General features: G+C 37.3%; 2 protein-coding genes and 1 non-coding gene across 6 annotated transcripts in view; all 3 read right to left on the bottom strand.

Moving 5' to 3' along the window:
• Positions 1–4,159, bottom strand: part of LOC107830472 (katanin p60 ATPase-containing subunit A1) — a 5,922-nt gene extending 1,763 nt beyond the window's left edge. The window contains exons 1-6 of one of the 4 annotated variants that reach the window (XM_016658038.2): positions 3,619–4,159; positions 2,777–3,034; positions 2,488–2,649; positions 1,953–2,144; positions 1,006–1,250; positions 6–158 (exon numbers count right to left, since the gene is read on the bottom strand). In XM_016658038.2, the coding sequence (XP_016513524.2) occupies positions 6–158; positions 1,006–1,250; positions 1,953–2,144; positions 2,488–2,649; positions 2,777–3,034; positions 3,619–3,951 (1,343 nt within the window). In that variant the 5' untranslated portion in view covers positions 3,952–4,159. Of the gene's footprint in view, positions 1–5; positions 159–1,005; positions 1,251–1,952; positions 2,145–2,487; positions 2,650–2,776; positions 3,137–3,618 lie in introns of all 4 variants that reach the window. The other 3 variants (XM_075234601.1, XM_016658035.2, XM_016658036.2) reach the window with 3 other exon arrangements.
• A 22,980-nt stretch (positions 4,160–27,139) lies between these two features.
• TRNAT-UGU (transfer RNA threonine (anticodon UGU)) lies at positions 27,140–27,211 on the bottom strand. Its single transcript has one exon. It is a non-coding gene; the product is annotated as a tRNA-Thr (tRNA).
• A 24,128-nt stretch (positions 27,212–51,339) lies between these two features.
• Positions 51,340–53,326, bottom strand: LOC107793703 (uncharacterized). The gene is made up of 3 exons (XM_016616109.2): positions 52,950–53,326; positions 52,564–52,813; positions 51,340–51,691 (listed from the first exon to the last, which is right to left on the bottom strand). Exons 1-3 carry the CDS (start codon positions 53,246–53,248, stop codon positions 51,362–51,364), a joined length of 879 nt encoding a protein of 292 aa, XP_016471595.1. The 5' UTR covers positions 53,249–53,326; the 3' UTR covers positions 51,340–51,361.
• Between the last annotated feature and the right edge of the window lie 18,763 nt (positions 53,327–72,089).

Raw genomic sequence — 72,089 nt, 5'->3', positions numbered from 1 at the left:
TTAACCTTAGTGCCTCATCAAGACCCCAGGGGAAATTTGTTGCTGCCAAAACTGTGACCGGTTTGCCTGCTATATTATTAGTGGAGTTGTTTAACCCATCAATCTGAACTAGAAGTTCAGACTTCACCCTTCGGGATACTTCATTCTCTCCAGGAGCCCTGAGAAACAGGTCCAGAGTTCATGAAGTTTTATCACTAGAAGTAAAACTAAAAAATTATAAGTTTAACATACTTAAGAACATTTTATGCTCAAATTAATGTTGATTGTTGAGCACATGCATAAATGTTATTGTGGGATGTGTGCGTACACACGAGGTAGGTGAAAGAAAGAGGAGCAGGACGAAATATTTAGTATGCAATAATGTTACAAAAATTATTCACAATCAGGTTACTTAAAATGTAGATATAAATCTTTATGATAACACATTAATCGGTGACCTGATAAAGATAATATAACAATCTATGATCTAGCAAATATCAGTTTAAAGTCACCGGCACTTCTCAGACGCATTATTTGGTAGCTTGATAAAAATCTCTATGGTTGAAAAACATAGACTTGTCAGTATGTACGGATGGGACTATCAGTTCAGACCAGACTAAGCTGCTCAAGTGATACTACAGTATGATCCAGTTTCCGAAAAACATACAGCCTCTAATTTCCTTCTACTAGGTATTCTATTAAGGTAATTGTTTTAACCTTCTCTGCTCTCTGCAGCTCCTATGCAAGGCTTTGGATTAGTAGAGGCCCTTCACTTATTTACTCGGGAAAAAGCAAGAACGAACTGGTCGTCAAACTAATATACGGTCCATCACCAATCATGTGTCTATTAGATGATTGAAGTCTAGTTACTATGACGTGTAGACCCGTAACATATAATCTATGCCTAGTACATAAATTTATCACATATGGTGATGAAAATAAATCTTACACAACAGCAAGACAATGAGAAAAATCCTCAGCTATTACATGTATATGAAATCATTTTAGAAAGAACAGATTGCTTACCCTCTGGCACTACAAAGAGAATCAATCTCATCAATAAAAATTGTACTTGGAGCACGAGCACGAGCAAGATCAAACAAGCACCGTACCCGTCGTTCACTCTCCCCATACAATTTTGCCAACAACGAAGAGCAAGAAACATTCAGAAATGTTGTCCCACACTCTGTAGCAACAGCTTTGGCCAAGAGTGTTTTCCCTGTGCCAGGAGGACCAAACATAAGAACTCCTCTCCAAGGTCTCCTGATTCCCTGCAAGTAACATTTGAATATGTGAACTATATAGAAGTTTCATAATATAAGTATTCATTATTCTTTTTATTAATGTGCCATGTAGTTACAACATGTGGATAGCTGCAAGTCAAAACTTGTACATAGCAAGAAGTTGCGACTTCCGTTGGATCAGATTGTATCCTCGTTATGTGATGACAGGTATATGAGACAGTTCAGTTTTCAATAGCAAAAACTATTACCAGCTTATTTTCTTAATTAACTTCGAGGACTGTTTCCACATCTAATAAACAGTTTGTAACAAGGCAAAAGAAAAGGAAACATAAGTGTGTTTGGTATGTCGGAAGTTATTTTGCCCCAAAGAAAACACTTTTTTCAGAACAGATGAAAATGCTTCAACATTTTTTCCTAAAAACAAATTTCGGTGTTTGATTGGTCAATGAAAAATATTTTCTGTAAATAATAATAAAATTAACAAATTCGGAAGTATTTTGATGAAATTTTTTAAGAACTAAGATTCAATAGTAATGTCTAAATGTTAGTTGGAGAAGATGAATATGAAGTTGAAAGTTAAGGTAGTTATAAAGAAAATGACATCATTCTAGCTTTTTTAACACCAGAAAAGGATGAAAAATATTTTCCTAAAATATGACTTCCATCGTACCAAACACAGATGTATCATTATTTAGTAGTCTTATAATCAGAATAAACTATCTGCAGTACCTGGAAGTATTCAGGCATCCACAGTGGGAGTACCACTGCTTCCTGTAGAAGCCTCTTTGCTTCATTTAGTCCCGCAACATCATCCCATCTCACCCCTGGATTAGTATCCAATATTTCTTTTTCAAGACGAGCAGCCAGTTGGGGATCAGGCCCGTTATACTCTCCTTTTGGCTTAACGCCAGCTACAGCATTCTGATAGTTGTAAAGAAGGACGCTGTGAATATTATAAAGAACTTAAAGTCTCAGCTTCGTACAAATAGAGTAAAGCAGTTTTTGCAGTGTCACTACACCAACTGCTCTAAAACATTATGTGTTAGTTTCACGCATGGTTACTGAATTTTATATAGCAGTAAAGTCTACCGCTTTTATATTAAATCTCATCTATAATCAATTTGGCCTTGCAGAGCGAAGATTAAACATTATTTAAGATTGGAGTTTAGTAAAATACTTTGTGATTTGAGCCTAGATGGTGCCCAAAAAGCAACATTATCAAAATGTTCTCGAATAGTATTAAAGGCAGATGAGGTATTTGTACCACTTGTTGCACTGTGTTTCTATAATTGTTCACCTGCCCAGGCAGCTGAGGTGTTTGTACCCCTTGTTGCACTGTGTTTCTGCAATTATTCAGTGTTGGTATCGCTTGTTGCAGTGTGTTTCTGTAATTATTCACCTGCCCAGCAAAACTGTAGCTTCCCCCCTATAAAAATTTCATTGGACAACAGAAACTTTGTAACCTAATAAAAGAAAGAAGTTGGAAAAAGGAAAAGAAAATAATATAACAATCCCAGCGACTACTTAAGATTGAAGTTTCATGAAATACTTGCCTGAACTTGGTTAGATAATTGTGTCATTAACCGACCTTGGGTAGCCTGAAGTTGAGATAATCGCGTTGCTGCCTGAACTTGGTTAGACATTTGTGTCATTGCCTGAACTTGGTTAGATATTTGTGCCGTTGCCTGAACTTGGTTGGATACTGGTGGCGTCGCCTGAACTTGGTTAGACACTTGTGCCGTTGCCTGAACTTGATTAGACACTTGTGTCATTGCCTGAACTTGGTTCGATATTTGTGGCGTCGCCTGAACCTGGTTAGACATTTGTGGCGTTGCCTGAACTTGGTTAGATATTTGTGTCGTATTCTTCTTCTCTATTTGTTTTGTGGGTGATAGACTGACACTCCTTGAAAACTAACACACAAATTAAAGCAAACATTACAGTTTTAATTTGGGAATCCAAGTAGTAAAGCCTTTATTAAAACCCTAGTGGCAAAACGGATTGGAAAAAACAGTTATCCACCTATATTATCGACTAAAAAATGGGTTGGAAAATAAACTTTTTAAAAACGGGTCAAATATAGATAAGAACCGTATTATCCACTTAGATTAAAAAATGAATAACCAATGGATAACTAATGAGTAACTTTTACATTTGTAAAAGTTCAAATTGGGGTTCATCAAATTTGGGAGACAAGTAATTCTCCAAAAGTGATATATTCAAGAAGCATGTATATTATCCGCCGGTTAACCCATTTTCTATCCGTATTAAATATGGGTCGGGTCGGATAATTTATCCATTTTGCACGACACGTTTTCGACCCCGACCCGCCTGTTTGCCAGCCCTACCAGTGACATAAGGGTTGGGGAAACAAACAAAACAAAAGAATTATTACCTGCTGAATTGCAGAATTGGGTTGAAATTGGAGACCGAGGGAGTTGAAGTCATGATCAACGTTACGAAAACCTTGAGCATAAATGCGGGTGAAGCCAATATAGTTTAGGCTAACATTACCAGCTAGGACAGCGTAGTAATTGGGGGTGAGGAAGCTTGAAAGTTTGAACTGAATGCTCTGCACATTGTTATTCAATTCGGGTTCTAAAGCCTTGACCCATTCCACCAGCTCCGTCATGTCGAGATGGCCATCTTTGTTAACGTCGAACTTGTCGAAGATTTTCTTCATCTTCTCATCTCTGCTACAATTAGAATTAGGAGCCACCGCCACCATCTTCTTCTTCAATTAACAATACGACTTATATGCTTACTAGATGATCAAGAACAAGATTTGCAACTAAAGGAACGAGATACAGAGGCGGTTCAGAATTTGGAGATTTTGGGTTCTGGATTTTATAAAAGTTATTCAGTGAATTTCCTAATATATTCTACTAAATCCATAGCTAGAATTCTAACTCCACTTGATGACCGGTTTTCCCCTCAAAATATAGGTGTATTGGTTTTAGAAAGATTTTTGCTAAAGTCTTACCGAAATGGGCTTTCTAGTGTGGTTTTTTCTTTTTTCGGCTAATTTAAAATTATTAATAAAAGGAATGATGTTTGCTATTTTCTCGAGTCGAGAGAAAATTATTGTATGTAATGAAAAGGAAATAATGAAAACTAAATTATAAACCCTCGTAACATATTATTACATCAACTTTTTAATTTAATATTGGTGAATTTACATTGTTTAGCAAATTACGTAATTGGATTAGTTAATCACTTAGTAAAGTTGTCCACGCTTTTCGCGTTTGAGAAAAAGTAATTATATTAGATTTACAGGATAATATTTTTTTCTAATATCAACTATTGCACATTTTAATAAAGTCTTTTAGTCTTCAAATTCAAATGGAGTTATTTCAAGGTTTTATCTATTTTATTATTAATATCTAGTTTTATAATATTTTTCGAAATTCTTGTTAAGTAATTTTATTTAGTTTTCTAAAGATACTAATGGCTTCTTGATGGTACGTTTATTGATGTCATGATAATCAACAATGGTAACCTGTGTTATTCTATTCTTAATATTTCTCAATCTGGTGCCTCACAGCGAACTATACATATATCCCCACACATATTCATATAAAAAAAAATTAAGAGAAATGATATAACAAAACAAATCAAATATGATAATTTTAGAAAAATGTTAAGGTACATCAATATGAATAATATTGAAATAAAAAATGAAGAGCAACTAAAATATGACTTGTGTTATAAATTCGGCAAGTGGAATCATCCACTTGCAACGAACCTTCATAACAGGTTTTGAATTGATTTTGTATTCATAACAGGTTTAGGATTGATTTGTAACATTGAAATATTTCTATAAATAGGTTCATTAATAAACCTAATAAAGAAAGAAACATTCCTTTCTAATATTATCATTCTCTTCAATTATTAGTCTTAGTTAATTACATAATTCTTGCTATATTGCTTTTATTTTATAACACATTCATTATCTCTAAGGGTTTGTTTGGTATGAAGGAAAACATTTTTCAATTTTCTCATGTTTGATTGGTTTAAATATTTTGGAAAATATTTTCCTTATTAACTCATTTTTCTCCAATTGGAGAAAAATATTTTCCTTATCAAGAGAAGGAAAATATTTTTCAAAACTCCTTCTCAACCTTCCCCGTCCTATTCCCTACCCTCACCAACCCACCCACCTAACTCCACCCCATGCCTACCTACCCCACCCCCTCTCTCAGAAAAGCTTTTGTTTTTTCAAATTTCAGTTTTTTTTCCATCATCCACCCTACTACTCCCCCCCCCCCACACACACACACATACCCCCCAAAAAACATTTTTTTTTTTTTGTAATTTCAAATTTTTATTTTTTATTTTTCTGCACCACCCACCCCCGCACAAAAAAACTTTTTGTTTTGTAATTTCAAATTTCTGCACCCCCTCCCCCCCAAAAAAAATATTTTCTTTTTGTAATTTCATCTGTTGTTTTAGTTTTTTCATCTTTCGGTTTACATGTTCGAAATTTTACAAGTTCCAAAGTTATGAGTTCGGAGGTTTATGTGTTTGAAAGTTTGCGCGTACCAAACACCGAAAAATAAATAAAATTACTACTTATTTTTCAATAAAACATTTTCTTGGAAAACAGCTCTAACCAAATTCATTATCTCTAAGTTGTGCTTATTCTCTTTCTCAGAACAAGGTATATTTCTTTTAAACTTATTCTGGTGCTACTGCTATGCGTAATAGAGTAAAAGGAGGTGGGTAAGGCAGAAATTGAGGCATTACATGCTGTCTTACCCAGTACATTTAATAGCTTCCATGGACCTACAAAAAAAGTATTTGTTCGAGAAAACCGCCTTAACATAACGGGAAGGACCGCAAGATGGTTACTGCTTCTATCTAAATTCGACATCACGTAAGTAACCAAAATTAGCTTGTAGGGTCTATTTCTTAATTCAAGATCCTTCTTACTAACCGGAATCAAAGAATTAGTAGATCTGTTCCGCCAGAAATAGAAATGGGCTAAGGTTATGAACTTATAATCTGATGATCTAGTTGATTCCATAATTATAAGTTCATTCCATACCGGACTAGACCTGAATAGGGTTATATACATTCTCATTATGAGAAGGGGGCATTCGGGCCTATCTTGATAGATACTATATTTACACATGGATTCCTATATCGTTACATTCTATTTAATTAGGATTAGGAGTACGCGTAATTGGACCTACTTTTTACATATCTCTATTGGAATCCTATTCACCTCTTTGATTGAATCGAGAAATAGGTTTGATTGTCCATAAGATTGCTTCTCACTGCATGCGTTGTTCATTCAGGGGCGGATTTATGTGGAAGGCTCGGAGTGCCAAGCCACTTAGATGCCTTGGTTGAAACTCTGTAGATATATATAAATATGTATAAGAAATAGATTAAATACAGGTATTGCATTCTCCGAATAATTCAAATTGAAGCAATTGAATATCCAATTCGGACCTATATTACATGAACGATAATAGAGTAAAATGATGATAATAGTTACATCTGCGGCTGGATAATCCCTTCACCAATATTTGCTTGACACCGTCATACTATTTATCAGTTGAAAATAAATTAGTAACTAGACACATCCTCCAGGCTAATATACTTAATAAATAACTATTATATGCAGGCCCGCATGTGTTTCCACTTTCCCTTCACTAAGCATACGTCCAAACATTTCTTAATAGTTGTGAATATGATGGTCAAATTTATACTGGTATTATTATGGGATTATCAGTTATAGTACAAATGGATCACTGTTTTGAAATTAATTTGTGAATTTCTTAGAACAATTAGAAAATCACTTTTAACATTAGGGGATGAGAATAAGCAGCTGAAAAAAGATATTGATTGGAATGCATTATCACTGTCTTATTTAGATTCTTGTATAAATCAATATGAACCGGAGGTTCAAAAGATAATTCATTTGCAAAGTATTATAAATCAAGTGCCAATGCATTTACCAATCTACCAAGGATTACTAAATCTCATATTTCAACTGCAAATGCTCCAATTCGAGTTGATGACCCGGTAGGACTCTGTTAAAGCAAATGAGTCTAAGTCGCACTTAAAACGTAGTAGACCAATCGGTTCAAATATTAAAAAAATCCTCAAAAAAGGGACAAATGATCAAGATGGTCATAATATGGAGGTAGTTACTCAAGAAGAGCCCCGAGACATAACAATTGATAAAATTTCAAGAGAGGTTCAAATACCTAAAAATGTTGAAAATGAAGAGATATTGATAAATTATATCTCAACTGAAAAAAGATGGAATCGAAATGATATAGTTGTCGATAATCTTTTGTTACTGTTGAAATAATGCAATAAGATGAGGATCTTGAACCGAAATCTGGCGATGAATGTAGACGGAGAAATGATTGGCCAAAATGAAAAGACGCTATCCAAGAAGAATTGACTTCACTTGAAAAACGTAAAGTTTTTGGATCTATAACCCGAACACCTGAAGGTGTAAATCCAGTTGGGTACAAATAAATTTTTGTGTGAAAAAGAAATTAAAAAAATTAAGTCGTAAGATATTGTAACGAGCCGATCGGTCGTTTTGAGAGTTAGAGCCCCGAACCCCTATTAACTGCTTTTTTCAAATCTATTTTCTGCTATTGTGACATGCCGGGATGATTGGTTTTGAGTTTCGGAGTGTTTTGGGACACCTAATCCCTAAATGAGAGCTTAAGCCTTAGGATTTGGACCGTAGTCGGAACTGTGTGAAGACGACTCCGGAATAGAATTTTATCGGTTCAGTTAGCTCTGTTAGGTGATTTTGGGTTTAGGAGCGTGTCCGGATTGTGTTTTGGAGGTTCGTAGCTCATTTAGGCTTGAAATGGCGAAAGTCAAATTTTTGGAGTTTTGGGCTGGAAGTTGGAGTAGGTCTGTAATGTTGATTATGACTTGTGCGCAAAATTTGAGGTCAATCGGACGTGATTTGATAGGTTTTGGCATCGGTTGTAGAATTTTGAAGTTTCAAGTTCTTTAAGTTTGAATTGGAGGGTGATTCGTGATTTTAGCATTATTTGATGTGATTTGAGAACTTGACTAAGTTCGTATGGTGTTTTAGGATTGGTTAGTATGGTTGGTCGAGGTCCCGGGAGCCTCGGGTGTGTTTCGGATGCTCAACGAGTCATCTTTGGACTTAGAGAAGTGGTAGATTTCTGGTATTTTATTGCAGAAAAATCTTTCATCGTGTTTGCGAGAGGTGCCTCGCGATCGCGTAGAGCATCTGGAAAAGGCAGCGAAGTTGTTCTTCGCGTTCGCGATGTTGTTCCCGCGTTCGCGAAGGTGTGGGACCTTAAGCCTACGCATTCGCGATATGGTCCTCGTGTTTGCGTAGAGGAACGGGGCAGAGGAAGCTTCGGGCATTAAGCCTACGCGTTCGCGAAGAGGTTCGCGCGTTCGCGAAGGGTCCGTCAGTGGAAGGTACGCGTTTGCGAGAGTCCCCTCGCATTCGCGAAGGAGGAATTTTGGGCCAGTGGAAGATTGTTCATCGCGTTCGCGATCGTGATGTCGCGTTCGCAAAGAAGAACGCACCTGGGCAGAATTTAAGGTTTAAAAATTAGGGTTGAGTTCATAACACAAAAATTTGATTGAGAGCTCGGTAGAAGGCGAAATTTGGAGAGATTTTTGGCCGAAGTTTTTGGATAATGATTCCTAACTCCTTTATGGTTATATTCCACTAATCTATGGTTGATTTCATCGTTTAATTTCGGATTTGGGGTGAGAAATTGAGAAAGATTCTTAGGCCAAAATTTGGGATTTTGATCGAGATTTTGGTATCGGATTTGAACAATTTTGGTACGAGTAAACTCGTGAGTGAATGGGTGTTTGTATTTTGTGAATTTTACCCGATTCCGAGACGTGGGCCCGAGGTAACTTTTTGGGCATTTTTCCTAATTTCACGCTTTAGCTTCGAATTAATTAGTTAAATTAGTTACTCGTAGTTATATTTACATTATGCAAATTATTTGAATAGATTCGGGCCATTTGGAGTCGGATACTCGTGGCAAGAACGTGTTATCGGGGTGATTTGAGCGGTTCGAGGTAAGCGGCCTGCCTAACCTTGTGTTGGGGACTTCCCCCTTAGGATATCTTGATATTATTTGGTATGTGGGCGCCGTGTACGTGAGGTGACGAGTACGTACACGGGCTATTATTACAAAAATCCTGTTTAACCTTTTTAAATCATAAATTGCTTCTCTTATTAAGTTGTACTAACATGTTTAATTGTGTAGTTTAGACTAGAAAAGCATATTTATGTATTTTAACTGCCTAATTGACATTCTGTGCGTCATGTTTAGCTAAGTCCTTATTTGACTTATCTGTGTCCAGTATAAATTGTATAACTCGATGTCATACCTGTCATTTCATCTTGCGTTGCATATTTACTTTGGGACTACAGACGTATTCCGGGAGATCCCCTTGTACTGCATATTTACTTTGTGACTACGGACGTATTTCGGAAGATCCCCCAGCACTGCATATTTACTTTGGGACTACGGACGTATTACGGGAGATCCCCCTGTACTGCATATTTATTTTGGGACTACGGACGTATTCCGGGAGATCCCCTTATACTGCATATTTACTTTGGGACTACGGATGTATTCCGGGAGATCTCCCTGTACTGCATATTATTTTAAAACTACGGGACGGTATCCCGAGAGATTTCCCACTGTGTTTACCTTGTTTTGAGTCGAGGGCTCCCTTAACTGTTAAATTTTCGAGAATTTCTTTAACTGTGTCACCATAAATTTTACTTATATATTTTACTATTTAATTTATTATATTTACTCCGGTAGGGCCTTGACCTGACCTCATCACTACTCGACCGAGGTTAGGCTTGGAACTTATTGGGTACCATTATGGTGTACTCATGCCCTTCCCTACACATATTTTCGTGTGCAGATCCAGGTGCGAGCTATCAGCCTCGGGGTTAGTACGTGCTGCTGATTTTAGGAGACTTCAAGGTACTACTGCTTGCGTCCGCAGATCTTCAGAGTCCCCTTCTACTCCCTCGCCTAGAGACTTTCTTTATTATCTTCAGACTTTTATATAGAGCTACATAGATTATAGCAGCTTGTGACTTAGTGATATACCGGGTCTTGGGAAATTATTTTGTATATACCGAGTAGTACTACTCTTGGCTATTTATAATATGTTGTTTATCTTTAAAATGTTGTGTTTCTTTATAGTTTTCGCAATATTAGACTTACCTAGTCGTAAAGACTAGGTGCCATCACGACACCTTACGGAGAGATAATTTGGGTCGTGACAAGTTAGTATCAGAGCACTAGGTTCATAGGAGTCGCGAGTCATAAGCCGGTTTATTAGAGTCTTGCGGATCGGTGCGGAGACGTCTGTACTTATCTTCGAGAGTCTATGTAACTATTAAGAACAATCATATTTCTTTAATTTCCTTGTCGTGCGAGTTATTGACACCAAAAAGAAAATTAAGATTCTATTCTATTCTTTCTCATAGATGGTGAGGACCCGCAACGGGAGGACCGACGATCAGGCACCCGAGCTTCCTGCCAGAGCCACCAGAGGCCGGGATCGGGGTAGAGGACAACCATGCGGTGCAGCCCGAGCACCTGCGAGAGCTGCGTCAAAGGAGCCCCCAACACCTCCAGCTGGAGGGCCAGCACCGGAGATCCCTATTGCTACTCCAGCCCTCGAGGAGACTTTAGCTCAGTTCTTGAGCATGTTCAGCACTCTGGCTCAGGCTGGACTATTTTCGATAGCTCCCGCTACATCTCAGGACTGGGGAGGGGCACAGATTCCCGCATCCCGCACCCCTGAGCAGAGGGTCCAGGTTGATCAGGCCCCAGAGTATATTCCTATTTCCCCAGTGGCTCCGGTTCAGCATGAGATCAGGATAGCTGCTTCTGAGGCAGAGCAGCTCAGACTTGAGAGGCACAAGAAATACCACCCACCTACTTTTAGCGGACTAGCTTCAGATGATGCTCTGGGTTTTCTTGAGGAGTGTCATCGTATTCTCCGCACTATGGGCATTGTGGAGACGAGTGGGGTTTCTTTCACCGCTTTCCAGCTGAGAGGAGCAGCATATCAGTGGTGGCGTGCCTATGAGCTGAGTAGTCCGGACGAGGCAGCCTCACTCACTTGGACTCAGTTTTCAGAGATGTTCTTGCGTGAGTATATTCCTCAGAGCCTCAGGGATGCTTGGCGCGCAGAGTTCGAGCAGTTGCGTCAGGGTTCTATGACTGTGTCGGAGTATGCAGTCCATTTCAGTGGGTTAGCTCGCCATGCACCGGCTCTGGTTGCTATAGTCAGAGAGAGGGTTCGTTGCTTCATTGAGGGACTCCACCCCAGTATTCGGACCAGTATGGCTAGGGAGTTGGAGATGGACATCACATATCAACATGCAATGAGCATTGCTAGGAGAGTGGAGGGCATATTTGCCCGGGACAGAGAGGAGAGAGAAGCCAAGAGGTCTCGAGAGACTGGTCATTATTCAGGAGCTCGTGCACCAGCAGCACGCTATGGTAGGGGTTTTGTGAGTCGCCCTGTTCATTCAGCTCTTCCAGCAGCCAGCGGTGTTCCAGCTCCTCCTAGACCTCAGGAGCCCTATTATGCACCGCCAGTATCCACTATGCCTCCTACTCGAGGTGCTATTATCGGCCAGTCCAGCAGGCCAGGTCCGAGTCAGTCTCAGCCGCCGTGTCCTCCGAGAGGTTGGTTTGAGTATGGTGACACTCGTCACCTGGTTAGAGATTGCCCCAGAGCCAGGAAGGGTGCACCTCCACAGACTTATCAGCCTCCATGTGCTCCACCGGGTCCTCCGGCCATTCTTCCAGCACCAGCTGCTACCCCACCTCCTCAGTCAGCTCGAGGTGGAGGTCGGGGAGGTCAAGGTCGCCCTAGAGAGGGAGGTCAGGCCAGGTACTATGCCCTTTCTTCCCGTTCAGAGGTCGTTGCTTCAGATTCAGTCATCACAGGTATCGTCCATGTCTATCATAGGGATGCATCAGTATTATTTGACCCAGGCTCTACGTATTCATATGTGTCTTCTTATTCTTCTCCATATTTGGGGATATCTCGGGATTCTTTGAGTTCTCCTATTTATGTATCTACTCCTGTGGGAGATTCTCTCGTTGTGGACCGCGTATATCGGTCGTGTTTGATTGCTCTTAGTGATTTTGAGACCAGAGCCGATTTGTTATTACTCAGTATGGTAGATTTTGATGTTATCTTAGGCATGGACTGGTTGTCGCCTCATTATGCTATTCTTGATTGTCACGCTAAGACCGTGATGCTGGCTATGCCAGATTTACCGAGATTAGAGTGGAGAGGTACCTTAGAGTATACTCCCCACAGGGTCATTTCATTTCTTAAGGCTCAGCGAATGGTTGAGAAGGGGTGTGATGCATATTTGGCCTATGTGAGAGATGTCAGTATCGATACCCCTACAGTCGAGTCAGTTCCAGTAGTGAGGGACTTCCCAGATGTGTTTCCAGCTGATCTTCCGGGCATGTCGCCCGACAGAGATATTGATTTTGGCATTGATTTGTTGCCGGGCACTCAGCCCATCTCTATTCCTCCATATCGTATGGCTCCTCCTGAATTAAAGGAGTTGAAGGAGAAGTTGTAGGAGTTGCTTGATAAGGGCTTCATTCGGCCCAGTGTGTCACCTTGGGGTGCTCCGGTCTTATTTGTGAAGAAGAAGGATGGTTCTATGCGTATGTGTATTGATTATCGGCAGCTGAACAAGGTTACAGTAAAGAACATGTATCCTTTGCCTCGCATTGATGATTTATTTGATCAGTTACAGGGTGCCAGGGTGTTTTCCAAGATTAACTTGCGTTCTGGCTATCATCAGTTGAAGATTCGGGATCCGAATATCCCGAAGACTGCTTTCACAACCAGATATGGTCACTATGAGTTTCTTGTCATGTCATTTGGGCTAACCAATGCCCCTGCAGCCTTTATGCATTTGATGCACAGTGTATTCCGGCCTTATCTTGATTCCTTCGTCATTGTGTTTATTGACGACATCCTGGTATATTCCCGATCTCGGGAAGATCATGAGCAGCACCTGAGGATCGTGCTTCAGACTTTGAGGGAGAAGAGGTTGTATGCAAAATTTTCTAAGTGTGAATTCTGGCTTGATTTAGTGGCATTCTTGGGCCACACAGAGTCTTGTGATGGGATCAAGGTAGATCCGAAGAAGGTGGAGGCAGTGCAGAGTTTTCCTAGACCGTCATCAGCTACGGAGATCCGTAGTTTCCTTGGTTTGGCGGGGTATTACTGTCGCATTGTGAAGGGATTTTCATCCATTGCAACACCTATGACCATGCTGACCCAGAAGGGTGCTCCGTTCAGGTGGACCGAAGAGTGTGAGCAGAGCTTTTAGAAGCTTAAGACAACTTTGACTACAGCCCCAGTATTAATATTGCCTACAGGTTCAGGGTCCTACACTGTCAATCGTGATGCCTCGAGGATTGGCCTTGGAGCGGTATTGATGCAGGACGGTAGGGTGATTGCCTACGCATCTAGACAGTTGAAGGTGCATGAGAAGAATTATCCAGTTCATGATCTCGAGTTAGCAGCTATTGTTCACGCCCTGAAGATCTGGCGTCATTATTTGTACGGTGTTCCCTGTGAGATTTACACTAACCACCAGAGTTTGTAGTACTTGTCCAGGCAGAAGGACCTTAATTTGTGTCAGCGGAGGTGGTTGGAGCTACTTAAAGACTATGATATCACTATATTATACCACCCAGGGAAGGCCAACGTAGTGGCCGACGCCTTGAGTCGCCGGGCAGAGAGTTTGGGGAGTTTGGCATATCTTCCGGCAGCTGAGAGGCCCTTAGACTTGGATGTTCATGCCTTAGCCAACCAGTTCATGAGATTGGATATTTTAGAGCCTAGCCGGGTATTAGCTTGTGTGGTTGCTCGGTGTTCTCTTTATGACCGTATCAGGGAGCGCCAATATGATGATCCTCATCTTCTAGTTCTTCAGGACAGGGTTCGGCGAGGTGATGCCAGAGATGTGACTATTGGTGATGACGGTGTGATGAGGATGCAGGGCCGGATCTGTGTGCCCAATGTAGATGGGCTTCGGGAGTTGATTCTCGAGGAGGCCCACAGCTCGCGGTACTCCATTCATCCCGGTGCCGCAAAGATGTACCAGGATTTGAGACAGCACTACTGGTGAAGGAGGATGAAGAAGGATATAGTTGGGTTTATGGCCAAGTGTCTCAACTGTCAGCAGGTCAAATATGAGCACCAGAGGCCGGGTGGATTACTTCAGAGGTTAGAGATCCCAGAGTGGAAGTGGGAGCGGATCACCATGGATTTTGTAGTTGGACTTCCACGGACTTTGAGAAGGTTCGATGCTATCTGGGTGATCGTGGATCGGCTGACCAAGTCAGCTCATTTTATTCCAGTGTTGACCACTTATTCTTCTGAGAGGTTAGCTGAGATTTATATCAGAGAGATTGTCCGCCTTCATGGTATTCCAGTATCCATCATTTCAGATAAAGGTACACAGTTCACATCATGGTTTTGGAGAGTCGTACAGCAGGAGTTGAGTACTAGGGTGGAGTTGAGCACAACTTTTCACCCTCATACGGACGGGCAGTCCGAGCGCACGATTCAGATTCTTGAGGATATGCTATGTGCATGTGTGATGGAGTTCGGAGGGTCATGGGACCAATACTTGCCACTTGCAGAGTTCGCTTACAACAACAGTTACCAGTCCAGCATTCAGATGGCACCGTATGAGGCCTTGTATGGTAGGCGGTGTCGGTCCCCAGTGGTATAGTTTGAGCCGGGCGAGGCCCGATTGTTGGGTACAGATTTGGTCCAGGATGCCCTGGATAAGGTGAAGGTTATTCAGGAGAGACTTCGCATAACCCAGTCCAGGTAGAAGAGTTATTCAGACCGTAAGGTTCGTGATTTGGCATTTATGGTTGGTGAGCGGGTCTTGCTTCGGGTATCACCTATGGAGGGTGTCATGAGGTTCGGTAAGAAGGGCAAGCTGAGCCCGAGGTTCATTGGTCCTTTTGAGATATTGCGGCGAGTTGGGGAGGTTGCTTATGAGCTTGCCTTGCCTCCCAGCCTAGCAGGAGTTCACCCGGTATTCCATGTGTCTATGCTCCAAAAGCATCATGGTGATCCGACTCATGTATTAGATTTCAGCTCAGTCCAGCTGGATAAAGATCTATCTTATGTTGAGGAGCCAGTAGCCATTTTGGACAGGCACGTCAGAAAGCTCAGGTCAAAGAATATTGCTTTAGTAAAGGTCCAGTGGAAGGGTCAGCCGCTCTAGGAGGCGACTTGGGAGACCGAGCAGGATATGCGCAGCCAGTACCCTCATCTTTTCATAGTTTCAGGTATGTCTTTATACTCGTTCGAGGACGAACGATTGTTTTAAGAGGGGGAGGATGTAATGACCCGGCCGGTCGTTTTGAGAGTTAGAGCCCTGAACCCCTATTAAATGCTTTCCCCAAATCTATTTTTTGCTATTGTGACTTGCCGGGATGATTGGTTTTGAGTTTCGGAGTGTTTTGGGACACCTAGTCCCTAAATGAGAGCTTAAGCCTTAGGATTTGGACCGTAGTCAGAACTGTGTGAAGACGACTCCAGAATGGAATTTCATTGGTTCCGTTAGCTCCCTTAGGTGATTTTGGATTTAGGAGCGTGTCCGAATTGTGTTTTGGAGGTTCGTAGCTCATTTAGGCTTGAAATGGTGAAAGTTAAATTTTTGAAGTTTTGGGCCGGTAGTGGAATTTTTTATATTGGGGTCGTTTTCCGATTCTGAAAGTTGGAGTAGGTCCGTAATGTTGATTATGACTTGTGCGCAAAATTTGAGGTCAATCGGACGTGATTTGATAGGTTTCGGCATCGGTTGTAGAATTTTGAAGTTTCAAGTTCTTTAAGTTTGAATTGGAGGGTGATTCGTGATTTTAGCTTTGTTTGATGTGATTTGAGAGCTTGACTAAGTTTGTATGGTGTTTTAGGATTGGTTGGTATGGTTGGTCGAGGTCACGTGGGCCTCGGGTGTGTTTCGGATGCTCAACGAGTCATCTTTGGACTTAGAGAAGTGGCAGATTTCTGGTGTTTTATTGCAGAAAAATCCTTCATCGCATTCGCGAGAGGTGCCTCGCGATCGCGTAGAGCATCTGGGAAAGGCAGTGAAGTTGTTCTTCGCGTTCGCGATATTGTTCCCGTATTCGCGAAGGTGTGGGACCTTAAGCCTACGCGTACGCGATATGGTCCTCGTGTTCGCGTAGAGAAACGGGGCATAGGAAGCTTCGGGCATTAAGCCTACGCGTTGGCAAAGAGGTTCGCGCGTTCGCGAAGGGTCCGTCAGTGGAAGGTACGCGTTCGCGAGATTCCCCTCGCGTTCGTGAAGAAGAATTTTGGGCCAGTGGAAGATTGTTCATCGCGTTCGCGATCGTGATGTCGCGTTCTCGAAGAAGAACGCACCTGGGCAGAATTTAAGGTTCAAAAACGAGGGTTGAGTTCATAATACAAAAATTTGATTGAGAGCTCGGAAGAAGGCGAAATTTGGAGAGATTTTTGGCCGAAGTTTTTGGGTAATGATTCCTAACTCCTTTATGGTTATATTCCACTAATCTATGGTTGATTTCATTGTTTAATTTCGGATTTAAGGTGAGAAATTGAGAAAGATTCTTAGGACAAATTTTGGGATTTTGATCGAGATTTTGGTATCGGATTTGAGCAATTTTGGTACGTTTAAACTCGTGAGTGAATGGGTGTTCGTAGTTTGCGAATTTTACCCGATTCCGAAACGTGAGCCCGGGGTGACCTTTTTGGGCGTTTTTCCTAATTTCACGCTTTAGCTTTGAATTAATTAGCTAAATTAGTTACTCGTAGTTATATTTACATTATGCAATTTATTTGAATAGATTCGGTCCGTTTGGAGTCGGATACTCGTGGCAAGAACATGTTATCGAGGTGATTTGAGCGGTTCGAGGTAAGTGGCTTGCCTAAGCTTGTGTTGGGGACTTCCCCCTTAGGATATCTTGATATTATTTGGTGTGTGGGCGCCGTGTATGTGAGGTGACGAATAAGTACACGGGCTATTATTGCAAAAATCCTGTTTAGCCTTTTTAAATCATAAATTGCTTCTTTTATTAAGTTGTACTAATATGTTTAATTGTGTAGTTTAGACTAGAAAAACATGTTTACGTGTTTTAACTGCCTAATTGACATTCTGTGCGTCATGTTTAGCTAAGTCCTTATTTGCCTTATCTGTGTCCAGTATAAACTGTATAACTCGATGTCATACCTGTCATTTCATCTTGCGTTGCATATTTACTTTGGGACTACGGATGTATTCTGAGAGATCCCCCAGCACTGCATATTTACTTTGGGACTACGGACTTATTCCGGGAGATCCCCCAGCACTGCATATTTACTTTGGGACTACGGACATATTCCGGGAGATCCCCTTGTACTGCATATTTATTTTGGGACTACAGACGTATTCCGGGAGATCCTCCTGTACTGCATATTCATTTGAAACTACGGGACGGTATCCCGAGAGATTTCCCACTATGTTTACCTTATTTTGAGCTGAGGGCTCCCTTAACTGTTAAATTTTTGAGAATTTCTTTAACTGTGTCACCATAAATTTTACTTATATCTTTTACTGTTTAATTTATTATATTTACTCCGGTAGGGCCTTGACCTGACCTCGTCACTACTCGACCGAGGTTAAGCTTGGCACTTACTGGGTACCATTGTGGTATACTCATGCCCTTCCCTGCACATGTTTTCATGTGCAGATCCAGGTGCGAGCTATCAGCCTCGGGGTTAGTATGTGCTGCTGATTTTAGGAGATTTCAAGGTACTACTGCTTGCGTCCGCAGATCTTCGGAGTCCCCTTCTACTCCCTCGCCTAGAGACTTTCTTTATTATCTTCAGACTTTTGTATAGAGCTACATAGATTATAGAAGCTTGTGACTTAGTGATATTCCGAATCTTGGGAAGTTATTTTGTATATGCCGAGTGGTACTACTCTTGGCTATTTATAATATGTTGTTTATCTTTAAAATGTTATGTTTCTTTATAGTTTTCGTAATATTAGGCTTACCTAGTCGTAAAGACTAGGTGCCATTACGACACTTTACGGAGGGATAATTTGGGTCGTGACAGATATAAAACACGACTTGTGGCACAAGAATTTTCACAACGACCTGAAATAATTTTATGGAGACATATTCTCCTGTAGTGGATGAAATAACGTTCAGATATCTTATCAGTCTAGCAATTCATGAAAAAATTGATATGCGTCTTATGGAAATTGTCACGACTTATTTATATGGTTCACTGAACAATGATTTTTTTATGAAAATCGCCGAAGGATTCAAAGTGCCTAAAACATATAAAGATTCCCGAGAAACTTGTTCGATAAAGCTTCAGAAATCATTATACGGATTGAAGAAATTAGGGCGCATGTTGTATAATCGCCTTAGCATACCTATTGAAAGAAGGGTACAAGAATGACCCAATTTTTCCTTATGTCATTATAAAAGGATCTGGATTTGATTGTCATAATAGTTGTGTATGTTGATGAGTTGAATATCATTGGAACTCCTGAAGAGTTTTTAAAGGCACTAGAATGTTTGAAGAAAGAATTTGAAATGAAAGATTTTAGAAAGATAACACTTTGTCTTGGCATACAAATTGAGCATTTGCAAAATGGAATATTTGTCCATCAATCAATGTACACCGAAATTATTTTGAAGTGCTTTTATATGGATAACGCACATCCATTGAGTACCCGATGGTTGTGAAATCGCTTGAAATAAATAAAGATCCATTTCGTCCTCATGAAAATAATGAAGAACTTCTAGGTGCTGAAATATCATATTTTAGTGCAATTGGGGCATTAATGTACCTTGCTAATAATTCTAGACCAGATATAGCTTTCTCAGTAAGCTTGTTAGCAAGATTTAGTTCTTCTATAATATAAAGACAGTGGAATGGTATTAAGCATCTATTCAGATATCTCCGAGGAACCATTGATATGTGATTATTTTATTCAAATGAATTCAGTTCACAACTGATTAGTTATACAGATGCAGGTAAGGGTGGCAAGTGGGTCGATCCAGGTCTGGGACCGGCCCAGGACCGCGGACCAAACAGTCTTTTGGGCCTAAACGGGCCTGAACTGGTTAGAACCATGTACGTGGGCCTGGTCCGGTCTTTCGGGCCGGTTCTTCACTTTAGGACCGCTAGGTCCGGGACCGGACCGGTTCTTGGCGGGCCCAAACGGTCCCAACAGTCAAAATTCAAAAAACATAAACTTTCCCGTTGGGCTTTGAAAAATCTGGTCGTTGGCCTTTAAAAAATAGTCGTTGGCTATTTACAAAACAGCCATTTAACCCTCCAACTTTGTTTTAACCCCAAACTTTTTATAATTACACTTTTCCCTATTTTCAACTATAAATACCCCCTCATTCTTTCATTTTCTCACAAAATCATCAATCTCTCTCTAATTTTCTTCCATAATTGCTACTATTCCTTACTTTATTGTTACAATTTGTGAAAAAATTATGAAGTTGGTGAATTGAAGTTTTCAAGTCTTCAACGATAATCAATTTTCAACAAGTTGTTCGTCAATTCGGTAAACTCGTTCCAACTCATAATTTTTAATATTATAGTTTTGTTTGTTTTATTTATTTTCTATTATTTGATTAATTAAGATGGCTTCCTTAAAAATAATTTGGTAAAAATAAGGAAAAATCCAAGAGTAGCGAATCTAGTGGCCAATCTATTCCTCCTCCACTGCCCCGGCTCCCTGACCCAAACCCCATATTCGACCTACACCTGTTATTCTTGATAGCGATAATAGTTTATTACAATTTACTGAGAGTCAATTTGCAATAATGTTGGAGCTGGTGAACAAATAGACCATGAATTAATGACTGCTCTTTATTCTAATCCAACTATTGATGAAAATGATGATGAGGAAATAGATTTTGATGAAACTCAACCGGATGACGATACACCCACTAGTCCTGCTCCTGAATTTAACCCAACTAGTGATCATCCAAATGATGCCCCGTCTGATACTCCTGTTAATGCCCCTATTTTTTCTAGACAGCGTATCAAACGGACGAAAACATCTCTTTTTTGGCCTTTTTTTTACTCAACTAATTCCACAAAATAAAGCTAAGTGTAAAACTTGTGGCAAAGAGTTAGCTTTTAAATATTTTGGATCGCGGAGGGAGGGGGTGAGAACTTTGGCTAGACACATATTGATACACCCTCAAGATAAAGTCAAATATCTTCGTTCCAAAGCTTTGGCCGAGGGGACAAGTGTACCTACTCCTAGTCAAGCTGACCCTAGTACCGGGTCAAATCAATTTCAACTGAGAATTAACACTGTTACCGGTGGTATTTTATATTATGATCCAAAAAAAAATCAGGAAGAATTGACAAAAATGGTTACTGTTATGTGCTTACCCTATAGTTTTCCTTCTGACCCTAACTTTGTGCATTACATTAGAATTCTTTTTAATCCTACTTATAAAGGTTTTTCCCGCACAATCGTAAAGAGAGATATTTATAAATATAAATATGAATATGAATAATATTTGCGCTATTTATTTACACATATAAATTATCGTGTTGCTATTACAACTGATATTGGTAGAAGTGGTAACGACTGTGATTACCTTACTGTTATTAGTCATTGGATTGATCAGGATTGGATAATGCAAAAACGCATTATTGCTTATAGAATAATTAATTCACGTCACACAGGTCAGTTTATTGCAAACACAATTACGGATATATGTAGATATTTTTACATTAGTGATAAAATAATATCAGTTTCAATGGATAATGCTACTAGTAACACAAATACTATAGCCTTGCTTACCACTATACTAAGTCTTGCATTTAGTAACATTTTTCATGTTAGTTGTATTTGTCATATTTACCATTTAATTGTGAGTGATGATATGAGAATTTTAAATATTGAAATTGAAAAGGTTAAAATGGCTCTTAACTGACTTTTTTTTTTAAGCCGTAGAAGTAGACTATGAGAATATTTTAAAAGATGCGATGAATTTGGCCTAAGAGAAAGAAAGGTTCCTAAACCTTATCCAACTAGATGGAATTACATGTATGAAAGTTTAGTTGTTGCATATGAATATAGAAACCCCATAAACTCAACGTTTAATACTCATGTAAGTGATGATGATGAGCAACTTACAAATGCAGATTGGGCTAATGTTAAAATACTTGTAGATTTTTTAGAAAAATTTTATATTGCTACAAATGAATTTTCTAGGCAATATTATCCTACTATTTCTAACTGTTTAGTTTATATTGCAGAACTTGCAAATTTGTTTGCTTATTTTTCAAAGGATGGGGAAATTTATAAACTTGCTATTGATTATATGAGAAAAAAGATTAAAAATATTTTTTTTTCTATTTTCCCTATTTATGGTATTGCTGCTTTGTTAAATCCTTATATGAAATTAGGAGATCCTCAATTTTGGTATGAAACTGTTTATAAAGGTTTAGCACTTGAAGATGAGGAGTTGTCTAAACTTCCGGAAGCAATAGCCTCAATTAGAATAAATGCTCAAACTATTTATAATGCTTATCAAGTTGCATTAGATCATGCTAGACCAAATGTTCCAACTCCTTCTTCTTCTTCTGATTCTCAATCATCTAAAAAAACTGCGGGAGTAAGAGCACGTAGTGCTTAGGCAGGGTTTAGGGATTCTCAAGGTTCTAGTAGTAGTGATGTTTCACAACTAAATGAGTTTGAAATTTATTTGTCACAGGAAACTGAGGAAGTGAATGCCGACGGCTCCTTTAATCTTTTGGAATGGTGGAAGGACAAAGAAAAATACTTTCCGGTTCTTTCAAAGATGGCCCGAGATATTTTAACTATTCAAGCTTCAACAGTGGCATCGGAGAGCGCTTTCAGTCAAACAAGATTTCAACTCGGTGATTATAGAGCGTCTATGAAGGAGAACTTGAAAAAATCAGTACTTTTCAGAGATTGGATCCGTTCGGAAAGAAGAAATTTTGGACTTGCTGAATCACAACCAGAGGTAGACGAAGCTTACGAAGAAATGCTAGCTGAACTTGCAGAGGATGTTACTTTTCCCGGAAGCGGTGATGACCAAGCTTCTTTTCCGCCACCACCAACGAAAATTCCTCCGGACCTTGATGGATTTATGAAGTTTGTAAGAGATACCATGTAACTTGTATGAACAAAAATTAGTATGTATTATATAACTTGTATTTTGGTACATCTTGATTAGTTTCTTTTTCGTCTCAATGGTGGTATTAGCACCTTGTTGTGCTCATTCCATAGGGGGGAGGAAGACTAAGAAAGATATTGCCATATTTTTTTAATGCTATAAAAATTATAACGCATTGCTTTGAATATCTCTTTACAATATTTTTGTCTTTAAATTTGAATTAAAAAATTTAGGTCACAATTCTATAATAAAATTTACAAGGAATTGCCTTAGATATTTTTATTAACATCTTTTTTCTCTAATTTCTATAAAATTTAAAAATATATATATCTGTTGGGCCCACTTAGCCCGCGGGCCGGGACCGTTTAGCCTGGGACCATTAGTTCGTGGGTCCGATCCCGAGCCGGTTCCTACAAAAAGACCACCAGGACCGGGCCCGTTTAGCCCGGGACCATTTGGACCGGCCCACTTAGGCCCGGGACCTGCCCACTTGCCACCCTTAGGTGCATGATATTTGTCTGGCCCACATAAAGGTCGATCTCAAACATGCTATTTATTCACATGTGGAGGTACTGTCATATCATGGAGCAACAAAATAAATTATGGTTGCTGCTTCTTCAAATCATGCAGAGATAATAGCCATTCATGAAGCGAGTCGAGAATGTGTTTGGTTGAGATCAACAAAATCAACATATCCAGGAGATATGTGGTTTTTCATGGGAAAAGGATATTCCAATAACATTGTATGAAGACAATGCATGTATAGCTCAACTAAAATGAGGATGTATTAAAGGAGACAGAACAAAGCATATTTCACCAAAACTCTTTTTCACGTATGATATTCAAAAGAATGGTGAATTAGATTTTCAACAAATTCTTTCAAACGATAATTTGACAGATTTGTTAACTAAGGCATTGCCGACATCAACATTTGAGTAGTTAAGATACATGATTGGAATGCGGCGTCTCGGAGATATCAAATAAAGTTTTTATCGGGGGGAGAAATACGCGTTGTACTCTTTTTCCCTTAACCAAAGTTTTGTCCCATTTGGGTTTTCCTAGTAAGGTTTTTAATGAGGCAACTCTTCATGCATATTACAAGATATGTGTACTCTTTTTCCTTCAATAGGATTTTTCCCACTGGGTTTTTCTTAGGTTTTAATGAGGCACATTATCTGTTAATGAACATCCAAGGGGGAGTGTTATAAATCCTGCAAGTGGATTGCAACGATGGATGTCTTCGTAACAGGTTTTGAATTAGTTTTGTATCCATAAGAAATTTTGAATTGGTTTTGTATTCATAACAGGTTTTGGATTAGTTTTGTAACAATGAAATATTTCTATAAATAGGTTCATTGATGAACCTATTAAAGACACTCTGAAACTAAGAAAGAAATGTTCCTTTCTAATATTATCATTCTCTTCTATTATTAGTCCTAGTTAATTACATAGTTCTTGTTATATCGCTTTTATTTCATAACAACTTCATAGTGTTCTTGGCAATTAATAAAATATGAATAATGCAGTATGGTTAGTCACTAGTGACACAACAATCAGGACAGACATTTGCAACTATTTAGAAATTTTCCCGTACCTTACATAAACTATGAATAATGTACAGTTTGTTGTGTTAATGACATACATAATACTGACTTCGAAAGAATAACACTTATACCTAGAAAATGAATGAAAACGTAAAAAAAAAAAGAGTAAATTTCGCGACACGAAAATTTGATTTTCAAAATGAAAGATATATAAAGTAGTTTTTTAACCATCCTATATTTGAAGCTCACTAGCCAACTAATTCGGTTTAGCAACAAGTAGGCTCATTATGGAGGGTAAATGCTCTCTGCATACCAAGTAATTCTCTATTTCAAGGACTGGAACTTGAGACTCTGATTAATGGCGAAAGACCTCAACCATAGCCACCACACCCCTTGGTCAGGACATTAGTTGAGATATGAGAAATATACAGTTAAGCTACACCTGCCCAGAACATACTACTGCGCCCGGGAAATAGTAGATGGGCAGATTGTTTAAGCGGGACTAGACTTAACAAGTTAACATAACAATAGCTTAAGTAGGGAAGTGGGAATCTGAGCATGCTGAAACAAGTAGCTCAGACACCCCTGGGACATGGGCCAGATTTTAAGCATCACAAGACTCAAAGTGGTCAATGTCTAAATGCACTCGGTTCTCAACTGGCTTCACAATATGCCTGTTACAAGTTAAAATATAAGCAAGCAATTGCAGAGTCAGAAAGTATATAAGGAGATTCAAGAAAATAAAAGAATGTCATAGTTGGGATTTGAAGCTGCACCTAAAAGCAACTTTCAAAACCCCCTTTAACACTACGCTAGGGTATTGAACAAATTATATATAACAAAAACCGAATTGTTCTTGCATTATTTGCAAGTATAATCATCAAGGGGATTCAATTGAACCCCCGTACCTATATTTAGCTTCGCCCCTGTGAGCAAGCAAATCAAGAAAGTATATATACGCAACTAATCAAATTAGGAAAGGGGGAAGCCCTCCCACAAGTCCTAATAGAGGTGACCCTTCATCGAAAAAAAGTCCTAATAGAGGTGACCACTTCACCAGCCAACCTACTTAGCCTACAAATCTATATATGGGACTAGCTCAAGCAACCTAGGTCCAGATTAATGTGAGTAAGTTTCCAACAGCGTAAGACCTTAAAACTGAAGAGAATCTCAGGACACGTGTGTCGAAAATTACAGCGGTGCACGGAAAATCAGCTCAGCCCTCCAAGGAAGATTTCCTAGGATATAAGGGCAGTTATAGATATAGGGCACAAAGAGCTTATCAGGCAAAACAAACAGAGGGCAAAAAGAAAGCATTAAGATCAATTTCTGATAATTTTAGCAGTTCAATTTCCTTCAGCTACTTCTGCGCCCCCCCAGTAGTTCTCCACTAGTTTCCCATCCAGTTGCTATAATATTTGACTTAGTTGGAACACGGAAGGGCTGACATCTAAGTCTCTCTTTTTTCTTTGGGCTCTATCTTTAATCACCACCCAACTTATAACTGGTCCCCTATTACGGTTTCAATCTCTGTTGACATAGCAAAACCTAAGTAGCTTACCTATATCGCTCCATCGAAAAACCCCTTCCACATAAATGGCACAGGGAATATGACCACCGATGCTGAGTAATGACCTAGAGTTAGACCACCGATGTGTGCCCACCCATGAGGGCATTTGCAATGAAAACAAATTTAGTTCCATTTTCTTTCCTCCAAGATACGAGGCATTTTACACAAATATTTACCTTTTCAAGAAAGACCTATAGTTAAACGCAGCTTGCACACCACAATTATTCTACCTTACCTGCATCTTAACAGCCAGTATATGCAATGGTAAATCTACCAATCAAGGCTAATGAGAAGAAATCAGCTATTTTTGTGCATACAAGAATTTGAACCCTTCTCTCTTATGACATTCCGGCTTCATTGATGCTAGACCATACCCAAGAGTCTTCACATTATTCACGGGCTACAACAAATATATCGACTACACAGACATGTTCTGAGTTATTCAATATGGGAATACTAGTGGAAGTTGAGAAATGGAGTAAAGCACAAAGATAGTTCACAGACATAAAAGGTAAATCCATACTGAAATTCATCAAGGAAAACTATCAACACGTTTGTACAATGAAGAAGAGAGGACCAACTAAGCAGATACAAGAACAAGAATATATAAAGCTGAAATCAGACAAAAGCAAGAAATTCCATTAAAGTGAACGACGTGAAGCTTGACAACTAACCATAATTCATTTATTCATACATCCATCAGAGATTGCAATTTAAAAGAAAGAACTTTGTTTCCAGATTTCTATATCTTTCTTAATCTAAATATCAAACACAACTATATAAAATAATCCATAAACCTCGATCAGGGAGATGTGAAGGCGACAACACAAATTATAAGCCCCTCAAAATAGATTATTAGAAAAATTGGAAGAGTTGATTTAGCTTCTGTTTTGGAAATATTACTATCAGTATCATTCTAAGTAACAGCAAAGGAAATATCTTTCGGTCATTACAAAGCGGAAACAATGAACACTATGCCTGAAAAAGGGATTTCAAAACGGGCGAAGATGCAGCTTTAGTAACAAAGTCCTCACCAGATTAACACAAATTTACGTCTTTCTCCTCAAGCACTTCCTAAGCTTCTTCAACTTGTGCTTGTTCATCTTCCTCTTCCTCTTTTTCTTCACACTATCCGCCCAAATCTTTACTGAGTCTTCGTTTTCATCGTTCTCGGATTTAACCAACTCATTTGGAGAAATGGGATTAAGAAAAAACCCATTTGGGTTAAGAAAAAGACCAAAAGAAAAACTTGGGTAAAGATTCAATTTTGAATCCACTGTTTCTTTTTGGAGAAAAAAGGGTATCTGATTATGTCTGCTGCAAGGAGGATGGACCAAGATTTGTGGTGTAGAACTGAGAATTGCTGGTTCGGATTTATTAAGGTTTGTGAGGATTCTTGATTGAAATTGGTTTCTCAGAGCTTTTCGGAGAATTGAAGCCATTTCGATTAAAATTGTTACAGCATTGAACCACCAAAAAAAGGGAAAAATATATCACCTAGGGCTTTGGGAGATTTGTGCAAAAATGGGAAAAAGAAAGGAAGAGTTCAAAAAATAAGTGCTTTGCCCCCATGCAGGATCGAACTACAGACCTTCAGTTTACAAGACTGACGCTCTACCACTGAGCTATAGGGGCTTTGTGCTGTGCATCGAAATAGTTATTTTATAAACCTGAATTTGTGTCTATAAATTGAAGGCAAAATGGCCTCCTAGCCACTTAAACTTGCACTGGTTTGTCAACCCGGTAAACTAACTTAGAATTTTCCTATTTGAACACCTCAACTCAATAAAATGGATATCAATAAACACCTCTGACCGTTGACTATGCTTATGTGGCATGGCATTGTCCATGTGGCAAAGATGTGTGCAAATCACGCTTAAAAGGCGCGTTGATAGAAAAAAATTAATTAAAAAATGCTGAAATAGAAATAATTATAAATAAAGTAACTAAACGAATAAAAAGAAAAAGCAAATATAACAAATCAAATTCGTCCCATCTCCCCCTTTCTCCATCCCCCTCCCCCAACCCACTTTCTCCCTCCTGCTACCCACCCTCGGCCTCCCCTCCCCTTTCTTTTTATTCTTTCCCTATTTCACTTCTTGCCATTGCTCCACCATCTTTGTCACCTCCATTTTACCACAATTTTCTTTAACCAATGCAGTATCCAACAAAATCAAAGATCATTCCTTCCCTATAACAGAAAAATCACCATGGGAGGCGAAGGAATAGCTGGAATAAATGGACCAGCGATGAAGGTGAAAAAGATAATAAAACTATTGAAAAATGTAGGATGTTGCTGGAGAAGTACATAAGATTTATATTAACCATTTTTCATCTTTTTACCTCAATCTCATCTCTTAGCTGTGCAAATCATGGAGAATTACAAAGACAAATTTTTTGATGAAGAAAAAGGATATTTGGCCAGCAATCTGTCACGACCCAAACTGATGGGCCACGACGAGAGCCCGAGTCCTACCTATCGAACACCTCTGAGCATGCAACTAAGATATAAACATGAATAACATCTGCTGAATTACGAGAATAACATACATGAGGGAAATCTGCCCAAAAGACATATGTACATATACGTGCGGAATATCTAGGGCGAGCCGACAAGGCTGCTATAGACAACTATATACCCAAAACTGAAAGCCGGCAAGGCCACATACTATCCAACTATATATATTGTCTACAGACCTCTAATAGAATATACAACTGTACAAGGACGGGACTGGGCCACGTCATACCCATATATGTATACAAGCATATCATACCACAATCAAAAGCAGCTCCGTATCAAATGGAGCACGCCAACTCTCGCTGATCAAGGATCCTAAGAAGGGGGACCGTCTGCTTGTCTACCTGCACCTGCGGGCATGAAACGCAGGCCCCGGGAAATAGGGCGTTAGTACGAATAATGTACTGAGTATATAAGGCATAAAAATCAGTACATAATAGACATAGATGAAACATGGAATAAAGAATTCCGCCTGTAAGTCTAAATCACTTTGTAAATCCTGAAATATTTATAATGTCATGCACGTGCGTATAAATGTCGTGTCATGCATAGGTATAAGTGTACATAACATCATCAACCCTCTGAGGGCATCCCATCATATCATCTCGGCCACTGTGGGCAAAATCATCAACATATACCAGTTGATCAGGTGGTGGTGTGTATATAACGCCGTGACCTTTTTCCATATCCCATATACATATAATATATGCGTATATAACGCCATCTGGTCATGGGTCAATGTACATGTAAAAATGCATGAAATACATAAGAAATATGTTAATAAGATTTCTCGGAATGTCATAAAAATCAATATGCCTTTCGGATAAACTTTATCAAATACGTAATTTTCTGAGACTCATGAACGGAAGATATAATAATAATTCATATGGGGAATTAATAATATAGGCACCCCTAGTATTTCTATGAATAGAGTCATTTATGAAAGTTGCGTATTTTGCTCGTTTCATTTGTATTATTTGGATTATGCCAAAAAGAAAGAAAGGATAGCCTTAACATACCTGAGTCAATTCTCTTAACAATCCCTCTAACATATATTAATTACGACAAAACACGTGACAGCGAGATCGAAATAAGGAACAATTCGTATGAAATGCTCGAAGCAATAATGTTGCTATTGCAAAATTATCTTTGTTGAAACTCTTTCTTAAGAGATGAGAAATAACGTTACTATGTAAGGAAAGCTTGGCTGAAGCTCTTAGAAATAATGCTACTGTGTAAGGAAAGCTTGGTTGAAACTCTTTCTTAAGAGATTAGAAATAACGTTATTGTAATGACCTGGCCGGTCGTTTTAAGTATTATAACCCCGTTTCACCATTTACTGCTCAATTTATACTTTACATTTGTTATGTGACTTGCCGGAGTAATTGGTTCGGGTCCGGTGAGGTTTTTAAAAGATTTGGAACACTTAATTCCAAGGTTTTGAAATTTAGTTGAAAAGGTTGACCAGATGTTGGCGTATGTGTAGTGACCCGAAGAATTTTTACTAAGGAAAATTAAGGTTTTGTGGTATCGAGGTAGATCAATTAGTACAAAGGTTGCGGCTCGGACTTTTTAGGTTGAACAATGCACCGGAAAGTAAAGAAAAATTTTTAACAGAAAAACGTATTTCTGCAGTCCATTATGTGACCGCATAATCACTCTGCGGGCCGCATAATGGCCGCTGAAGTGAGGCAGAAGAGGGCCAGTTTGGATAAAATCTGCGGTCGACTATGCGACCGCATAACTGTTCTGCGGTCACTATGCGACCGCATAACTGTTCTGCGGTCACTATGCGACTACAGAACAGGTATGCGGGCCGCATAGTGACCGCATACACAGACAGATGTTTGCCGGTTTTGGACACCGATTATGCGACCGATATGCGGTACGCATAACCATTATGCGGTCGCATATGCGATCGTAGAACCTGTTCCGGAGCTTCATTTTTTTTATTTTATAAACCCGATCCCATTCTTATAAAACACTATTGGGGGTCATATTGAAGGGTTTCATATGATATTTTAGAGAGAGGTGAGAGCATTTTAGAGAGATAAAGTAAAAACTTAGTCATTTATCCATCAATTTCTTGTTCAAGGTTTGAAGATTTCACAAGGATCTTGCTAGGGCTTCATAGAGGTAAGAATTTCTTTCCTCAATTCTTCAATTTCGGGTTTGGAGTAAAGATGAGTAATTAATAGTATAATTCTTGGGTGTAAGAGTATTATGTATACATACCAATAAGGTTGTGGAAAGATTTTTAAGTTCAAATGGATAAAGATTAGGTTGAAAATGGTAGAAATCTTTATAGACTTTAATTGAAGATTTAAAGTTCGAGTTGATGTCGGATTTTGGTGAAATTTGTATGGTTGGACTCGTGGTTGGATGGGCGTTCATATTCTGTAACTTTTGTTGGGTTCCGATATATGGGCCCCGCAGACGATTTTGAGTTAATTTCAAAATTTTCGTTAAAATATTAATTTCGTTAATTAGATGAGCCTATTATTGTTGTATTTATGATATGTAATTGCTTTTGGCTAGATTTGGGCCATTCGGAGCCGGATACTCGTGGAAAAGGCATTGTGACCGATTGATTGAGCTTGGTTCGAGGTAAGTGTCTTGCCTAACCTTGCGTGGGGGAAATCCCCTTAAGATTTGAAACTATTATGCTATATGAGCGCCGTGTACGTGAGGTGGCGAGTACATACACGGGCTAGTTGTGGTAAAACCCGATTTTCTTGCCGAGGAGCAACATGTTTTCCTGTTATTCTGAGTTATACCATTTTAATGAATACTAATCTATTTTCATTCTTAATTGAGTCATTCCAATATATGTAGCTATCATGTTTAGTCTAATACAACATGTCTACGTGTCTTAATTGTTTATGTGAATTATGTGCAACATGCTTAGTGAATTTTCCTGCTTCTTCCCAGACTGGTACTTAGGCTAAATTGTAAGAATTTCGTGATGTAGTTGTATTTCTATAACTCGCGCTGCATATTTACTTTGGGACTACGGAACGATATTCCGGGAGATCCCCCTGCACATTTACTTTGGGACTACGGAACGGTATTCCAGGAGTTTTTCCTGCACATTTACTTTGGGACTACAGAACGGTATTTCGGGAGATTCCCCTGCACATTTACTTTGGGACTACGTAACGGTATTCCGGGAGATCCCCCTGCACATTTACTTTGGGACTACGGAACAGTATTTCGGGAGATCCCCCTACACATTTACGTTTGGGACTACGAGACGGTATCTCGGAAGATCCCCTGTTGTATTTTTTTTGTGTACTGAGCTGTTACCTTCCATGATTCCATTGTTGTTAAATTTTAGCCTTTATTTTATTGCGGTATTACACTCTATATTATTTTATTATATATATTTATCAGTAGGGCCCTGACTAACCTCGTCACTACTCGACCGAGGTTAGGCTTGGCACTTACTGGATACCGATTGTGATGTACTCATGCTACTCTCTGCACATATTTTTCGTGTGCAGATCCAGGTGCACCTTATCAGCCGCACTATCAGTGAGCCGGGACAGCTTTGGAGACTTCAAGGTATATCTGCCGCGTCCGCAGACCTCGGAGTCCCCTTCTACTCTTTCTTATGTCCATTATCTTCTGTATTTTCCTTGTTAGATTCTGATGTATAGAGACACTAGATTTTTCCTTCTGTAGGTTGTGATTCATGATGTTCCGAGTTTTGGGATTTGCTGTGTATTTTTGAACAGTTAGGTGTTAAAATTATGTTTTTATTTTATTATTTCGCGAATGTTAGACTTACCTAGTCGTAGAGATTAGGTGCCGTCACAGCGTTATACTAAGGAGGAATTTCGATCGTGACAGTTACTATGTAAGAAAAGTTGGCTGAAGCTCTTAAAAATAATGTTACTGCTCTTTCTTAAGAGATTAGAAAATATTTTTGAACTATAAATGTTATACTTACTTTTTGGTAGACCCACATTTCAAGCTTGGTGTCACATTTCTTTCTTAAAGTGTGACACCTTTCAACTTTTATTAATAGTCATTAAATGGGAAAGGGATGCTTTCCAGGTTGGGGGGTTAAATCTTATCCAGCTCTTTAATTAATTACTCAATAATTCCTCAATTAACTAGGCAATCTCCCACTACCCAATAATTAATCAATTACTTCAACTTACTTAAAATACTACTCACTTTTTAACATACCTTATATACCTTACTATCATGGTCATGTAGTACCTTGTATGGCACTAGTCCATAAATATTGAGTATTATAGCTAGAACCGTATTTTATCCCAAATCGTCAATCTTTCATGAAACTCATTTTCTTTGATTCGTTTACCCTTTAGCCTTCATGACACTTCACTTATTACATGTTATCAATAGCATGAATGCTTATAACCTCAAGGTAATCTCATCTCCGAGTCTACGTCGATTAACTGACGATAAAATTTTAATGTACGAAATCGCGAGATGTAACACAATCTTGCAGCCGGATCTTCAAGCAAAGTTCAAATTAATTAAATCATTAGTACATATTATCAAACTAATATTGATTTGTCCATTTGAAGCAACATTTGGTGACAGTCAGATCTGAATATTTTTCTTTTAATAGTTTTTGCTTTGTTGGTGAGAATAGAACGAAAGATGGAAGAGGAAGGTAGTGGAGTGAGAAAAATGACAGCAGCTAAAGAAAAAATTCCAGTAATATTTGAAGGGGTTCTGAATATTTTCGGCTAGTTCTAAAGAAGACGAAGGGGATGCAAAATTACAAGAAATCTGATAAAAATGATTATTAAAAGAAGAAGAAGAAGAAGAAGGAGAAGAAGTGGGACCCATAATTACAAGTGTCCAGAAAATATAGTAACGTGGAAGACATGGTAATAAAAAATATTAAATTTTATCCATGTCAGCAACTATTGAACAACACGCACAGTCATGTGTGTTTATTTATATGCATTTCATGGAGTTGAAGTGTTTAAATGAGAATTTTTTAAGTTCAACCACCAGATTGATAAATGGGTATATGTTTAAGTGGTCCGAACGCAATTTTGCCTAAATTGTAACGGCAGTTAACACTCCACGCTTCTTAACATTTGAAGAGAATGCAAGTTATTAAAGCCTCTATATGCTAAATTACATTAATTTTATCACAAGGATACAGATCTACAATACGGAGTGTGAGTATTTGAGGCTTGGACTTTTCTTTTGTCACTCATAAAGATCAATTCCTCTTATGTCGTGTCAAATTGGGTAAAAGGGTAAAATTAACTTGAACCTTATTCGGTTAAATAAAATTTACTCACATCTAGTATTTAAATACACCAAATCATATAATATGATATAGTTAAGTGAGAAATTAAAGTTAAAATACATACTTAATTAACCATAACCAAGTGATACAAGTGAATGTGAAAGACATTTGTCATATATTCATTGTGATTAGTAAACCACGCTAAGAGTGAAGGTTACATAATTTCAGCTTATGATTTGTGGTTGCTGATTACATATTGGGCTATACAACAAACTAAATATTGTTATAAAATAAAAACTGTAAAGTAAATAAATCGAAGACAAGTATAGAGAGAGATCGATATATTATTCAACTTCAAACTCATGTATATAATAAACTGAAATCTCTTCTATTTATAGAAGAAATGAAGCTGCTCTGTAAGCTGCTACTGCAAGCTGATGTGTAAGTTGCTCGCAAGCTGCTGTGTAAGCTATTTGCAAGCTGCTACTGCAAGCTGCTGTATAAGCTGCTTGTAAGCTCCTACCACAACCTGCTGTGTAAGCTTCTTGTAAGTTGTTATTCTACCAAATATTGATAATCTTCTACATGAGTAATATTTATCCACAACGGAGTGCCGAAATAATAAGCTTCTTTAGGAGGCTTATTTTCAATAGAGTACTAAATAGATAAATATATTTACGGCGGAGTCCAATATGGATAAGCTTCTTCAGGAAGCTTATTTACAACGGAGTACTAAATGGATATCAATAATATAATATATTTATAACACTCCCCCTTGGATGTACATTAAAAGATAATGTGTCTCATTAAAACCTTACTAGAAAAAATCCCGTAGGAAAAACTTCTAGTGAAGGAAAAAGAGTACACATATCTAGTAATATGTATTGCTAGCTGCCTCATTAAAAACCTTATAAGGAAAACCCTGTGAGAAAAATCTTATTAAGAAAAAAAAAGTACAACTCGTATTTTACTTCCCCTGATGAAACCTTATGTCAAATATTTGAGTCTCCGCATTTTAATCGTGTATACCATTTTCTCAAAAGTTGAAGTTGGTAAGGATTTAGTGAATAAATCTGGTGGATTGTCACTTGAACGGATTTGCTGCACATCGATATTACCATTATTCTAGAGATCATGTGTGAAGAATAACTTTGGTGAGATGTGTTTCGTTCTATCTCCTTTTATGAATCCTCCCTTGAATTGGGCTATGTATGCCGCATTGTCTTCGTATAATATTGTGGGTCTTTTATCACATTCCAACCCACATATTTCTCGAATAAAATGAATCATTGATCTCAACAATATGTATTCCCTACTTGCTTCATGAATAGCTATTATCTCAGCATGATTTGAAGAAGTAGCAATAGTAGATTGCTTTATGGAGTGCCATGATATGACAGTAGCTCCACATGTAAACACGTACTCAGTTTGAGATCGAACTTTATGGGGATTAGATAAATAACCTATATATGCATAACCAACAAGATATGCACTATCTTTGTTAGCATAAAATAAGCTCATATCAAGAGTTCCCTTTAAATATTGCAATATATGCTTAATCCCGTTTCAATATCCTTGTGTATGAGAAGAGTTATATCTTGCTAGTAAATTAACCAAAAATAATATATCGGGCCTTGTAGCATTAGCAAGATACACAAGTACACCAATTGCACTGATATAGGGTATTTGATCAGGACCAAGGAGTTCCTCATCCTCTTCTGGAGGTCGGAACAAATCCTTATTCACTTCAAGTGATCGAACAACCACTGGTGTACTCAATGGGTGCGCTTTGTCCATGTAAACGCGTTTTAAGATCCTTTCTCTTTAGGCAGATTGATGGATAAAGATTTTGTCTGCTAAATGTTCAATTTGCATATCAAGACAAAGTTTTGTCTTTTTAAGTTCTTTCATCTCAAATTCTTTCTTAAGATATTCAATTGCCTTTTAGAGCTCTTCTGGAGTTCCAACAAGATTTATGTCATCAACATAAATAATAAGTATAACAAATTCTGATGCCATTTTCTTTATAAAAATACATGGACAAATAACATCATTTATGTAGCCTTTTTTCAGCAAATATTCACTAAGGTGATTATATCACATACGCCCAGATTGATTTAAACCGTACAAAGATCTTTGCAATTTGATCGAATACATTTCTCGAAACTTTGAATTATATACTTCAAGCATTTTAAATCCTTCAGAGATCTCCATATAGATTTAATCAAATAAGTCATATAGTTTATGACTTGCATTTAAATGTCATGGCATCTTCAGGTCTGATCCTCACAATCTTTTACAATATTACGCACTATATTGTATCAAATATATCGTCGATGATCATTTTATATCGGTTCCTAAGCGACATAACTTGTTGAGATCTCATCACTTTCTTTATTTTCAGGTACCTGAACTTCTTCTGTAGTTTCATGAAATGTTATGTCGTGGGTTGTTTTAATTTGATCATTTTCTCCTATCATTTTCCAAGGATCGTTACCTTTGGAACCGACCAATTTACTACGCTTCATGCGTGCTGTAAACTTTATCCTTCAGGGAATTTAATTTTAATAGGTTTACATGATAGGTGAATGGGCTCATATTCACCTTTTATATATTCTAAAATTCAGGGGTCTTAGTCCCAACTTTAGCTGGTATAATCAATTTACAGCAACACAAGAGAATTCTTGAAGAATCTTCTAGTTCTTCAGTTTATGCTTATCCGAATTCTCAAATAGCTCATTTAAAAATGGTAAATGAAAACTTCAAGTGTATCATGGCATGTGCTATCTCTTAGTAAGCTTCTGGTTTACTATGTCATAAACTTTTGCATTAGTAAACTTTTGATTTAATATGGCTATTTTTGTATCAGCAAATTTCTGATTTACTGTTGCTACTTTTGCCTCAGTAAAACTTCTGATTTACTGTGACTGCTTTTGCATTAGTAAACTTCTGGTTTACTATGATACATGATATAGTACAAATTGAAGAATAAGACGGGTCACTTCTCACATACATATTATTTTACCCCTATGATTGTGGAAACATGAAAATTTTCAATCTTCCAATCATTTGTAGTCTCAATATGATAGCCATTTGTATTAGTAAACTTCAGGTTTACTACAACATATGTTTTGACCATAATCATATAATATGAATGATGTATTTGTATATAAGCTCTTCGAGAGCCTTCGCTTATTATCCACAATCTAATATTTATCGGACACTACAGGTGTCATGTGTCTTCTAGACAAACAACTAGCTCTTCAGGAGTTGTTGATACATTTTGTACTATCAAATATTGCTCAGACACTTCTGGTATCATAAAAGAAAATTATAACCAAATAAACAATATAAAATAATTGTTTAAGCACAAGAAAATACCTCTTCATAATATTTTCTTACTTTAGGAGGAAATTTTAATTGTGTTACTTCTTCATAAGCAAATTTAAAATACGAAATATTGAGTATATATTCTCTCAATCATATTAACTCTTCTGGAGGTGAATTGTAATATATTTACATCAAGAACACGTTCATATTTACGGCTTTATTAATATTATCACATTCACTTCAGGGAATGGATTAATATTTATCAAAAATTCTCATCCTTCAGGAGATCGAACATAATTATCTGAACGTGCATTAATCACATCAAATTGAGATGATTCATCCTCTTTTAAAATATTTATACTTCAGGAGTAAATTGAGGCGTGCATGTAATATAGAGAATATTTCTCTAGCTTATCTATAATTGTAACTATAGAAAACCTAAATTACTACTTCTAGTGGTCATAGGCATATACCACTTCTTGTGGTTAACAAAATTTAGTAACAATAAGACGATATAAAATATATATAATCACTTTTAGTGATCTTACATTTCTCATGAACTCTACTGGAGTTCAAGCGATGCTCTGCAGGAGCAAATTTGCTGCCTCTCAAAATATTTATCACTCCTAGTGATAATAGAAAGATTGGATGGGTTTTAAAAATCACTTTTTGGAGGTGACAAATCTCTTTCAATCATTAGCCATACGCATGCACCGATGCAAATTTTCTCTCTTACATGATATACATGATTGCTCTTTATAACACTTTTAATAGCTAAGATGAGTAATTAATGAAACAAATAATACTTGATACCTCCGAGCAATCGGTGCTTCGACACTAAATAATCATAATAGCTGGAAATACACTAGCTAAGCCTTTGATTTCTCCAACGATGTAGAGACTTGCTTTTCTTCCAGAATTTCTATGTTAGGCACCATCTATTAGTTCCCTCAGTGTTGTGACTTTGAATTACTTCTTATCCTGAAATAGAAAAACAAAATTCAAAGTAAGTGCTAGATATGATAGAGTCTCGTGATGATAACGTGTTATAAAATAAAAGTTGTAAAGTAAATAAATCGAAGACAAGTATAGAGAGAGATTGATATATTATTCAACTTCAAACTCATGTACATAATGAACTGAAATCTCTTCTATTTATAGAAGAAAGGAAGTTGCTGTGTAAGCTGCTACTGCAAGCTGCTGTGTAAACTGCTACTGCAAGATGCTGTGTAAGCTGCTTCTGCAAGCTGCTGCTCTAAACTGTTGTGCCAGATATAGATAAGCTGCTATATAAGCTGCTTGTAATCTCCTATTGCAACCTGCTGTGTAAGCTTCTTGTAAGTTGTTATTGTATCAGCTATAGATAATCTTCTACATGAGTAATATTTATCCACAACGGAGTACCGAAATAATAGCTTCTTCAGGAGGCTTATTTTCAATAGAGTACTAAATAGATAAATATATTTACGGCGGAGTCCAATATAAATATATTTACAACAGAGTACAAAATGGACATCTATAATATAATATAACAAACTAAATGTTACTATAATACATCCAAGTTTAGTACAAAGAACTTATAATTCTTCTCAAGTAATTAATTAATTGGTTCAAGCTAAGTGTAACGACCCGACTTGCCATTTTAAAAATTAACGCCCGTTCAGTGGATTAAGGTCTCGAGAAGCTTCGCAATATGTATTATGACCCGCGGGTATGGTCGAGTTTGATTTACTGAAGATTCAGAATTAAATTAAAAGAACAATCCTTATTTAGAAGCTAAAATGGAAAGAGTTGATTAGAGAGTTGGCTTTTGAGCAAACGACTCTGGAATAAAATTTTAATGGTGTCAATAGCTCCGTATGGTAATTATGGACTTAGGGACGTGTCCAAAAAATTATTTGGAGATCTGTAGAGGAATTAGGCTTGAAATGGCGAAAGATGAATTTTTGGGAAGTTTGACCGGTGGTTGACTTTTTGATATCGGGGTCGAAATTCAGTCCTAAAATTATTTTATAGCTCCGTTATGTCATTTATGACTTGTGTAAAAAATTTGAGATCAATTGGAATTGATTTGATACGTTTCGGCGCAAAATATAGAAGTTGAAAGATTTGAAAACTTATAATTCGATTCGATGCACGATTCGTAATTTCGGCGTTGTTTGGCATGGTTTGAAGCCTCAACTAAGTTTGTATTATATTTTGGGACATGTTGGTATATTTGGTTAAGGTCCCGAGGGCCTCAGGTGGATTTCGCAAGGTAAACGGAATGGATTTCGAACAAAGAGGGTTGCTGGAAATTTCTGTTGCAGAGCTGTTCGCCAGAAATTTCTGGTGCGTGGAGCCAACTTTTGAAGCTTATATCTCGCAATCTATAAGGAATCTAAAATATTTTAAAACTTGAAAGTTGTAGTACTTTTATTCCAGTTTCCCGAAAGGTAAACTATTTATCATTTGGACATTTGTACAGAAAGTTATGATGGATTGAATGAAGGCTGGTAAGGCAGATTCAAATTTCTGATGCACGGAGCCGATTTTGGAAGCTTATATCTCGCAATTCATAAGGAATCAGAATATTATCAAAACATAAAAGTTGTAGTCTTTTGATTCTAATTTCCAGAAAGTTAAACCATTCATTATTTGGACATTTGTACATAAAGTTATAGTCGATTGAATGAAGGCTGGTGCAAGCAACTTCTGGTGTGGACTTTTAGTGACAGAAAATGGACTTTTAGTAATGGAAAATGGACTTTTAGTGACTGATGGGCAGAAACTTAAGGACCAAAAATGGTGATTTCCTTCATTTCGTTTTGAATTTTTGGAGCACAGTTCTTGAGGGATTTTTGAGCGATTTTCACGGGAAAACATTGGGGTAAGTGTTCCTTATCCTATATTGATTATATTTCATGATTCCATATTCATTTATATCATGAATCCATGAATTTATGGAAGAAAAATCAAGATTTTTGCAAAATCTTCCAAAAATAAAAATTTAAGATTTGGAGGTCAAGTTGTTATCGGAATTTGATAAAATTGGTATGGGTGGACTTGTAATTGAATGGGTTATCGGATTTCATAACTTTCGCAGGATTCCGAGACATGGGCCCTACGGGCGAAGTTTTGAGTTAATTTCGGATTTTTATTGAAAAATGTAGTATTTTCTTATGGAATTGATTCTATAATTTTTGTTGATTGTATCGAATTAATTATGACTAGATTCGAGCGGTTCGGAGGTCAATTCAAGCAAGAAGGCAATTTTGGAATATCGACATAACTTCAAAAAGGTAAGTGCCTTGCCTAACTTCGAGTGGGGGAATTACCCCTCAGGCATCGAGTCTTATGTGCCATTTGTGGAATGTGAAAAGCCATGTACGCGAGGTGACGAGTACGTACTCGGGCTTATATGTGCAAATTTTATTGGATTAAAGTCTTAGGTATTATTGTGTATTAAATCAGATAATCGTTGGCATTTATTAAATCATCTATTTGCTGTACCTAAATCCTTGTTTGTTGAATTTGTTTTTATATGACAATTTGATGTGATTGTTAATTGAATATTTATGTAATTTCGTGAGTTTGTTTGTTTGATATTTCTTAGAATTTAATTTCATTATGGATTTTTTCTCTGTAAATATTTAATTAAATGAGCTTAAGAAGGGGTGTTTATATAATTATAGAGAATGTGAATTAATAAAGGTGTTGCCCTATGCTGAGTAAATTCTATCTATGTGGTTTGTTTTTGAGGTCTTATACACATTGTGTGGAGCCTTCGGCTATTTGTTTTGAAATTAATTGATTGGTAGTATCTTTGAAATTAGTTGTGGCCATTGAGCAAATTATGATATGAATTGATTTTGTTATATTGTCGTAATAATTTTCCGTGTAAATTATTGTATTGTGTGAGTTGTTATTTGAGGATATAAGGGTGGCATTCCACTGTTGATATTATGTGGGTATAAGGGTGGCATTCCACTGTTGATATTATGTGGGCAAAAGGGAGGCATTTCACTGTTGTTATGTGTGTTAGAATATTGTCTGGGCGGAGTGATAAGGGTGGTTATAGGAGAGATAAGGGTGGCTATAGGAGCGATAAGGGTGGCTATTGATATTTTCAGGGCAGAGGGATAAGAGTGTCTATTATAGGAGTGATAAGTGTGGCTATAGGAGAGATAAGGGTGGCTATTGCCAGGGATGATATGTGATGATGTGGGGTTGTTGCATTGGAAATTTTTATGTGATGTTGTGATTTTCATTGTGTTTATTTTTATATCTTGTGCAATTGGTCTTGTTGTTGGTAAATTGGTAATAGTCTGATTTGTGTTGAAATTGGGGTATGTGGCCATTGCTAGGCGGATTATGATATGAAATATGGGCACGAGGTGCCGTGAGTAAATAATGATGATATTGGTACGTGAATTATCCGTGCAGTTGTGTTATGAAATGAGGGCACGAGATGCCGAAAAAATATGATAATTTAATTATAGGCACGAAGTGCCGTAGAAATATGAAAGTGGACTGAGACCCGTGTTTATGAAAAATATGAAAATGGGTTGAGACCCGTAGTTGTATGATTATGAAACGAAGTGTCACATGGTGACTTTTTAATTGAAAGAATTATATTCAAAATATTTATTTGGAAGGATATTTATTCAAAATGATTTATTTGAAAGAATTACATTCGAAAGGTATTTATTTGAAGAAGTTATATTTGAGAGAGATTTATTTAAAGGAAGTATATTTGAAAGATATTTATTTAAAAGAATTATATTTGAAAGAGATTTATTCAGAAGAATTATATGTGAAAGATATTTATTTGAAATACTTGATTTAATTGGGTGTACTTATATTTATAAATTGTTGAGCATTATTAATGGTGTTCTTGTTGCCCTTATTGTTATTTATTTCCTATTATTTTGTATCTCTTATTGCGCAGGCTATTAGACTAGTAAGTATCTTGACTGTACCTCGTCTCTTCTCCACTGAGGTTAGTCTTGATACTTACTGGGTATCGACCGTGGTGTACTCATACTACACTTCTGAACATTTTTGTATAGAGCCAGATATTGGAGCTATCGGACTCGGACAGAGTTAAAGTGTGATCGCAAGGATTCAAGGTAGAGCTGTTTGGTCGTCGCAGTCCCTTGAAGTCTTTTTATTTATTGTACTGTTAATTATTAATCAAACAATATTGAGTATTCGATCCTTGAGATCATTTCATGTATTCAGTTAGAGTTCATGACTGAGTACTACCCGTCTTGGGAGGTTATTATATTCATATTTGTTCCGCTGTTGGTTTTGATTATCTATTTAATTCAGATTCTATTTTAAAAAAATGGCTTCGAAATGTAATGGAAATCGACTTACCTAGTCTTAGAGACTAGGTGCCATCACAACGCCTGTGGTGGGATTTTGGGTCGTGACAAGTTGGTATCAGAGCTCTAGGTTCATAGGTTGTACGAGTCACAGACGAGTTTAGTAGAGTCTTGCGGATCGGTACAGAGGCGTTTGTACTTATCTTCGAGAGGCTACAAAACTGTTAGAAAATTTTCACTTCTTTCATTCCTTATCTTGCGGTATTTATTCAGCTTGAAGCTTATACCTTATGGTCTTTTGCATCCACTCGTGTATAAAATTGTCGGTATCAACTATGCGCCAACGATTCGTGATACTACATAGGGGTTGTAAGGGAGCCAGGGTTGCTTAACCATTGTTACCATGTGTCGTCCAGATCGAGGATACGGAAGTATTGAGAGATCATTCAATTGTGCACATGTGGGTGCAACAGGTTCTGACATCTGGTTGATAAGTACGATCTTAAGAAGGTTTAATTAGTTACCCAATCATCACAATCGTGGTAGGTTCACGAGGTGGATGTATATCTGAAGATAGTTGGTGGTATTAGAGACTATGTAGTTTGTTTGGGATTTTTATTTAGCGAAGGGTACATACTAGCAGCCAAGACACTGGAGGAAGAGAGTTTAACTGTCATGAGGATGACATGCGCCAAATAAATGGATTGAGGTGTCTTATGACCGGTGTCATACGAGCGATGAAGGTTAGTGTTAGGGATCATCAGATTGTGTCCTATAACTTCGCGCCAAGTAAGGGGAGTCCACTATCATCTATCAGATTGTGGGGTCATGTGTTATATCAGCTTTGGCCTGAGATGTATTTATGTGGTATTGAAAGGTTCTCCGAAATTTGTATATGATTAAGAGCTGAGATTTGTATGGGATGAAGCTGGGACTTGTGGTATTCTTGCTTCCTTAATAATTCTACATTATAGTACCAGCGGGGTCACAAAAATAATTTTAGAATACTCGGGGTGCTACAGTAAGTTATTTTAATGCACCACTGGCACGAGGTTCCTATAATGGTTGTTCCAGTTATCCGGCAGAGACTCAATATGAGCAGTCGAACCCGCAGAAGAGTTGTTATCAGTGTGATTGTACTAGGCAATTCATGAGAAAATGTCCCAGACTTGGGAGAGAAGGGTTTCATCAGAATACTTAGGCTACAAGCTTTATTCCAGTTAATACTCTACGTGCACAACCAGTTATGGGTGTAGGACAAGGGGGTAGAGGGCGCCCAAGAGGGGGAGACCCGACCCGTTGATATAATTGCTATGACTTGGTTGAGGCAAATACAGCAGATGGTGTCGTACATACATGATTTAATTTATAATAAAAGGAGCACTATTCTTATTTTGATTCAATTCTGATTATCGAGGTGAGACCTCCTATCGTGCTCCATATAGGGCGAGTTTGTGATTTGTACACCACTCACGTGTTTACCCCTGTTGGGAGATTTGATGATGTTAGACCATGTCTATCATTTTTATTTTTTTCACTATTGAGGGCTATAAATCCAAAAATGACTTTCTATTACTCACTACAGTGGGTTTTGATGTGGTTTCTAAATAATTAATTTTAATTTTATGAATTATATGCCCTATTGGTATGGGGGGTCATTATGTGTTGTGAAAACTGTTTACAGAATTTATTAAAAAGAAGAAAGAAAGGGAATGGAAAATTTCAGTTGGCACAATGTGCAAAATACCTGTGATTCAATAATGTATACGAAATCCTCATATTTTTATATGATGTGAAATATTTAAACTGGGCTACAAGCCGCGATGGAAGTTATATAAGGACGAGGTCTTTGTGGTAAAAAATTTATGAGTTTTAATTCTCCCTTTATAAAATTAAATTTGAACTATAGTATTAATGGGGATTCATGCCTGTTAGGCTTATTTGATAATTCTTTTATATGTTTCTGTGCATATTTAGCCATATTCTTGTTGTAAACATTACGTTTTAGCCTATAAGTTGAGTACCCAGGTGGTGTTAAATGCAACTCGTTGATTCGGATAAATAATTATGAGGTCTTCATGCCTCGCGTGTTGCTGTCAGTGTTGCGAAAATTGAAAATGAGATTTTAGTTAATACGAGATTAATTGAGGATGCTGGAATTAATTATAAACAACTTTTAAGACTAGAGATGTGGTGATGGGCATACATATGATGTGCTTCATGTTCTGATATCATTATGATAACGCAATGCTTGTAACACGGAGATTAGTGTTATTGATATATACGTTGTGGTGCTTTGTTGGGTTGTGGATGTGTTGTTAAGAGTTATTTTAGTGTTACTCTGGCAGGTAGATAGACCCAATTACAGGGGAGATTCTGCCGAAATTTCAAAATAAAATAAAATTGGGAGTTAGTAAAAAATTTGGGGGATTGAGACGTGCAAAAGAAGAGATAAGTTATGTTATGTGTTTGAGGGCGAATGATCCTAAGCGGGGGAGAATGTAACACCCCGAAATTTTTTGAAAGACTTCAACACTATCAAGAAAGTTGACGTATGTGTAGGCACGAGTTGCTATAGCCAGTTGAGACTAATACCGTGCGTTGATGTGAAAATCAGTTCTTTTGAAAATGTTTGGAGTGTAAGAAATTGGTTTTAAGGCTTATAAGTGTGAATAAAAGAAATAATCTCCACTGAGATGATGTTGTTGGACCCCTGTTAAATTTTTGGCGATGTAGAATCACCCGTGAGTATGTGCGAAATAATGCACTCAGTAATTTAATGTCATCAGAAAAATTCTTAGCACGTTCGAGGACGAACGTTTGTTTAAGAGGTGGAGAATGTAACGACCCGACTTGTCCTTTTAAGAATTAACGCCCGTTCAGTGGCTTAAGGTCTCGAGCAGCTTTGCAATATGTATTATGACCCGCGGGTGTGGTCGAGTTTGATTTACTGAAGATTCGGAATTAAATTAAAAGAACAATCCTTATTTAGAAGATAAAATGAAAAGAGTTGATCGGAGAGTTTACTTTTGAGAAAACGACTCCGGAATAGAATTTTGATGATGTCAATAGCTCCGTATGGTGATTATGGACTTAGGAACGTGTCCAGAAAATTATTTGGAGGTCTGTAGAGGAATTAGGCTTGAAATGGCGAAAGATGATTTTTTGGGAAGTTTAACCGGGGGTTGACTTTTTGATATTGGAGTCGAAATCCAGTTCTGAAATTTTTTATAACTCCGTTATATCATTTATGACTTGTGTAAAAAATTTGAGGTCAATTGGAATTGATTTGATATGTTTCAGCGCAAAATATAGAAGTTGAAAGATTTGAAAACTCATAATTCGATTCGATGCGCGATTCGTAATTTCGGCGTTGTTTGGCATGGTTTGTAGCCTCAACTAAGTTCATATTGTATTTTGGGATATGTTGGTATATTTGTTTAAGGTCCCGAGGGTCTCGGGTGAATTTCGGAAGGTAAACGGAATGGATTTCGGACAAAAAGGGTTGCTGGAAATTTCTGTTGCAGAGCTGTTCGCCAGAAATTTCTGGTGCGTGGAGCCAATTTCGGAAGCTTATATCTCGCAATCTATAAGGAATCCGAAAATTTTTAAAACGTGAAAATTATATCCCTTTGATTCTAGTTTCCAGAATATTAAACTATTCATCATTTGGACATTTGTACAGAAAGTTATAATGGATTGAATGAAGGCTGGTAGGGCAGTTTCGCCAGAAATTTCTGATGCGTGGATCCGACTTTGGAAGCTTAAATCTTGTAATTCATACGAAATCTAAAAATTATCAAAACATGAAAGTTGTAGTCTTTTGATTTTAGTTTTCAGAAAGTTAAATCATTCATCATTTGGATATTTATACATAAAGTTATGATTGATTGAATAAAGGCTGGTGCAAGCAAATTCTGGTGTGGACTTTTAGTGACGGAAAATAGACTTTTATTGACGGAAAATGGACTTTTAGTGACGGATGGGCAGAAACTTAAGGACCAAAAATGATGATTTCCTTCATTTCATTTTGGATTTTTGGAGCACGGTTCTTGAGCAATTTTTGGGCAATTTTCACGAAAAAATATTGGGGTAAGTGTTCCTTATCCTATATTGATTATATTTCATAATTCCATACTCATTTACATCATGAATCCGTGAATTTATGGAAGAAAAATCAAGATTTTTGCCAAATCTTCCAAAAACAAAAATTTAAGATTTGGAGGTCGAGTTGTTTTCGGAATTTGATAAAATTGGTATGGTGGACTCGTAATTGAATGGGTTGTCGGATTTCGTAACTTTCGCCAGATCCGAGATGGGGGCCCTACGGGCAAAGTTTTGAATTAATTTCAAATTTTTATTGAAAAATATAATATTTTCTTATGGAATTGATTCTATAATTTTTGTTGACTGTATCGAATTAATTATGACTAGATTCCAGCGGTCCGGAGGTCAATTCAAGTAAGAAAGCAATTTTGAAATATCGACATAACTTCAAAAAGGTAAGTGCCTTGCCTAACTTCGAGTGGGTGAATTACCCCTCAGGCATCGAGTCTTATGTGCCATTTGTGGAATGTGAAAAGCCATGTACGCGAGGTGACGAGTACGTACTCGGGCTTATATATGCAAAATTTATTAGGTTAAAGTCTTAGGCATTATTGTGTAGTAAATTGAATAATCATTGGCATTTATTAAATCATCTATTTGCCGTGCCTAAATCTTTGTTTGTTGAATTTATTTTTATATGACAATTTGATGTGATTGTGTCATGACCCAATTTTCCCTCCGTGTGACGTCGTGACGGCACCTAATCTCTACAACTAGGTTAGCCTAACATTTTGCGGAATAATTAAATAAAAATATAAATTTAACCAACTATTCAAAAATACACAACAAATCCCAAAATCCGGAACATCGTGAATCACAAACTACAGAAGGAAAGATCTAGTGTCTCTATACATCAGAGTCTAACAAGGAAAAATACAGAAGATAATGGACATGGGAAAGAGTAGAATGGGACTCTGAGGTTTGCGGACATGGCAGATATACCTTGAAGTCTCCAAAACTGTCCCGGCTTACTGATAGTGCGGCTGATAAGGTGAACCTGGATATGCACACGAAAAAAACATGTGCAGAGAGTAGCATGAGTACACCACAATGGTACCCAGTAAGTGCCAAGCCTAACCTCGATCGAGTAGTGACGAGGTCAGGTCAAGGCCCTACCGGAGTAAATATAATAAATTAAACAGTAAAAGATATAAGTAAAATTTACAGTAACACAGTTAAAGAAATTCTCGAAAATTTAACAGTTAAGGGAACCCTCAGTTTAGAACAAGGTAAACACAATGGGGAATCTCCCGGGATACCGTCCCGTAGTTCCGAATGAATATGCAGTACAAGAGGATCTCCCGGAATATGTCCGTAGTCCCAAAGTAAATATGCAGTGCTAGGGGATCTCCCGGAATACGTCCGTAGTCCCAAAGTAAATATGCAGTGCTGGGGGATCTCCCAGAATACGTCCGTAGTCCCAAAATAAATATGCAAGACAGGGGGATCTCCCGGAATACGTCCGTAGTCCCAATTTAAATATGCAACGCAAGATGAAATGGCAGGTAAGACATCGAGTTATACAGTTTATACAGAACATAGATAAGGAAAGTAGGGACTTAACTAAGCATGGCGCACAGAATGTTAGATAGGCAGTTAAAACACATAAGCATGCTTCTCTAGTCTAAGCTGAACAATTAAACGTATTAGTGCAATTTAATAAGGGAAAGACAGTTTATGATTTAGAAAGGAAAAACGGGATTTTTGCAATAATAGCCCATGTACGTACTCGTCACCTCACGTACACGGCGCCCACACCTCAATTAATATCAAACATCCTAAGGGGAAAGTCCCCAACACAAGGTTAAGCAAGCCACTTACCTCGAATCGCTCAAATCAACTCGATATCACGTTCTTGCCGCGAGTATCTGACTCCAAATGGCCCGAATCTATTCAAATTAATTGCATAATATAAATATAACTACAAGTAACTAATTTAACTAATTAATTCGAAGCTAAAGCGTGAAATTAGGAAAAACGGCCAAAAAGTCTCCCCGGGCCCATGTCTCGGAATCGGGTAAAAATTACAAATTATGAACACCCATTTACTCACGATCTTACTCGAACAAAAATCATCTAAATCCGACGTCAAATTCCCATTCAAATCTCAGATTTTTAATTGGGGAACCTTCTCCCCCATTTCCAAACTTCTACCCTCAAATTCCATAATTAGACGAGAAAAACAATAATGGATTAATGAAATATACACGAATTAGAGTTAAGAATTGTTACCCACTGATTTTCTCTTCAAAACCCTTGCAAAATCGCCTTCTCCCGAGCTAAAATTGGAATTGGTGAAAAATGAGGAATGAACCCTCGAATCTGCCTCTTCAACCCAGCGATTTCCACACCTGCGGACCTAGGACCGCACGTGCGGGAAAATCCATCGCAGGTGCGAAGTCCACTTACTTGGGCTGGGCCTGCACCTGCGACCCTTGCGCCGCATCTGCGGTTCCGCTTCTGCGGACAACCAGCTGCACCTGCGAGCCTAGCTTGACAAGCCCATTTCCGCATCTGCGAGCTTCCCATGCCCACCTGCGAGCTCGCAGGTGCAGTCAAACTTGCGCACATGTGCTCCATCACCAGCCCCACCAGTTCCGCATCTGCGTACTTCCTCCGCACCAGCGTCTCTCGCACCTGCGGCCTCCCTTCCGCAGGTGCGAAAACACCAGAACAAGCAAATGCACCAGATTTTTCTTTAAGTCCAATTTCATTCCGTTAAGCATCCGAAACACACCCGAGGCCCCCGAGACCTCAACCAAACCTACCAACCAATCCTATAACACCATACGAACTTAGTCGAGCCTTCAAACCACATCGAACAACACCAAAATCATGAATTAAGCACGGATTCAAGCCTAAGAATTGAGAATTTTCCAAATTCTACAAACGACGCCGAACCACATCAAATCTAGTCCGAATGACCTCAAATTTTACACACAGGTCACAAATGACACTACGAACCTATAGTCACGTTTAGAATTCCATTCTGAGCTCGATATCAAAATTTTCACTATCGTCCGAAATCGCCGAAAAACTAACTTTCGCCAATTCAAGCCTAAATCTACTACAGACCTCCAAAACACATTACGGATGCGCTTCTAACCCCAAAATCACTCAACGGAGCTAACGGAGTCGACGAAATTCCATTCTGGATCCATCTTCATGCAGTTCTGACTACGGTCCAAACTCTTAAGCTTAAATCTCACAACTAGGGACTAAGTGTCCCAAAACTCCCCGAATTCTATAACCAATCACTCCGGCAAATCCCAAAAGCAGAAACAAATGTGGGGAAAACAGATATTAGGGGATCGGGGCTCTAATTCTCAAAATGACCGGCCGAGTCATTACAGATTGTTAATTGAATATTTATGTAATTCCGTGAGTTTGTTGGTTTATTTTTTTTTGGAATTTAATTTTATTACTGATTTTTCCTCTGTAAATAATTAATTAAATGAGCTTAAGAAGAGGTATTTATATAATTATAGAGAATGCGAATTAATAAAGGCATTGCCCTATGCTGAGTAAATTCTATTTGTGTGGTTTATTGTGGAGGTCTTATACACATTGTGTGGAGCCTTCGGCTATTTGTTTTGAAATTAATTGATTGGTTGTATCTTTGAAATTGGTTGTGGCCATTGGGCAAATTGTAATATGAATTGATTTTGTTATGTTGCCGTGATAATTTTTCGTGTAAATTGTTGTATTGTGTGAGTTGTTATTTGAGGATATAAGGGTGGCATTCCACTGTTGATATTATGTGGGTATAAGGGTGGCATTCCACTGTTGATATTATGTGGGCATAAAGGAGACATTTCACTGTTGTTGTTGTGTGTTGGAATATTGTCAGGGCGGAGTGATAAGGGTGGCTATAGGAGAGATAAGGATGGCTATAGGAGCGATAAGGGTGGCTATTGATATTGTCTGGTCGGAGGGATAAGGGAGGCTATTATAGGAGTGATAAATGTGGCTATAGGAGAAATAAGGGTGGCTATTGTCAGGAAAATCTGTGATGATATGGGGTTGTTGCGTTGAAAATTTTTATGTGATGTTGTGATTTTCATTGTGTTTATTTTTATATCTTGTGCAATTAGTCTTGTTATTGGTAAATTGATAATAGTCTGATTTATGTTGAAATTGGGGTTTGTGGCCATTACCAGGTAGATTATGATATGAAATGTGGGCACGAGGTGTCGTGAGTAAATAATGATGATATTGGAACGTGAATTGTCCGTGCAGTTGTGATATGAAATGAGGGCACGAGGTGCCGGGAAAATATGATGATTTAATTATAGGCACGAAGTGCCGTAGAAATATGAAAGTGGGTTGAGACCCGTGTTTATGAAAAATATAAAAATGGGCTGAGACCCGTAGCTGTATGATTATGAAACGAAGTGTCACATGGTGACTTTTTAATTGAAAGAATTATAATCAAAATATTTATTTGGAAGGATTTTTATTCAAAATGATTTATTTGAAAGAATTACATTCGAAAGGTATTTATTTGAAGAAATTATATTTGAGAGAGATTTATTTAAAGGAAGTATATTTGAAAGATATTTATTTGAAGGAATTATATTTGAAAGAGATTTATTCGGAAGAATTATATGTGAAAGATATTTATTTGAAATACTTGATTTAATTGGGTGTACGTATATTTATAAATTGTTGAGCATTATTAATGGTGTTCTTGTTGCCCTTATTGTTATTTGTTCTCTATTATTTTGTATATCTTATTGCACAGGCTATTAGACTAGTGAGTGTCTTGACTGTACCTCATCTCTACTCCACTGAGGTTTGTCTTGATACTTACTGGGTATCGACCGTGGTGTACTCATACTACACTTCTGCACATTTTTGTGCAGAGCCAGGTATTGGAGCTATCGGACTCGGACAGAGTTAAAGTGTGATCGCAAGGATTCAAGGTAGAGCTGCTTGTTCTTCGCAGTCCCTTGAAGTCTTTTCATTTTATTGTACTGTTAATTATTAATCAAATAATATTGAGTATTCGATCCTTGAGATCATTTCATATATTCAGTTAGAGTTCGTGACTGAGTACTACCAGTCTTGGGAGGTTGTTATATTCATATTTGTTCCGCTGTTGGTTTTGATTATCTATTTAATTCAGATTCTATTTTTAAAAAAATGGCTTCGAAACGCAATGAAAATCGGCTTACATAGTCTCTAAGACTAGGTGTTATCACGACGCCTGTGGTTGGATTTTGGATCGTGACATTAAGCTATTGTACTTTGGAGCTTTACATTTGAATACAAATTATTCATTCGTCAATTGGTTTGATGTTTCTGTAAGCTACAACTGCGTAAAAAGGATCAGATGAAGCTGATAACAACCCCATTAATTGCATTATCCAATTCAAAGGCGATTTATTTTGTGGAGCCGCACCATCTTTTCCAGTTGGTAATTTGCGTATCACCTCTGGCTGCGTAAATCCTTGAACACACTGGAAATATTGCACCACAAGTTGCACCTTACCATATCCTGTATTGTCCCTCCATGCACTAATTGCTTTCTCATAGAACAGTCTGTTACTGAAACTTACAATAAAAACTCCTCCTGGTTTTAGAACACGAAATACCTCCGCAAACACCTGAAAATTTAATTAATACTATTATAGATCGTTTGGTTAATTTGTGAGCGAGTTGTTTAGGAATTTTGATGCAAGAATTATAATACTATTAAAAGATCATTGGAGCGTTGTATTTGTTATCAGCATGTTTATATCGTGTTAAATTATAGATATTGGTTTATCATCTAAAACATGTGTTTGGTTTTGAATTTAATAGATGAATTCGTAAGAATTATTACACACCCATGACCTAGATTAATAAATCCTGATGTTGAAAAATTAAGATGATAGATACTAAAATAGGGCATATAAATAAACCTTGTACTCCTCTTACAAATATGTAAGTTCTATTAAAAACAATTTAGTTCTCATAATCTTAATCAATAGTTTAAACAAAGAAATAATACCCACGGGTGGATGATCAACTAAACTAGTAGCTAGTAATACTCTCAAGAGAAATTTTTTCATTTACTTGATTCGACACCAGTAGTGTTAATATGTATATTGTACGTTATGTCACATTATAAAGTCAATATAATATAAAAAGCCAATTTACAACATAATTAATATAGAGATTATTTAATATAATGATCAACATATAAACTAAGCCTCGTATTGTTAATGCAAAATTTAGTAGTACTAATATATCTAACGATCAATCCCTTATTCATGTTACGATTTCCTATTCACCAAAGATTTTACAATATATATATTACGATTTGGGACTTGTGTGGCTTATAATCAACCACACATTTTGCAACCTCTATGTGGTTGTGGTAACACTTGATTCTATCCTTCTCTTCCAAATTAGTTGCAAAAAATCTTTGACATTTTCGGATTAGTCATCCATTTTTATCATCTAATTAAGGGATCGTTTAGGTTAAAGTACTGACCTTCTCAGGCTGTTGAAGATATTGCACACTGACTGTACACAATACAGCATCAAAACTACAATTTTCAAACTCAAGTTTCTGATCTTGATTCAAATCCTTCACAATGAAATAGTCCAATCTGGGATTCTTGGCCAGCTCTTGAGCATTAAGTCCATGCCCCACCACCTTTTTATACTTCACCTCTTGTGGTAAATGACTGACCCATGAGCTCATGAGGTCAAGAATCTCAAACTCGGGTCTCAAGCGTTCCCTGTAAATATGTGTGTCAGATCGTCGAGTTGGGCTAAATAAAGGCGAATTAAATAGACTGAATCACTCATGCACCAACTCAACTTACTCAAACTTGGGCGGGTTATATTTTTATGGGCTAAATTTGACACTCGTACCTGTAAAGATTTGTTAAAGAGGAAATGAAACGATCATCAACGTGTGTCACAAATCTTGGGTAGGCATAGAATTCCCTGTCCGGTAAAATGTTAAGTTTGGTTCTTCCCTCTTGACTAAGAACCATACGTTTGATTTTTCCTGCTGCTGATTCTGTTGAATTATCATCTCCATTATATGCTTTGGGAATTATTGAGGGAAGTGCTTTGATTTTAGTTGGAAGAGGAAAGAATTGTAAGGTTGATGAATTGGTAAATTGCCATGTTTTAGGATGGGAGTTTGGAGATATAGTGAACGACATGACTAATTTGCTTAGATGAACATAGAAATCAACTTATGATTTTTCTTTGGGCTCTTTTAACATTCATCAATGGCTGAAATTACTTGTTGGCCCATAGTGAATGGGACTGGTGGATGCACGTAATTTCGACCATTTTCCACTCAGCCCACATGATTATCTGCACTAGCTATAAATTCTTGAAGAATTAAGAGAAAATGAGCCACTCAAAGATTTTATTAGCCCATATTTTTATTACTAATCCGAAATAGGCTTTCGGCCCAATTTATTTGCAATTTCTTGCCATTATCTATTTCCAATTCATTTATTTTCCCAAGACAATATTTATTCCTAACTTTTTTTTATCTTTCTTTCATTCTATCCAATGCACAGATTTTTCTTCCCATTGCCACTTTCATTCATATCCTCTTTCTTTCTCACCTCTTTCTTTCTCTGTGTCTTCTTCGTCTTCCTTTTATCTTTCTTTGGTTATTTTTTATTTTTTATATTTTCCTTCCCTTCTTTATCTCCCATTTCAGATCTATATTTTTTCTCTTTATTTCTTACTTCACACTGAAAAAACTTGTTTGAGTACCTAGAAAAATCACAAATTTTTTGATTCAATTCTTAAAAAGATTTACTCAATTACGATGCATGATATAAGAGTGGCAGCAAAAGTCATGGGGTTTTCTAGTCAAGCTTCTTCTACTTCTTCTTCTTCTTTGGTCATAATAGTGTTTTGTGAGTGAAGATCTTTTACAGTGAATATCGATGGTGGGTCTGAATTTAATGGGGTAGTTGGATGTTACTTATATGTAAATTTGCATATATATATATATATATATATATATATATATATATATATATATATATATATATATATATATATATATATACACACACACACTATTTTTACACATTGTATAAATTTTGTATATAAGTGTATCCTGTATTTTTCAGTGTATATTATAAAAATTATATATAAAATATATAAAAATTGTATATATACTATTACATTGTATAAATTTTATATATAAAATGTATCCTCTATATTTTAGTGTATCCTTAATATATCATTAATGTATATTCATGGCTTTGACTTCTTTGCAACGACCTTACAAATGTATATATGGTATATAAATAGTGTATATGTATAATTATACAATTTATATACACTGTTTATACAATGTAAATATTGTTGGTGTGTTGTCGGTGTTTTGCGAGATGTTTTGGAGGTTGGGGCTTCATGATTCTTTTGGGGGTGAGTTAATGTGCATTTCCTTGGAAGAAGTAAAAGGGTGAAGTGTATTTGTGCAGGTGGTTGCTGCTGCTATCTTCTTCTTCTTCTTCTTCTTCTTCTTCTTCTTCTTCTTCTTCTTCTTCTTCTTCTTCTTCTTCTTCTTCTTCTCTAAAGGTCTTTGTATAGAGATGTATAATTAGTGTATTCCATGTACAGTAAATATATATTTAGTGTATCTTTATGTATAATCCATGTATCTATATACACTTTGAGTTTTTATACAGTGTACGTTAATTATATATATATATATATATATATATATATATATATATATATATATATATATATATATATATATATATATATATATATATATATATATATATACACACACACACACACACACACACACCAACTATGAGAAGTTTTTCAGTCTTTGGGTTATTTTTAGCGACCAAAAAAATAGAGATAAAATTATATATACCCTAATACATTGTGTAAATTGTATATATAAAGTGTATCCTATATTTTTTGGTGTACCCCTAAAATATCTTTAGTGTATTCTAAGCATTTTAGAGTATCCAAAGTATATATATTATTCTACGATGTATAAAAAGTGTGTATATTATTCTGCAATGCATAAACGCATATATATATATATATATATATATAGTTCTACGATGTATAAAAAGTGTGTATATTGTTTTAGAGTATCCAAAGTATATATATTGTTCTACGATGTATAAAAAGTGTATGTATTATTCTACAATACATAAGAAATGTATATATTATTTTATGATGTATAAAAAGTGTATATACACTTTATACTAGTGTAAAATATGTATATTGCGTGTACAAGGTATACATTACCTTTTTCTTTTTCTTCTTATATCATGAGTATTTTTGCTTATGCAATATCATATATTTTTTAGATTAGATCAATAAAAAGTTTAGGCTCTTAGTAAAAGATAAAAAAATTATAATTTATGTATAATAGGAAGAGTTTGAAAGTTGCAGAAGTGAAAGTGCTCAAATTTTACTCCCAGAAATAAAAAAATCTGAAACATAAAAGGAGATGAAAGTGTTCGAAACTTAAAAAATTAATAATTTTTCGTGTGTCATAACAAAACAAAATCCTAAAACCTAAACGGAACTTTTTTATGGACATAAAAGGAATTGAAGATTAGGCGGCCGCTGGTTTTTTAGTTGTAATTGCTAGCCCTTGTAATTAGTTTTGGGCTATGAATTGTATGATGTATTTTGTGGCTACCGATTGTCATTAGTTTTTCCCGGATGGCTAGAAGTGATAATTGCTCAAGAATTAATCAAAGGGTAACCTTCAGAAATGACTACCTTTTAAGGAGCTTTTAACAATCCGTAGTTACATTTTATTTATTTATGTTTCGTAGACAGTTTTGAACAATTCATTGTATTTGAGTGTATTTGAATACAATATTCAGTTGTATCCAACCTTATTTGATGTAGTAAGGTTGAACATATTCGATTGTATTTGAATGTATTTACACACAAAAAATGATGAAATAAAGAATAGAGTCAAATCCGATCAAATTTCTGCGAACATACAAAATACACTATATTTAAAAAGGAAGAATACAATCAAACCCAATCGAATCTCCGGCAAAATACAAAATACCGCTGTATTTATACTAAAAATGAAGAATACATTCAAATCCTTTTAAAAATTAATTGTACTTAACTAAAAAAATAAAGAATACAGTCAAATCTCCGACGAGAATACAAAATATATTGTATTAAAAAATAGAGAATAAAATACAAAATACACTTTATTTAAACAACGATTTTCCGACGTGAAAGGCAGTGGCGAAGAAAGAGGTGGCTTCTTTTTCCAGCGTACAAAGTAGTGGTGGAGTAATAATTCTCAGGTCAAACGAATACACTCAGATGTGAGATACAATGAAGGAGAAGAAGCCATAGATTTCGGCATCTCCGTTTGTAACGACCCGACAAGTCGTTTTAAAAGTTGTAGCCTCGTTCCCCCATTTACTGCTCATTCTGTACTTTATAACTTTTATGTGACTTGTCAGGGTAGTCGGTTCGGGTCCGGAGAGATTTCGAAATGAATTGAGATACTTAGTCTCGAGGTTGAAAGCTTAAGTTGAAAAGGTTGATCGGATGTTGACTTGTGTGAAAACGATACCGAAATAGAATTTTATTGATTCCAATAGCTCCGTATGGTGATTTTGGACTTAGAAACGTGTCCGGAAAATTATTTGGAAGTCCGTAGTGGAATTAGGCTTGAAATGACGAAAGTCAAATTTTTGGGAAGTGTCACAACCCAAAATCCTAACATGTCGTGATGGCGCCTATCTCAGTACTAGGCAAGCCGACAACATCAATAACCCACGATTTCCTTTAAGTTTGAAAATATAATGTTTAATACAATACCAAAAATATAGCAATTTCCGATACAACACTCCCAAAACTTGGTATCACTGAGTACATGAGCATCTATACATTACAAATCTGGGAAAAATCTGGTATTTAATAATAATATGAGACCAAATATAATAACAAAAGGATAAGGAAGGAGAGACAAGATCTGCAAAACATGGCAGCTACCTCTGAATCTCCGAAAAATTGACTGTGCGAAAGAATCAACACCCATTGTATCCGGGATCACCTGGATCTGCACACGAAATGCAGGGTGTAGTAGGAGTACAACCAACTCAATAAGTAACAATAATAAATAAAGATCTGAAAGTAGTGACGAGCTTCTCAGCTAAGTCCAAATATAGTACTTTCCAATATAACAGAGTAGGCATGCTCGCAAGTTCAATATTTAATATTTCACAGGAATTTCATATCAAATTTGACTGACACAGAAAATAATATTTTTCCGAATTTTCAAAAATAGTGATATATGACAGCTGAAATGCAGCAAATAATGCAATCAATGCATCCTCTCAGAGTAACAATCACTCAGTCCTCCCATTCACTCCAACCTCACAATCACTCATTTCCTCACAGTCACTCAGCACTCGGCACTCACACTCGGTACTCACACTCAGTAGGTACCTGCGCTTATTGGGGGTGTGTACAGACTCCGGAGGGGCTCCTTCAGCCCAAGCGCTATATCAAGCCAATCATGGCAAAAATAAATAAACATGTTGCGGCGTGAAATCCGATCCATAAATATCCTCACAATTAGACCCTCGACCTCACTCAGTCATCAACCTCTCCAGTCTTTCGTGCTCTCAGAAATCATGATAAGCAGCCCAAAAATAGTGATATGATGCATCAATAATAAATAAGAGAGGCTGAGGTCTGATATTAAATGAATAAACATGACTGAGTAAAAAGTTACAATTTGAACATATTATTCAACCACAAAAATGACCCCAGTGGGTACCAATAATTACAGTATATGTCTAAACATTATTTTTAATACGAGTCTTAGCTCAATTTTTCCCTATCACATAGAGAATGTACTGTAACGACCCGGCCGGTCGTTTTGAGTATTACAATCCCGTTTCTCCATTTACTTCTAAAATTATACTTTACAGTTGTTGTATGAATTACCGGGATAATTAGTTCGGGTCCAGTGAGGGTTTTGAAGGAATTAGAACACTTAGTTCCAAGGTTTAAAGCTTAAGTTAAAATAGTGACCGGATGCGGACTTATGTGTAAACGACCTCGGATTCAAATTTTGATGATTTCAATAGCTCCGTATGGTGATTTTGGACTTAGGAGCGTGTCCGGAAAATTATTTGAAGGTCCGTAGTGGAATTTGGCTTGAATTGCCGAAAGTTAAATTTTTGGAAAGTTTGACCGGGAGGTTGACTTTTTGATATCGAGGTCGGAATCCGATTCTGGAAATTGGACTAGGTCCGTAATGTGAAATGTGACTTGTGTGCAAAATTTGAGGTCAATCGGACGTGATTTGATAGGTTCCGGAGTCATTTGTAGAAATTAAAAATTTCAAAGTTCATTAGGCTTGAATTGGGGTGTAATTCATTGTTTTAGCGCTGTTTTAGGTGATTTGAGGGTTCGACTAAGTTCGTATGATATTTTAGGACTTGTTGGTATATTTGGTTGAGGTCCTGAGGGGCTCGGGTGAGTTTCGGATGGTTAACGGGTTGGATTTTGGACTTGGAACTTTGTTGGAATTTTTTTGATGCACCATCTCGTTTCCTTCATCGCGTTCGCGAGTGGAGCCTCGCGTTCGCGAAGAGGAATTCCAGGAAGGCAGGATTTACTCTTCGCGTTCGCGAGGTGGTCTCGCGTTCGCGAAGAGGAGCTAGGTTGTGCATCGCGTTCGCGAAGGGGAGCTCGCGTTCGCGAAGAAGGGCTCCGTAAAGCATCGCGTTTTGTTCTCGCGTTCGCGAAGAACAAATGTTGGAAAGCACATTTTGTGCTTCGCGAATGTGAGGGACCTGTCACGTTCGCGAAGAAGAGAGGTCTGGAGAGAAAGTTTTAGTTCAGAAATACATTTTTAACGATTAGGAGCTCGGATTGAGGCGATATTTGGGCGATTTTCAGAGGAAACAACAGAGTAAGAGTTCTTAACTCAATATTGGTTAAATTACCCGAATCCATGGTTGTTTTTATCATTTAATTAGTGAAATAATTTAAAAAAGTTTTGAAAACCCTCTTAGTTTAAATTGAGGATTTGAAGGCCGAGTTGTGGTCGGATTTGAGTAATTTTGGTATAGTTGGAATCGTGATTGAATGGGGGTTCGGAATTTTATGATTTTTACCGGATTTCGAGACGTGGGCCCCACGGGTATTTTTGGGGCGTATTGTGGATTTTTGGAAAATATTATTATTTTGATATGAAATTAATTCCTATAATTTTTGTGGGCTGAATCAAATTATTTTGACTAGATTCGACCCGTTTGGAAGTTGATACGCGTATAATGGGATTTCTGGAGCATTGTTTAGCTTGCTCGACATTGGATTTGACTTGTTCGAGGTAAGTAACTCTTCTAATCTTGGAGTTGAGGGTATGAACCCTGAATATATGTATTATGTGAATTTTTGGGAGGTGACGCACATGTTAGGTGACGGGCGTGTGGGCGTGCACTATAGAAATTGTGACATAATTATTTCTGTGGAATTTTGTAGTTAAATAATCTTGGCATTTTCCATGCGATTTTATGAGTTAAAGAAATTAAGCTGAAAAGCATATTAAAATCATGATTAAGGCTATATGCTAGTCCTATTGGAACCCACAGAGGTCATATTGCTGTGAATTATTTATTTTAAATTAAAAATTCATACTGAGTCATATTCATTTCATTGCATATCATAACTCAGTTTAATGACTTTATTTTGATGCATATAAATATTTTGGGCCGATTGCCATGTTTTACTTAAATGCCCGAGTGGCTTGAGAGGTTTATGACCGAGTGAGGCCGAGGGCCTGATTTGTGAGGATGAGTATGGATCGTGGCTGCCCGCCTGCAACATACTTTATTATTATAGCACGTGAGTTGTCCGTGCATCACGTGAGTTGTCCGTGCAGATTATAGCGCTTGGGCTGAAGGAGCCCCTCCGGAGTCTGTACACACCCCCAGTGAGCGCAAGTACCTATTGAGTGAGAGTGCCGAGTGCTGAGTGACTGGGAGGCATGAGTGATTGTGAGGTATGCCCGAGTGGCAAGAGTGATTGTGAGGTATGCCCAAGTGGCAAGAGTGATTGTGAGGTATGCCCGAGTGGCAAGAGTGATTGTGAGGTATGCCCGAGTGGCATGAGTGACTGTGAGGTTTGCCCGAGGGACTGTATATGAGTGATGTTCTGCCCGAGGGGCTGTTTATGATTTTATCACTGAATTGCATCGCATTGGCATGCACATATGACATACAGGCATAGAGATGTATTTTTTCTCATGCTGTACAACATCACATTATTCATGATTTCTCACACATTTTTGACAGATGGGCATAGTGATGCATTTGTTTTACACGGGTTATCCGGAAGGAAAATGAAACATATTATTTATTATTGAGAAGATCTTTGGAGAAATTTATTGTTTTCAAACTATTCATATTATTGGCAACTTCGGCAAACGATTTGGGTTTTTACTGATGTATTTGAAAGAAAGAACTACTATTTTTTTTGAAATCATTACTTGGCTGAGTATTTTATCCCTGAGTTACTTCTGGTATTATTTGCTTTATGTTGTTATGGATTGTTGTGGACTATTGGTTTTGGACCCGACCTTGGTGGAAGCTCGTCACTACTTTCAACCTACAGCTATGTTTGTTACTTACTTAGTACATGGGGTCGGTTGTACTGATACCATACTTCTGCACATTGCGTGCAGATGTTGGCTGATGTTGTTGCTGTGCTCGATGGTTGCTGGATTTGAAGATGTACCTGCGTTCTTGTTGTAGCTGCCTCTTATTCAGGGTAGCCTTAGATTTATAAAAGCTCTGTTTATGTATTATTCAAATAGACTATGTATTTATTTTATTTTCGCTTTGTATACTCTATTCTTAGAAGCTCATACTTTGTACTACCAGTTCTTGGGGAGATGTATCGGTTTTAGATATTTTCTTTCAATTAATTTCATTGGAATTGGATAGTTGAAAATTGGCTTACCTAACGGGTTGGGTTAAGTGCCATCACGACTAGTGGGATTTTGGGTCGTGACATGTACGTATATCAACAGATAATTCTACTACACAGTTCCATGGAATTTGACCAAGTCACAATTCTTACGGTGAACGCCCACACGCCCGTCATCTAGCATGTGCGTCGCCTCAAAACCACTAAGCCTTAAAACTATTACTTACCTCACACCGTGAAATTCTTATTCCACTAAGCCTTTGCCTCGTGAATTGGCCTCCAAACGCCTCGAATCTAGCCACAAATAATTCGTTTCAGTCAATAAAATTTATTAGAATTATTTCATGAGAAAATACTAATTTTCCATAAAAACCTAAAATTTAGCTCAAAAATAGCCCACGGGGCCCACGTCTCGGAACCCAACAAAAGTTACAAAATCCGAAAGCCTATTCAACCACGAGTCTAACCATACCAATTTTACAAAAATCCGACCTCAACTCGACCTCCAAACCTTCAAATCTTATTTTCAAATCCCTAAGTTCAGACCCCCGATTTACACCTCAAAAATATGTAATCTAGTCGGATTATTCGATGATAATTCAATATTATGGAGTAGAAATGATCACAAGGGACTTACCTCAAGTTTTCCCGTGAAAACCTTGCTCAAAAATCGCCAAAACCGAGCTTGATATGCCCAAAAATGGCAAAAGCTCGGGACTCCTCCAATTTTATTCTGTCCAGGCCTTGTCGCACCTGCGACGAGATTAGCGGCATCTGCAGTCTCGCATGTGCGACTAAATGTCCGCATCTACGATCCCCCAAAAGGTTCCCTCCGCTTCTGTGCGTTCCTCTTCGCACCTGCAACCTCGCAGGTGCAGAAATTTCTTTGCACCTGCGACTACTGCTCCTCTTCACGTCTGGTCGATTCTGCGATAGCTGGTGCGCACATGCGACTTCGCACCTGCGATCAGACCTCCGCAGGTGCAAAAATACTAGAAGCAAAATTTCCAACAATGGTCTTAAGTCCGAATTTGATCCGTTAACCATCCGAAACTCACCCGATCCCCCGGGACCTCAACCAAATATAACAACAAGTCCTAAAACATCATACGAACTTAGTCGAACCCTCAAATCACCTCACACAAAGCTAAAACCATGAATTACACCCCAATTCAAGCCTAATGAACTTTGAAATTTTCAATTTCTACAAACGACTCCAAAAATTATCAAATCATGTCCTATTGACCTCAAATTTTGCACACAAGTCATAAATGACATAACAGACCTATTCAAATTTTCAGAATCAGATTTTGACCCCGATATCAAAAAGTCAACCCCCGGTCAAACTTCCCAAAAATTTGACTTTCGCCATTTCAAGCTTAATTCCACTATGGACCTCCAAATAATTTTCCGGACACGCTCCTAAGTCCAAAATCATCATACGGAGCTATTAGAATTATCATAATTTGAATCCGAGATCATTTACACATAAGTCTCCATCCGGTCGACCTTTCTAACTTAAATTTTTAATTATGAGACTAAGTGTCTCATTTCACTCCGAATTCCTTCCGGACCCTTGTTACCCTGTTGTTCATATCCCAAATTGATCTTTGTTGCCATCACTGCTACTTGTTTTATATTATCCTTGTATATTACTATATTGCACAGGTTAAATGACTAGTGAGTGTCTTGATTGTACCTCGTCACTACTCCACCGAGGTTAGTCTTGATACATACAGGGTACCGACTGTGGTGTACTCATACTACACTTTTGCATATTTTTGTGCAGAGCCAGGTATTGGAGATATCGGATTCGGACAGAGATTAGAGTGTGATTGCAAGGATTCAAGATAGGGTTGCTTGATCGTCGCAGTCCCTTGGAGTCTTTCTATTTTTATTGTACTATCTACTTTTATTCGAACAGTATTGTATATTCGATCCTTGGGATCACTGCATGTACTCAATTAGAGTTCGTGACTAAGTATTACCAGTCTTGGGAGGTTGTTAATTAATTCCGTTGTTGGTTTTAATTATCTTATAAAAAAAATGGCTCGAAATGTAATTGTAATCGGCTTACCTAGTCTTAGAGACTAAGTGCCATCACGACGCATGTGGTGGGATTTTGGGTCGTGACAAGTTGGTATCAGAGCTCTAGGTTCAAAGGTTCTACGAGTCACGAACAGGTTTAGTAGAGTTTTGCAGATCGGTACGGAGACGTCTGTACTTATCTTCGAGAGGCTACCGAACTGTTAGGAAATTTCCACTTCTTTCATTCCTATCGTGCGAATTTGTTGATTTTTGAATTTGAGCCTTTGTATCTCTATTCTCTCACAAATAGTGAGGACACGTGCTACCGGGTCAGCTGAGCAAACACCGCGCATACTGCTAGGGCCGCAAGAGGCCGGGGCCGAGGTAGAAGCCAAGGTATAGGCCGAGGAAGGGCACGTGTCACAGCTAGCACCTGTCAAAGTAACAATCGAGGAGCTGCTAGTAGCTCCGATTGGGGGACAGGTACCGGAAGCACCTGTTGTTACCCCCGAACTTCAGGAGACTTTAGCACAATTCCTAAACATGTTTGGTACATTAACGCAGTCAGGATTGATCTCCTTTTCACCAAATATTTCACAGATAGAGTGGGGAGATCAGACTCCTACCGCCTGTACTCCAGAGCAATAGGTTCACATTGGTCAGGTTCCGTGTATAGTACCGATACAACATGTTATTTCGGTTCATCCTGAGTTCAGGCCAGAGGCATCAGAAGAAGAACAAAAGAGACTTGAGAGATTTAAGAGGTATAGTCCACCTACCTTCAGTGGCACAGCTACCGAGGATGCCCAGGGATTTCTATAAATATGTCACTGTATTCTTCGCACCATGGGTATTGTGAAAGTGAGTGGAGTTGCCTTTACTACATTTAAGTTGTCAGGAGCAGCGTATTAGTGGTGGCAAGTTTATGAAGAAGGTAGACCAGCCGATGCAATGCCACCAACTTGGGCTCAATTTTCGGAGATATTTTTGAAAGAGTTTGTTCCACAGATTCTCCGGGATGCGTGGCTCATAGAGTTTAAACGGTTGCGTCAGGACACTATGACAGTGTCAGAATATGCCATCAGGTTCACTGAGTTAGCCCGTCATGCACCTACTTTGGTTCCTACCATCAGAGAGCGAGTCAGCACATTCATTGAAAGGCTCAGACATGATATCCGGTTCAGCATGGCTCGGGAGTTGCAATCTGATACTCCATTTCAACAAGTAATGGAGATTGCCAGGATATTAGAACGTGTTCGAAGTAAGGAAAAGGAGTCTATATGAGGCCAAGAGGTCTCGAAATTTTGGAGAATTCAGTGAATTATATTCTGTAGCTATCACTCAACATGGCGGAGGCTCGGGCAGTCGGCCAGCCCAGTCCGTAATTCAGAATACTCGCGATGCTCTGGTTAGTACTTTTAGTGCACCACCGGTACGAGATTCTTACAGTGGTTATTCCAATTATCCAGCACAACCTCAGTATGAGCAGCTGCCCCCGCAGAGGGGTTGTTATGAGTGTGGTCATACCAGGCACATCATGAGAGATTGTCCCAGAATTGGGAGAGGCGAATTTCATCATAACACTCAGACTACAGGCTTTATTCCAGTTACTACCCCACATACACAGTCAGTTAGGGGTGGAGGACAGGCGGGAAGAGGGCACCCTAGAGGGGGAGGCCCGACCCATTGATAAATTTTTTATGTATGGCTAAGGTCGCTACACCAGATGGTGTCATAACTGGTATGATTTAATTCATAACAGAGAAGCCTTATTCTTATTTTGATTCAATTCTGATTATCGTAGTGAGACCTCCTATCATGCTCCATGTAGGGCGAGTTTGTGATTTGTACACCACTCACGTGTTTGTCCCTGTTGGGAGATTTGATAGTGTTAGCCCGTGTCTATCATTTTGTTTTGCACACTATTTAGGGCTTTGAGTCCAAAAGTTACTTTCTATTACTCACTACAGTGGGTTTTGTTGTAATTTAGGGATAATTGATTTTAATTTTATGAATTATATGACCTACCGGTATGGAAGATCATTATGTGTTGTGAATTTGTTTGACATAATTTATTAAAAGAAAAAAAAAAGAAATGGAAAGTTTCAGTTGGCACAATGTGCATAATACTTGCGATTCAGAGTTAAGGATGGGATCCTCGCATTTTAATGTGATTTGATATGTTTAACCCGGGCTACGTCCCGCGGTGGAAGTTATATCAGGATGAGATCCTTGTGGTTAAATTCATGTGTTTTAAATTCTCCCTTTGTGAAATTAAAATTTGTATTATGGTACTAATAGGGAGTCATGTATGTTAGGCTTATTTGATAATTCTTGTATATATTTTTCTGTGCATATTTAGCCATTTCGTGCTGTAATTTTCAGTTTTAACCCACGAGGTGAGTTTCTGTGTGGCGTTAAATATGGCTCGTTAAGTCGGATAAATAATTATGAGGTCTTCATGCCTCACATTTTGCTGTCAGTGTTGTGAAAATTCGAAATGAGAGTTTGATTAATATGAGGTTAATTGATGATGCCAAAATTAATTATGAACATCTATTATGACCAGAGATGTGATTATGGGCATACATATGATGTGTGCGTAACAATAGCCGGTTAAGACTAATACTGTGTGTTGATGTGAAAAATCAGTCCTCTTTAAAATGTTTGGAGTGTAAGAAATTTGGTTTTAAAGTTTATAAGTATGGATAAAAGAAGTAATCTTCAACTAAGATGGCATTGTCGGATCCATGTTAAATTTGCGGTGACATAGAATCACCCGCGAGTATGCGTGTAGTAAATACACTTAGTAAATTAAAGTCCTCAAAAAGATTCTTGGCACGTTCGAGGACGAACGTATATTTAAGAGGGGGAGAATGTAATGACCCGACTTGTCGTTTTGTGAATTAGCATCTCGTTCAGCGACTTAAGGTCCCGAGCAACTTTTTGATGCGTATTATGACTTGTGTGTGTGGTCGAGTTTGGTTTTCGGACGATTCAGGATCAAATTGTAAGAACAATTCTTATTTAAGAATCTTAAAAGAAAAGATTTGACCAAAGAGTTGACTTTTGAGCAAACAACTCCAAAATGGAATTTTGATAGTTCCAATAGCTCCATATGGTTATTTTGCACTTAGGAGTGTATCCGGATATTTATTTGGAAGTCCATAGTTAATTTTGGCTTGAAATGGCGAAAGTTAGAATTGGAAGGTTTGGAAGTTTGACCGGGACTTGACTTTGGTGATATCGGGGTCGGAATGTGATTCCGAGAGTTGTATTAGCTTCGTTATGTCATTTGGAACTTGCATGCTAAAATATTTGACGCCATTCCGGGTTAATTTGATATGTTTCGGCACGAGTTTTGGAAGTTAGAAGATTTGAAAATTTATGAGTTCGATTTGTGGTGCGATTTATAGTTTCGACGATGTTTGATGTGGTTTGAGTCATCAAGAAGGTTCGCGTTATATTTTAGGACTTGTTGGTATGTTTGGTTAAGGTTCCGAATGGCTCAGGTGAGTTTCGGGGTGAGTTTTGAACGAGTTTGGGCATTTCGGCACTCTGACGATGTTATGTGACAGTTGAAGTGTGAAGGGCACATTTTAAAGTGCAAAAAGGCGGCCACAAAATCCCAAAGTGTTGTAGCAGTAGGAATTGTCCGGACCGCACTTGAAGATGTGCAGACCGCAGTTGAAAATGTGCGGTCCGCAGAATTCTTCTTGCGGCCGCAGAAAGGTGATTTCGTTGATTCGATAGTCCGACTTCAGAAACTTATATCCTTTAATCTACAAAGAATTTAAAGATGATTCAAACACAAATTTTAGCCCTTTTGAATCTAGTTTCCAGAACGATATACCATTAATCATTTGGACATTCGTAGAGAAAGTTATGGTGAATTTACTGAAGCCTGGTAGTGCAGAGCTGCTGAAGTGCGGCTGCACAATTTGGAGTGTGACCGCAGCACCTGGGATGGGCGACCGCACAAGAAAATCTGCGGTTAGCACAATGGGGATCAGATTTTGTACTATATGAACGAGGGTTTCATCTCATTTTTTATTTTTGGACTTTGGGAGCTTGGTTTGTGGCGCTTTTTCGTGGAATTTTCAAGAAACTCATCTAGGTAAATGATTCTAATTCGGATTTAGTTAATATGCATGAATATATCATTATTTTCATCATTTAATTAGTATTTTGAGATGAAAATTTGAAAAAAATTGTACAAATTTATAAAACAAAAAATTTAAGATTTGGAGGTCGATTCGTTATTGGAATTTAGTAAATTTGGTGTGGTTGAACTCGTATCGGAATGGGTGTTCGGATTTTATAAAAATTCTGTCGGGTTCCGAGAGGCGGGCCCCGCGTTGACTTTTTAATGTGAAATTTTAAGTTGACATTTTATTATCCAGAATTTATTTTCGATGAATTTTAATGAAGTTATACAATTAATTTGGTTAGATTTGAGCTGTCTGGAGGTCAATTCAAGCAAGAAGGCGATTTTAGAATATCAAAAATTACCCCTTAAGCAAGAATGCGATTCAAGTAAGTATCTTACCTATCCTTGAGTGGGAAAATTACCCCTTAGGCATTGAGTCTTATGTGGAAAACTATGTAATTGAAAACCATGTACGCGAGGTGACGAGTACGTACTTGTTTTATATGTGCAAATTATATCGGTTAAAATTCTTAGACGCCCTTATGTATTAAATTAAAAATTATTGGCACTTATTAAATCCTCTATTTGTCATGCCTAAATCCTTGTTTGTTGAATTTGTTTTTATATAATAATTTAGTATGATTGCCACCTTGATTTTTATGTGAATCCTGTTTTTGTTGAGTTGATATTTTCTGGAGATAATTTCATTATGGATTATTCATTTGCAAATAATTTGTTAAATAATTTTAAAATGAGGCATTAATCTATTTGCCAAAAACTTGGATTAAAGAAGGCGCTGTTCCTTGATGAATTACTTTCCAGTTCATGCTGTTGAAATTGGTATGAGTTATAAATGTAGTAAATCATATTGAGGCAAAGTGTTAAATTGTGAAATATTATTTTGTTGAGTTGTTCACTCTCGAATATTTTGTTCAGATTTTGTGCACATTATGGTCGAGCAATGAGCTCCTTATTGTAGAAAATAAAATATTGTTGATTCTTGTGGCAAGTTGTAATATTTGAGCACTTGATGTGCAATCTGTGATATGTTGTAATATTTGAGCACTTGAGGTATAATTTATGAGATGTTGTGATATTGGCACGTGATATTGTTGGGAGGTTTGTTCGGGTGTTTGCACGAGGTTTCTGTCGTGCTATTGTTACTATTGATATATGCATATGCGGCGTGACAAGGCGGGCTATATATGTGTGGGTTTGTGCATGTTTCGAGACAAGGTGGAAATTTTATTATGCGTGTGTGGCAAGACAAGGGGGGCATTTATTTTATTATTGCACACGTGGCGAGACAAGGTGGTCTATGTCGTGGATCAATTTGTGATGGCCTGGGGGCATTGTTATTTGTTGAAATTTATTTATGATTTGGGACTACGGGGCAGTACCTCGTGAGTTTAAAATTTATTTATGATTTGGGACTACGAGGCGGTACCTCGGGAGTGCCATTTTGTTGATATTTCTCTATGACTGCACTTGCCTTTGGTTATTTTGTTTTACCATAATATGTAAATTTTTGTGTTCTCCGTGATGTATTATTTGGCTTAATATTAAGTGTTTTGTATTTCTTGTAGTATTATGTTGGCTTTGGCTTTTTCATACGAGACTCTGAGGATTTGTATTCCTGGACTGTACTTGTTCTTGATGTTTGAGTTATTTTGAATAAAAGAAATTATTATTATGTTTTAATTTAATAAGTTGTACATCCAAATCAGTAGCTTATCTGATGCTTTATTTTAATTGAAACATCATTTTCTTCACCCAAACGAGTTCAAAAATAAACTCATTTCTTTGTTGATTTCTTACTTGGTCTAAAAATTGTAAACTTACTTTATTGAAAATAAATTGATCCTGCGGATCTTATATACATTGATATTTTGGTACGTGAGTTGTCCGTGCGGTTATAATAGAGATATGGACACGAGATTTTGTAAAAATATGAAAGTGGGTTGAGACCCGTATTTTATGATTATGAAATGAAATGTCATAGAGTTACTTTTATTTGGAAGAATTATACTCGAATGATATTTATTTGAAAGAATTATATTCGCAAGATTTTTATTTGAAAAACTTATATGTGAAAGATTTATATTTGAAGGACTTGATTAATTGGTTATACTTGTGTTCTTTATTCGTTTGAGCAATATTTATGGTGTTCTTGTTGCCTTGTTGTTCATATCCCAGATTGATCTTTGTTGCCGTCACTTCTACTTGTTTTTTATTATCCCTATATATTACTATATTGTACAGGTTAAATGACTAGTGAGTGTCTTGACTGTACCTCGTCACTACTCCACCGAGGTTAGTCTTGATACTTACTGGGTACCGACTGTGGTGTACTCATGCTATACTTCTGCACATTTTTGTGCAGAGCCAGGTATTGAAGTTATCGAATTCGGACAGAGATTAGAGTGTGATCGCAAGGATTCAAGTAGGGATGCTTGGTCGTCGCAGTCCCTTGAAGTCTTTTTATTTTTATTGTACTGTCCACTCTTATTCGAACAATATTATATATTCGATCCTTGGGATCACTGCATGTACTCAGTTAGAGTTCGTGACTCAATATTACTAGTTTTGGGAGGTTGTTAATTTATTCCGTTGTTGGTTTCAATTATCCTATAAAACAAAATGGCTCGAAATATAATTGTAATCGGCTTACCTAGTCTTAGAGACTAAGTGTCATCACGGCGGCTATGGTGGGATTTTGGATCGTGACACCTGCCTCCAGATGAGGCGCCTCTGAAATTACCGGAATTACGAGGCCTCTTTTCAGACCCCTGCCCTCTCTCCTGTGCAAGAACCATCTTGATGCTCCTAGTAGCATTAGCAGCTGCCTGAAATGAATTCTCACTTCCGGTCTCCTTAGGTGAATGCAGATATATGTGAATGCAAAATGAAATCAGCAGTTGTTTTTTCAAATGTCTGATAATTCTTTACATGGAATCATAAAGTTTCAAAGCTAGAATTTGTTATTGGTCGCAACTGATTTGGTATTGATGCATAATGACTGATTCACTTATATTATGCACCTGGCTTTATAGGTTATTTTCACTTACTGACGTGATTTATTTGTGTGCTTTTGGTCTATCTATGTTTACTGATTTGCTATGTTTGCATATGACCTTGGTTGTCACTTTGTTCAACCATGTATATAGAGCAGTCATCACATGCTCCGTCTCAAGCTCAAGCTTCATCTTCGTCTTCTGATCGACTCTCTTTATGTCATACACAGCCCATGGTTCCATCTTCATCAACTAATAGAGTCTCGGCACAGAATGTCATTCCATCTTCATCAACTAACTGAGTCTCGTCACATAATGTTATTGCATCTTCATCATCTGATGCAGTCTCTTCACTACCAACTAGACATAGACGAGTTACAGATGACTCGGAGCCTCGTGATTGGATTGTCGATGTTATAGGTACATATAAATTAAAAATTATTTTGTTTTCCTCGATTAATATTTTTATATGGTCTTTATTTTGTTGCAGATGAATATCAAGTGATAAAGTCTATTAGGTTGAAGGTTCAGGATGTCCATAACTTGGAGAATGGATTGCGTATAATTGTAGAATGTGATGAGTTTGCTCAACCTATTGGAAAATCAGCTGGCCTTCTTGCATGATTTTTGGGGCAGCTAATTTATCGCTTGCAATCTAATTTATCGCTTTGTATCAAGTTAATCCACATGTCCTTATATCCACTAACAAATTCAATTGTTATCCGATTTTGAGGGTAAACAAACTTCTTCCATCCTCTCTATTAAGAAAAAAACAAGTAAAAATCATGAAATTGCAAGGAAGTAAAAGTAAAAATTTAATAACTTCTTCCATCAAGTCGCAACATAAGGATAAAATGAGGATATTAAAATTAATAGCTTCTAAAGAGAGAAATAGTAGAGGGGGTAAATTTGATTTTTTTTTTCTTTTTCCCAAGAGTACTTAGACATGTATATGGTGCTCCGTTAGTTAACGACAATGTTAGGAGGAATCTAAAGTTTAACAAAGAATAAATATAAAACATTTCGTATTGTAAAGGGTTTCAAATTAGAGAATTAACATCTTCAATCCGAATATTGCCCAAACACAGCTGTTGTTATTTTAAAACTGGGCGAATATCAAATAGTAAATAGTACTATCAATTTATTTGTATAAATGCAATCACAAGGACAAAACTGCCGCCTTCTATTTTGTGTTGGATTTTTATGCTTTTATAATAACTAGTTTCTATACTCGTGCGTTGCACGAATATTTTAAGTCAAGTATCATATAATTTGTACAAAAGATAATAAAATTTTAATCGCATATATTCTAATAGTATCATTTGTTAGAATAATATAATGGAACTAATTAGCTACCATCATTAGTAAATTAATATGTTGATTCAAAGCGTAATTGGCTATTGCTTTGTAATTTATATGTAACTCGAATGATCTTTCGGGTTAACGGAAGAATCGTAACACCAACACCTTCAGTGGATGATCACCCAACACACATCTGTTTACTGTCACTTATCAACCTAAAATTGAGTTTTTTTTATATATATAAAGTAATTAAGATAGTAGACATCTTGTTCAAACTTTACGAGAGAATAAAGTTCCATTAAATTTATAAATCCTTGTGCAATTAATTTGAGTCATTGAGTGGATAATTCACCATTGTTCAACAATATTGTGTGGAATAAATATGAATTAAAGCTTCAGTTTAAGGAATTTAATGTTTAGCTAGTTTCCTTCAAAATATTAAATATTAGATAGTGCCAATGTGTTACGATTTTATTCAATGTGAAATTATCTCTATGAAAGCCTAATCCCAATAGTTTTAATTTTTTTTTAGTCCAATGTGATTTAGTCTTGATCGTACGTTGTAAATGTGATCATATA

The sequence above is a fragment of the Nicotiana tabacum genome, chromosome 17 (genome assembly GCF_000715075.1).
Source record: "Nicotiana tabacum cultivar K326 chromosome 17, ASM71507v2, whole genome shotgun sequence".
NCBI classification, from domain to species: Eukaryota; Viridiplantae; Streptophyta; class Magnoliopsida; order Solanales; family Solanaceae; genus Nicotiana; species Nicotiana tabacum.
The sequence above is the reverse complement of the archived record's forward strand: the minus strand, read 5'-3'. Positions and strand labels throughout refer to the sequence as shown.

Bases quoted from the DNA above. Each gene is read 5' to 3' on its own strand.
- LOC107793703 (XM_016616109.2), bottom strand. From the start codon at position 53,248: ATGTCGTTCACTATATCTCCAAACTCCCATCCTAAAACATGGCAATTT. The intron at 52,814-52,949 runs GTACGAGTGTCA...ACATATTTACAG, and splicing joins TCTTTAACAAATCTTTACAG to GGAACGCTTGAGACCCGAGT. The intron at 51,692-52,563 runs GTCAGTACTTTA...TTAAATTTTCAG, and splicing joins ATCTTCAACAGCCTGAGAAG to GTGTTTGCGGAGGTATTTCG.